At 55.2% G+C, this 70,031-nt stretch overlaps 1 protein-coding gene across 1 annotated transcript; it reads left to right on the top strand.

Moving 5' to 3' along the window:
- Positions 1 to 6,817: 6,817 nt before the first annotated feature.
- On the top strand, positions 6,818 to 49,695 carry DUSP8 (dual specificity phosphatase 8). The gene is given in 8 exon segments (XM_050897639.1): positions 6,818 to 6,864; positions 21,402 to 21,808; positions 28,221 to 28,359; positions 45,265 to 45,431; positions 47,705 to 47,864; positions 48,073 to 48,196; positions 48,568 to 49,213; positions 49,216 to 49,695. Coding segments are annotated over 7 exon segments (1,911 nt in total). The 5' UTR covers positions 6,818 to 6,864; positions 21,402 to 21,577; the 3' UTR covers positions 49,660 to 49,695.
- The last annotated feature ends 20,336 nt before the right edge of the window (positions 49,696 to 70,031 follow it).

Consider the following 70,031-nt stretch of genomic DNA (forward strand, 5'->3'; position numbering starts at 1 on the left):
TTCTCTGCCTTTTCACTTCTGCCACTCACAACGTCGCGCCACACTCTCCAAATCACAGCTTTTTTTGGCTGCGAAGCCACAGCCTCTGTTGCACTCAGCAGTGGGAAGGAAAACTGAGAGGAAGGGGTGGAAGAGAGGAACAGCCAAAGCTGCTTGAGAAGCGTCTTTTGAGATGGGGAAGAACTGACGGTCACATTGCCATATAGAGATTTAATTGTATTCCTTCAGGAAACTGAGCTTGACAGCTTGATGAGGATTTCTTTTTGCTTTTTCTTTAGCTCGAGGGGAGAAATGGGGAAGGGGGGGCGAGTGATTGTTTGACATTTTAGTCGACATTGTGAGATTGTGCCTAAAATACTACTGCTGGTTTTGTGCCCCTGGTACATGAAAGGCGTTTTGGGTGAGCATGGGGAAAGGTCACCGAGGCTGGTGAGGGGCACGCTTCCCCAGGGAAGAGGTGCTGCGGGAACAGGGCTCGTTCAGCCCGGCGATGAAATGGCTTCGGGGGGACCCTCACGGCAGCCCCAGCACCTAGGAGGAGGTCACGGAGGGAGGGAGTCGGATGCCCGAGCCGAGCTGGAGCTGCCCTGGGAGGAGCCGTGCTGCGGGAGGCAGCAGAGGGCCCCCTTACACCGTTCCACCGCAGCCGGCAGCTAGCCGCCGCGCCGCCCATCTCCGCGGCCTCTGGGCAGGCCAGGAGGCTTCGGGCCCCTTGCCCGTTGCAGGGAGCAGGGGTCCATCCCCGCTCATCCCGAGCCCGAGCAGCTCGGGACTCCCCCCTGCTCAAGCCCCACCGCCGGGGAGATGCGAGCCCCCGCGCAGGGCAAGCGCTAGCTTGTGCAAGAAGCAGATGTGGGGTAAGGGTGGCTCCTGCACCCCAAAACCAGCCAGGAGTGGGTGGGGGCAAGGCAACAGCCCCAGTCCCCCACAGGGACGTGCCCCTTCCTGCCAGCCAGGACACGTGTGTCACGCGAAAGCCTGGGCGCCGTTACACATTTACCCTCCACGCTGGCAGGGAGAGGTGGCTGGGGGCCAAGCAGCGCCAGGGGCGGGTGTCGGGCCGGCATGTGAGCAAACCCTGCCGCGCTTACGCAAGCCTCAGCACTCACCCGTGGCTCTGCCCCGGCTGCCACGCAAGGCTCGGTGATGCCACCTCTGCGCAAATGCCGCCAAGCCAGTTTGCAGACAGCAGCGCATCAAATCCCAGCTGGGGTGAACTGGTTTGGGTTTGGTCGGTAAACGCGACCCCACAGCTCTCCTACGTCTAGGGGCTGGTGGTAATAAACATGGCAAGCTGGAGCTAATTCAGGTAACAACCTTCCAGCGCAGCGCCAGCATCCCACGCCAGGGGTGAGCTACCAGGCATGCAGGCAAAGCACAGTGAGTCAGGGCTGGAGCAGCCCTCAGCCTGAATACCCAAATTAACAGTCAGAGAGAGATGCAAATGGCAACCTCTGTTCTTCTGTGGGGTGTGTAAGCCACCAGCAAAAGCCGACACCAAGCTGTAGCATCATGACCCTGCTTCCCAGGCGCTCCATGGGCCAGGAGGCAGTCACGCTGCCAGCAAGTAGCAGCTCTGGCCTCTCTTACCAGTCACGTGCTGATGTCCTCAGTGACCTTACCGAAGTCCCTTCACCTCTATGTTTTCCCCTCCAACACTGTCTCATTGGTTGCTGACTTCTCAGAGGAGGAACTGCAGCCTTGCTTAGTGCCACCAGGTCCTGGGCTTGCGTGGGACCTTGGTACCGCAGGCATCCTGCAACCAGTGCAATTGCAGCAGTGCCCAGATACGGTCAGTGGATACAGGGGAAGAGCAGGGCTCTGATGGAGCTGCCTCTTCCCTCCTCTCCATCCGTGGATGCTGGCAGGCCTGTGCAGGATACGTGCGGCAGGTTGGACAGTGAAGAGTGCCCGGCTCTGCAGGCAGATCGCAGTGGTGCGCAGCCTTGCCGGGCGGAGGAGGGGGAGGCACAGATGGCAGCAGATGCTCTCATCAGTGAAAATGATTGAAGCAAAACACAAAACAAAAAAACCTAGCAACTGGCGAGCAGCCTAACAAAAACCAGCATAGGGGTAGAGAAAAAGGGTCTAGAGCTGATGGACCCTTGCATGGAGCCTAACTCCATGCTGCCTTCTGGCCCAGGGTAATGTTTTTCCCATCCCCAGCTCACATATGGAGAAGAAAGACCATGCCTCGTCCCGGAGCACTGGGCAGTGATTATTTTTTAAGGCTTGGATGTACTGAAACGAAATTGTTCAGTGTCTCTCCCCTTTCCCTGTCCCTGTCACTGTCCTCTCTCTCATCCCTCTCCCACTGCCTTCAGAGGAGTGAATATGACCCCGGACGGCTTCTAGGCACACCAAAGCCACTCGCCTACCCTCCGCTGCCCAGGGCAAACACGGCACACTGTTTCAGCACTGGCGGCGAAGGAGCAGGCACGCTTCCTGCACCCGAGGAGTGTTACTGCAAAGGCTCTGCGCAGCTCAGCTGCTGCCACCAGCCTTGGCTCCTCCAGAGTGATCGCTTCATGCCAGTGCAAAGGTCCTGCTCCTCTGCCCCTCCCATCCCCTGACTTTGAACCATCATGCCAGTACTCAGCAACCGTGCCCGCATTTGGCACATCTCCACGCTCCTGCCCAACTTTTCTCAGACAGGTCCAGGGCGGAGGGAATCAGAGGGAACTTATTCAATGTATGATGGTTTTTTTTTTCCTTTTTCCCTTTGGCAGGAGCGCTTCGTGGCACAGTCAGAGCCGCAGAATGAATGCTTCTGCAGCATGCACTGAGCTGAATGGCACAGCACGCAGCCCTCCAGCCTGCTACTTCTGCAATTAATTGTGCGGTAGCTGCTTTTGCGATGTGCACGTGCAGCTCTGTGCCCTGCAAGTGCTGAGCCACACTGCGCACGGGCAGATATTTCTATTGGGAAAATGGAGACAGATCCGGGGCAGCCCCCTGTGTGAGAAACACAGCTGCCTGGTGATGCTGCAAGTGCCTTTTGCCTGCTCAAGCATGTCAGCTCTCTTCACTAATGGAGTGACACCATTTTGGGCTTTGCAGGAGGAAGGTGGCATGCTGGGATTCACTGGGAATGTGCTGGGCTCCATCCCAGCCATGGAGTGGGAGAGCTGGAGACCTGGCTCCCGGGAAGCACATGGGCAGGAGCCAAAGAGGGGAGCAATGTCCTTCCCACGGTGGGATGCACAGTTCACTGCAGTCAGTATATTTCTTTACAAAATGAGGTGATACGGAGCCTGGCAAACCCCTTCCTCCAGCACCTTGCAGTGCCCCACTCTGGGACACCACGGCGAAGGTGACAGGCACGTGTGTGGTGGAAACAACCATGCTCAGTAGAAGTGGAGCCATGTCAGCCCAAGGGTCACCTCTGGCTTCAGTCATCAGTACAGTTTCAAGGTGCCAGTACCCCCTGCAGTGGGAATACAGCGCCCTATGCCGCAGCCAGCGCTGCCGGCTCGAGGGCGACAGGAGGCTGGCTTGGCCGGTGGCACAAGGAGCAGCATCTGAACACCAGGCAAGGTTAAAAAAAATTATTTGGCCATTTAAAGTAATTGCAGGTTGGCAAAAAGTCTCTCCTTTTTGATGGATAAGAAAGTTGGGTTTGCAGCAATTTCTTTTTCCTAGTTTTAGTTTCCTCCATGAACAGGTTCCAATTTTAATCCCTGTAGGATGCAGGAGGTTCCGCTGCACTCTTCTGCCTTTGGCCTACCATGGCAATTAGGGGGCCTGGAAAACATTTTAGCAAGAACTATTACGTGTACAAGCGTAATTCACATTTGAAACACATAGCTGGGATGCAATCCATCTTCGGATGCGCCTGAAATCTGGGAAAGAGGAAAAAACAGAGTGGGGCAAATTATTTTTTAAGTGTTTTACCTGAGATAAAGCACTTTCCTTTAGCAATAAGCAACTTGCTGCATAATTTTTGCTTGGCTCATGATGGTTGTGATGGGGAGGGGGGGGATGCTGGCCCTGGGGCTGAGACAATAGATTCACATCTGGTAGATGGGAGCTTAGAGCATGAGGCTGCTTTGTTCTGCCTGCCTGACCATAACAGCATTGCCCCAGCTCTTCCCGCTTAATTTCCCCTGGGGAAAATAGGGATGCTGCTTGCCCGGTCAGCGCACCCGAGCCACCCAGAGCCGACTGGGTGTGTTTGCAGCACTGCCCTTGCTCAGGCTGGCTGCCCTCTTCCATGTAGCCATGGGTCCGCACCCGAATGCCAGAATTTCAGGTTGAACAGGATTGGGATCTAAGCAGGGTTAGCTCCTGGCTTTGGGAGGCAGGTGAGGTTTTGCAAGCCTCCGTCGCCGCCTGCTCCTGGCCCCTGCGATCCCGGGAGCAGTTTAAAAGCAGTGAATCATTTGTTTTGGTTTCTCCCCACCAGGCGCTTGGCTGCAGCACCTCACACAGAAGCAGTAGGCGTGGGAGAGATGCATGGCTCGTGGGCTGGAGCCTCTCGCGCCGGCCGTGAGAACCAGCATCCCACTGGTCCCCGGCCCCACTGGAGCATCTCCTCCTGTTTGCTGCCATTAGGGATTTTGTATGGGTCAAATCTCCCGTGTCCCCATCACCCAGGGATGCACCAGGGGATCCGTGGGGTGGCTGAGGAGAGGTTGCTGGAGATGAAGGCTCAAGAGGGAGCTCAGCTCAGCCTCTTGCTGGAATGAACAGTCCAAGGCAGGTGTCCGGCAGTCCCTCAGGACACTCCATCCTCTGCCTCTTCCTCACCACCTCCCCATCCTTTGCCCACCGCCAGCCCATCATCCTTCTCCCATCTCCTTCCTTGTACTCCTCCCTTGCACTGTGCCACCAGCCGGCCAGGGAGCGATCTTCCCGACAGCTGATCTGGGATGCTCATCTGGCAGCAGCGTGCCAGGCCCAGGGTTGGAAACATTGATTTTAACTGGGATTTGGAAAGAAACTGTTGAAATCCTCTTCCTTCAGCAGGCTTTGCGAGCTCATGGCTCTCTGCCTAGATAATAGCTTTTATGAGGAAGCTTTGGGATTTTCAAACTCATTCCTTTCTCCTTCTTTTTTTCTATTTTACCCCTGAAAAGGGATGTTGGGCAGGGGAGGAAGCAGCCCTAAGCTGAAGCAAGAGAAGTCTTTTTCAGTTTTTCCCTGGCCGGGGCACTCCTCACAGCTGTGAGGAGGGAGCTGGGTAGGAAAACCAACAGGAAAGGCAGAATGGAAGAAAGACCCCCACTTCGTTCCAGCCATGCCAGGCACACTCCTGCTCCTGCTCCCACCAGGACCAAATGCTCCAGAGCTGCTAAAGAAGCGAGTGCCTGTGCTACCTCAGCATCTTGCCACCAATTATGGTACCTGGGCCAAAATCCATGCTGTTTAGGTAGACTAGCCCTGGTTTTGCGGAAGTTTCCCTGCTGACAGCTTTGGGTGAGCTGATTTTCTGCGGTAGGAGAAGGGTATGAACTCAGCACTGCTTATGCAACGGGGAGAGTGAGATTTTTTTAGCACCCCAGGGTTTTATACCTCTGGTGCTCTACAAGAAATGACTTTTCTGGGAAAGATTTTGCCACCAGTAACTGTGGGAGCTCGACATCCTTCTTGAGCAAGCTGCTGGCTGTGTGTCTGGAGAGATGAGAGTTAATTTTAAAACATCCGGCATCCGTATCAGCAGGGAGGAAGGTTCCCTTGATTTCCTAAGCGCCAGCAAAACCTAAGCTTCTAAACCCTAATCCGTCTCTAAGCTGGAGCTGCCAGGCCAGGGCCAAGGACAGAGAAAAAACCCTGCTGCGTTAGCCAAACCAGCCATGCGGCTCTTTGGTGCCACCGCAGCAGCATGGAGGTGAGCCCACCCTGCCCAGCCAGGAGCCAACCCGTGGGCCAGGCTCCCCCTGAACCCCCCAACTTTTGGGCCACTCTTTGCCATGCTGTCCTCCAAGACCACGCTGCGTTTACATCTGTCCTTCCCCAGCTTGGGCACTTCAGAGCAAGCAAGTCCTGCAGGGCCGTCCCAGCAGCCACCCTGCTGCTGCAAGTTCAGGTGTTTGAGGTGGGCAGACCCGCCTCATGAACTGCAGGCAGGGTGCAGTGACAGGCAGGAGGGGTGGCCCTACCTGCGGGAGAGCTCCAGGCTCAGCGTTGCCTGCATCAGGCCAGAAGGGCAGCCCGGGAACCATGTATGAACCAAAAATACACGAAAGCGCATTTTTTGCCAGGAGCAGCGCAGCACTGGAGGTGTCCCCCGGGAACCTCAGCGGCCAGGAGGGTCACCCCCAAAAAAGCCCTCTGCTGTTCAGGCCACTGTCTCTGCGGCGTAACCCATCTCCCTGAGAGAGGGCATCACCCAAAACCACCAGGCGTGGGAGCCCCCCACGCAGCCCAGCAGCCGGGCAGGGCCGGGGCTGCCCGGGATGCGCGCAGGCAGCGCGGGCCCCGAGGGGACAGGGGAGCGGCGCTGCGCGGGGCAGCGCCGGGGTCGCGCAAGTCCCGCGGAGCTCCGCACGGCCGGGCCGGGAGGGGAGGGGAGGGGGACCAGCACCCACTCCCTCCGCGCCGCTCCGCGCCCGCGGGGCTGACGTCACCCTGCCCCTGCGCCGCCCGCGCTGATTGGCTGCGGGTGACGTCAACGCTGGCTTCCCCCCCCCCTTCTTCCCCCCCCTAATCCCCCCCCCGTTCCCGAGGCATGACCTCATCGCCGGCGCATTCCCGGCGGCGCGCGGAGCGGCGCGGAGCGGCGCGGTGCAGCGCGGAGCGGCGCGGAGCGGAGCGGGCCCCCCCCCCCCGCCCGCCGCGGCATGCGGGCCCTGCGGCGCCGGCAGCGGCCGCGCCAGCGGACAGCCCGCGGAGCGGCGCGGCCGTCCGCGCCCGCCGCGCCGGGTCAGTGCATCCCCCTATAGATGTCTATACTCGCCGGGTCTGTGCGCCCCGCGGGGGGGGACGGGCGGGAGGGGGGGCGGCGCGGTGCAGCGCGCCCGCGTGTGCGGAGCGGGGCCGGCATCGCGCCTAGCGCCGGTGGACAGCGCGAAAACATATACCTGTAATGTACGTGTATATATCTATATGTGGATATAGGGCTTTGGGTTTTTAAGGGGGGGTTGGAATTATTCTGGTGCAAGGAAAAAAATTAGGGGGGTGCTGGAGCTGGGGAGGGAGCAGCCCTGCAGCGGGCTGCGGCGCGGGGATGGGGAGGGGGGGCTAGCGGTCCGCGGCCGCGCATGTCGGGGGCGCTGCGCTTGTTTTCGGAGCGGGGGGGGGGGTGTGGAGGGGATGTGAAACTCCCACCCTGCCTTCGCGGTGTGCGTATGCCGGGCCGTGGTGGTGCAGGTGAGGAGGGGGTTTGGGAAGCTCTGGGGAATACCCGCAGTCCTGCTGGGCCGGGGGTCGCGTATGGAGGGGTTTTCTCTTGGGGGCTGAGGGCTGGTGTTTGAGGAACCAGTGTTAACAGCGCTGTGGTTTTTCTGATGATGAAAGAGGTTGGAGTGTCGCCCTGTGTCCTTGGCGTTTAAACGAAGCCGGCATGTGTTTAGCAGTGGGGTTTTCATGCAACACTTCACTGCTGCGGCTCCAAAGGCGCTGCTAGCAATTAATGAATTAAGCTGCCCGTTTAAAATAATCCCCTCCACCTCCCTAATGTGCATGGACCGATTGATCACCCCCCCCCCATTATTATGTATTGATAAATGTTGCTCTCTGTGCTGAGCATTGGTTGTTTTTAAAGATTCCTAGTTATTTCCCTTATTGATAAATAAGTTCCTTCTCCTTCCTGCTCCCCCCTCCCTTTTCTCCTCCCCCAGAATTAAATTCCTGAGCAACAGCAAAAGCTGATGTCAGTGCTTCAGCTTGCATTGGGGGAGCTCTGTGCACAGGTCAGTAATTTGCGGTTTTGTTAGAAGGAAGGACGCGGTGCAGTGCTGTTCTATTAAGGATATTTTGATTTTTCTAGGCACAGATGCGTTTATCCTTCGTATTGCGGTAGTTATCAACTGCTCCCTGGTGGGAGCTGGGCACTGCACAAGCATGTGTGGAAGAGACCGTCCCTGTCCCAAGCAGCTAGCAATGACAAATGCATTGGGAATAGTTGCCAGAGGTTTCGATCTCCCTCTAATTTGAGGTATAAAGGCAGACCCTCCCCAGGAGACGGTCGAGATATCCAAGAAGCCCTGAACAGGTAGCACCGAGGGTTGTGCCTGGCAGACCAGGGGCCATGTTAACCTTGAAAGCAGCTTGCCCGTGGAGCGGTGTTCAACATTTGCTTGCATTGTCTCATCCTCCTGCACTAAGGCAAAAGGCTCAGGGTACTGCTGCCTATGCACCCAAACGCGGCTGTGGAGAGCTTTGTTTTCGGAAGGACTCGATGCATGGGAATTGGCGCTTAGGGGTTTGGCCTTGCCTCTGTCAGGCAGGGTTTGCTTGTGCTGTCGGAGGGCATCCATGCCGGGAGGACTCTCTCTGCAGAAGAGGTTTGTTGGGGTTTGGGGTCTGGCTGGGGGTTCCTGCGCTTGGTTTGGTTTTGCTTATAACGGTTCCCCAAACAAAATAAGCTGCAGCACCGAGAAAACCCTCCTGGCCATAGCTGGAGGTATTTGGGATTTTAAAATGCTTGCAAGGGATTTGCAGGTGTCTTGTCCCCAATTTTGCCTGGCACAGCCTTGCTGGCAGAGCCTGGATGTGTAGGACTGTCCAAATGGCTGGGACCAGAGAGGACAGTTGCGTGCGTGAGCAGCAGATGGATGCCCAAACGCCTCTTTGCAATGGCAGTAGGCAGAAATTCCTGCCCTCAGCCTATCGGCAGCATGCTTGAGCAGCACAAACCTGGGGCTGGAGGGTCTCCGAGCTGAGATGGCAGCATCTCACACCAAAAGGCTTTTAACCCAACAGATGTGCCCCCCATGGCTTTCAGTTGTCCCTGCCTTGACGCAAAGTAGGAGTAGGGAAGGAAAAACTGGATCTAGCACTGCTGTTTAAAATCTAGCCTCAGCTACACTTGGGAGAGCTCAGCAAAGTGGCCAGAGTCCTTAGGAGCGTTCACTGGAGGCTCTGCATGAAGATTATTCTTGCAAATACCGCACCGTGTTTGTCTGCAGAGCGTGCTTTTGCTGGGTGCCAGGCACCTTGCTGAGAAAGCCACTGAGGTGCCTGCCTTTGGAGAGCTTAAATTCACCTAAAATTAAATGCAACGCCACTATTACTACCAAAACACCCCCGAGGGCTGGGTAGGACTTCACAGTAGTGTCTGTCCCATACTGCCAAACTGGATCTTGGGAGGTGGGAGAAAACTAGCTTCTCCCCCTGCAGCCACATCCCCCCAAAAAGACCTCCCCAAAGGCTGGAAACCTGTTGTGGCTCTGGATTTCTGAAATGACTTCCCTTGGCAGGAGTATGAGCGAGTCCGCCTTCCATCCCTACCCCTTACCTCTGCACCAGCTGCTTTAATCTACGTAAGAGGTAGGGAGTGTGTTATAGGTGCTTTTCCTCTTTGGATTTGCTTCGTTGCCTTTAAGCGAGGCTGTTCTTAGGGGTCAGAGGTTAGTTTCGCTGGTGTGCAGCTGAGCTCCCAAAGCCCTGGGCACAGGCAGGTGCAGAGCATGTTAACACTATCAGGGATGGAAGGAGGAAAAGGAGGTGCTCCAGCGCTTGGCAGCCTTGATTTATGGTGCTGGCTCGTAGGACACTGCCATCATACTGAAACAGTTCCGGCAAACTGAGTCTTGTAGATGCTGACTCCTCTTTGTCTGGTAGGACAGCTGGAATGTTGCACTAGGAGAGTTTGCAGAACTTTTTGCCCTCCACCATGGGTTTAATGGCAGTGTTAAGGGGGAGATGGCTTCAGAAACACCCTGGTGCTCCTGGTCCTCCAACTGCAGCCGTTGGGTCTCACCCCGCTCTTTTCCTTGCTGCTATGCAGAGAAACTCCTGCAGCCAGAGCGGCAATGCCGTCATCCTGTGGGGAAAGCTTAAACGCGCTCCTCTGCATCCCCATGCCCTCTGGGTTTTAAAACCTGTTTTTCAAGCTTTACATTTCTTCTCTGAAGATACACCTGTCCTGCCTGATGCCGAGTGGGAAGGAGGCACCTGACGTAATTACGGGCAGGCTTGGGGAAGGGAGGTGAGTGGCCTGGCAGCATTCATCAGATAAGAAGCTAAATGAGCTCTCTGCTCAAGATTTTCTCAAGCTTGCTCAGGAGACCTGGGCGTACCTCGCGTGCAGGATTATAACACAGCCAGGGGAACATGAGGGGGGTAAAAACTGACCATGCCAAGTATCAGGGGCTGCCCTCAAAGCCAGGCAGAGCTTGTGGCGTGATTAGTGGCAGTGCAGGTTCCCACGGGGATGGTGGGTGGTGTATTGCACCCCAGTGATGGCCTGATGGCTTTGCCTGCTCCTCTGATGGAGAAGGAGACCATGGCATGTGTCACATCCCCATGGGAGAGATGCTCTGCCAGAAGCGGGCCAGCAGCTGAGACCATGGTGAAACATACCAAGCTCTGGCCACAGCGGGTGCCTTGGTCGCCCTGTCTCCTCTTTAGCATGAGGTCATGGAAAGGAAAACAGGGTCTTATCTTCCTCTTCCAAGAGATGTTTGTAGACTTTCTACCCTAAGCCTTTGGGTCAATGCTGTCCAAAAGGCTCCTTTGGCTCTCAACCATCTCCACTTCGAACAAGGAGAGTAAGGGAGGGCCATGTTGGGGGGCCATGCCCGGCACAGAGCCCTGCCCAGCCTATGCTGCAGACTGCCATGGCTCCTGTAGGATGGGCCGCTCCATCCATCTGCTATTTGGCTCTTCCTCTGAGGTTTTCTAGACCCAGCTGGACAAGGTAATCTAGGTTGGTGTGCAGGGGGCTTCTTCCTTTGCTTTGCCCAGAGCTTCTGTGGGGTTTTTGCTGCTCTGGACCTCCAGTTTCCAAAAGTGACAGGTAGTGCTTGTTTGCATGGTGCCTTGGAAGGATCAGTATTTCAGAAGATCGGTGCGGTGGTAGCCCAGGCTGGGATCAGAGGAGAACCTGGAGCTGCTCACTGGAAACTAGTCCAGTACATGAAGAGTCTCCTAGCGCAAACAGGGAGCAATAACAGCACAGAAATGCAGGGACTGTGTTGCATGAAGGTGAAATAAGTGATGCATTTTGCACTGACTTAAATTGAGAGCATCCCAGCAACCTATCTGGGGCTGGAAATCCTTCCTTGATTCCCTCTTTTCTTCCCACTCCTCTTATGCCTTTTTCCATGTTGTTTGCTGTGCGGGGAAAGCCCTCACAATTCCTGTTTGCCCACCCTGATGTGTGCGTGCATGACTTGTCTGCCTTCATTGCACTTTTTTGAAACCAAGCCTTCAGATCTCTTGGGGCAGAGACCTTGTGTTCTTCAGGAATTTCTCCAGAGCCCTTCAGGGTGCTCTAGCAATTTGCAAAAGAGGCTCTCTGTGTAGCATTTCTGCATGCTGAGTTATGGGGAGCATAATTTCTGAGCCTGCTGATGACATTTGGTGACCAGAAGGACAAGACAACCTGTTCTGGTGTTGACATTAGCTCTCCTTTACAGGAGAGAGGGGTTGGACCAGATGAGCTCCTGAGGTCTCTTTCAACCTAAATTATTCCATGACTACTCCATAAATAGCCACCATCCTGCTTCTCCCAGGCTTTTGTAAAATAGCTGTTATTAGGCCGTGGTGGTGAGGGGACGTGAAACAAGGTGGACCACTGCTTTGATCCTGTATGGAAATTTCAATGACAGCATGACCCTGGTATCCTTCCCTCCACAGCACGCGTCCTCCAGCCCTGCTAATGATGCAGTGTGTCTTTCCGGTTCATCTCTGCCGACCCACGTTACTCATCTGGCATGTAGGTGTGCGGTGTGCCCGATCCATGGCTTTTCATCTCTCCTTTTTTCTTCTTTTTAATAGGGGATTTAGTTCTTTGAGGAGTGCTGCTGTGTAAAGCTAGCACATGGTAATTCAGCTGATGCAGCAGAAGCTCTGGTAGAAATTTCAGTTTGTTTATTAGGTGATTGCAGGGTTTTTTTCATCAGGCAAGTCAAGCCCTTCCCACACATTAAACCTGCGTCTGCTTAAATCACACATCTCACACTGAAATCCAGCCCCTCCTGGGTAACGCCAGGCAATGTGCTCCAAACAAAGAGGGTCCATCAGTCTCTGGGGCGTGCTGTTGTAAAGAAGCAACCAAGAAATATCTACAGCATCTGATTGTTTTTGCGTTGCCTCTAACAACCCTCATTTCCAAGCTTGCAATGGCAGCCTGGTCCTCCTTGAGCCGTAGCTTGAGTGGAGTTATTCATGCCATCTTCATCTGCCTTGGCCGGCAGCCCTGTGTGGGGAGCGGACGGGCGCAGCCTGAGCCTCGCTTGGCACTTGAGGCTGTTGAGTAGAGGGCTGGTGCGGAGAGGGTGCCAGCACTGCTGACTTGTGAGCTAGCCTGTGAAAAACCACGTTAACTGCTTTGCTGCTGTCAGTGGACCTTGCAGAGATGTCCCCGGCAGCTTTGCTAGCTTGGCAGGGCTGAGACCCAGAAGCTAAGCAAGCCTGGAGCTCTCCTTTACACCTTACCTCCTGCTCACCTCAGGTTCAGCTCTGCTGGTGGAAAGTCAGAAGGATGTGGCAGGGCAGGAAGGTGACACAGAAGGATGAGCCCCCATCCGAAACTGAGCTGGGGCTCTCTGAATTATTCTGTGGGGCGGTGAAGGGACAAAATGCCTCCTGCACACCAAGGGAAGTTGACTGCTGCAAAAAACCCGAATGCAAACCTCTGACAGGGCAGAATCTCCCCAGACACATCCTTTTGTAAAGCACTTGCATTGTACCATTAAAAATAGATCAGCGCGTTCTCCGTTTGCTTGCCGAATGCTGATGCCTGTAATTCTGTGTCATCCTTGCAATCCCTTCTGCTTTGAGCTTGGCTGCCTCTTTGTCTGGCACCTGAGCAAGGTTCATTCAGCAGTAACTGATACAAAGGTAAGTGTGAGCTCTGTTGGAGTCTAGCAGGAGGGGCAGGAAGGTGAGGAGGACTGAACTGATCTTAGCTGGGAGTCAACCAGCAACCCTAAAGGGGCAAGGCTTGGTGTGATCACCCATGCTTTCTGTTGCGTGGTCAGAAGCAGGGATCAGTGAGACCTGCTGGCGTGGAAGTGAGTTGGAAGATGTTGAAGCTGTGGGTGGATGTCATGATATATCTCTGGGGTTTTTTTTGCAACTGGGATTAAAAAAAATATATGTATCGTGCTTCAATGTCTGCCTGGAGTTGGTAAGGGGAATATTGCTGCTGATTTCCCCCAGTGAATGAGTTCATCTAGTTTACCACCCACAATAGCAATAATGGTACGGATTAAGAGAGAAGGCCCATGTTACAAAATGCTGCAATACCCAGCCCTCAGTAAAGAGGCTAGGCTGTAGGATTTCGCACACGAAGAGCTATGGTATCTGACCAGCAAGCTGTGGCTCGGTGTGGTCAGTGGGCACGTGCTTGTCCAGGGTGGTGAGGGTGGAGGAAGACCTGCAAAACACTTTGTTTAACCCACGTGTCACCTCAGATTAACAGAACAAAACCAGCTGGTAATGAGTCACAGCCCCCAAGGGAAAAGGAGAGAGTGAGGCAGGAACGTCAGCTTGGGCTTTGCCTGTCTTGTGTGGTTTTTTGAGATAAAAGTAATCCTCCGAAACCTGGAGTTGGTGCCTCCTCATTGGGGCTGTGGTAAGACATAGAGCCTGAGCTGACAAGTGCTAATTCATCCCAAACCTGTGAGCAATTTGGCTATTGTGTGCATATAGGAAATTCAGCAAGCCTTCAACCAGGTCAGAAAAGTCTTGCAAAATGTATTTACTGCCCTGGGGAGTGTCTCATCCCATGGAAAACCAGCATAGCCCCTTGCATTTGAGTTGAATTCTGGGTCTCCTAAGGAGGGCCAGAGTTTCAGCAGGCGTAGGGTGGCTTAACTGTGGACATTGGCCTCTGCTGGATGGAAACCTGTACTGGGATCTGCACCTGCACCTCAGTTTGCACCGGTTATCGTCAGAAACTGCGTAAAACCTGCCAGGAGGCAGCAACATCATTGTTCTTCAGTGAGGCCAGGGGTCCTATTTGTCATTTAAATATGGGGGACTAATGACACTGCACTGGGCAGGTGCCCGCGGACTGCCCCTGTGTTTGCTAGGTGCTTGCTTCACCAGCCTTGGCCTCAGCCGTGACTGTCCCTGGCACTCTGCTGAGATGGACAAACTCGTGTCGCTTGGGATTGTCCTTAAGAAGTGAAATGCTGGTGTATTTATCTGTGGCCTTGAAGAACTGCAGCTTAATCCTGTACTTTCTTTCACTTAGCGTGTAAGTGTTGTGGGAAAATAGCATGCAGGTCCTGGAGACCCTTTCTCCAGGAGACTGCAAATGCACCCAGCAGGTATTTATTGTTTCTGGTGTCCTAGGACGAGAGAGCCGGACCAGCCCTGCAGAAGTATCTAGCTGCATACCTTTCTGGGCTCCCTCTGTCTGCTCTTGTTGCAAAAAGGCAAACAAGCTACTGGAGATCCCCAAGATAAGCCTGCTGGGCTCGTGGGGTCATGCAGCAAACGATGGAGATATCAGGCAGTGGGCAGCAAGGGCCCTTGAAGCATCAGTAGGACTAGATTTCCCTTCTCCAGTGTGACATGTCCTCTGTGATGTGTGCCAAGCTGCTCAAAGAGAAGGTGCTTTCAGCTCTGAGATGAGAGCCTGGCCAGCTCTCGGCTTGGCAGGGTGAAGATGGAAATGGGATAGCTTTGGTATTAGAAAGCAGTGTGCTTGGGAGCTCCATCCTCAGCATGGGCAAAGGCAGTGATTAAATGGCTGGCTGGTCATGGATAACCTTTGGTCTTGGCTTTTGTAGGCTTTAAAGTGAAAGCTTGTGTTTATACTAAAGGGGAAAACCATATAAATCATGTTAAAAGCACAAGTCTAAGAGGAGGAGATACTGGCCTTGTCATCTAGACTCCAGCTAAATTCCCTTCCCTGCTGTCGCTGTTGGCTTTTCCTGACCGGATCTCCAGACTGACCACCATGGCTGCAGTCAGAAATTTTTCTGGGAATGGCCAGTCTGCAAATCCTTAAATGCACCTGGGTCACTTTGGTGGAAGCAGGCTAGGAGGCGATTGCATTTGCAGTCATAGCCCATCCAAAGCTGCTGACACAACATCAGGTGGTGGGAGGGGGTGAGGGACTCCTTCACTTGCCTCAACTGCAACCAGGAGAGCCGGTCTGCCTTGCGGGGTGAGGGGTGCATGGGAAAGACTCCCTTGCAGCTGGGTACGACTTGTCACCTTTCCTTTCATTCATGTGTTCCTGTCGGTGGCTCGAGCGTGAGCAGCCCCTCAACTGCCCCATGCCACCAGCCACGTACTTGAGGCTGACTACCACCATGCCAGCGCTGCCATGTGCCTCTATGCCGTGTCCCTCGTCCGGTGTGAATGCACCATCTGGCTCTTTGCTGAAGGACATCCTGGTCCTTCAGCCATGTCCTCCGGTGGAAAACACCTTCTGGACCGAGGGCTGCAGGCGCAGAGGGGAAATGGGAGGTGCAGGGAGGCGAGTGGGTGCTGCTTGGGTGCGTGCAGCACCTTGCAGTGCTCCCTACCATGCTGCTTCCAGCCTACGGGAATTGAAAGGAGACTGTGGCACAGAAAGGAGGAGGGGAAAAAAAAAAATTAAAAAAAATCATTAGATCAGGAAGCAGCTGGGCCTGAAAGCCTGGCAAAGGTGCAGTGGCTGCCTCCTGGTGATGTCCTGTGGCTGCCCCTTTCCCCCTTCCCAAAGCCCTCCCTGCATGGAGGGTGTCCGCAGGGGCTTGTTCCGAGGGGAGGATGCCTGCAGTGCGTAGGGAGCCGAGATGCGGATGTGAGATCAGAATGGATGAGGCTGGGAGGGAGTCCTCTGTCTGCCCTGGGAAAACCCCCTGTGGGTCTATGCAGGGCAGCGAACCGTATTGTCATCTCTGCTACATCTTCATACTGCTAGGGCTCGAGAGGTGTCGTTCCTCCCCATCCTTGAGATTCACCAGGAAAGGTGGACAAGTAGGCTGCATCTGGGTTAGTGGATGTGGTTAGTGGCATTTCGCAGCGTTGTTTTAAGGAGCAAAAGAAAAAAAACCACTCCATTTTTCCATCATCAAGCAGAGAAATCTTTTGTGCTGCCTTTCAAAGGGACCTTGAGTAGCTGCTAAGAAATCATCAGCAGTTACATCACCTCCAAAGCGGCTACTGCAGGCACCTGACAGCTTTGTCCCACTGCCACCCTGGGGGATCATTAGCGCTCCAAATTCCTCACCCTTGGAGAAAGCCTGCATCTCCCGCTGGGAAGGAGAAGCCGCTATGCAGTTTACAATGCTGTGAGTGGCAGAAGGGGATCAGTAGATGGGCTGAGGTTCACAGCAGATGGGGTAGAGCAGGGGGACACATCCTGGAGTTTCCTAACCCCATCCTGTTTGCTAAGCTGAGTTCATCAGCCTGTGCAGGACCTGAGCATCTTTTAGTGAGCCGAAGGTGCTGCAGTAGCATCGCCTCGGGCCGGAGATACAGCCGTTGCCTGGCAGCTGCGGGTTTCCAGGGAAACCAGAGGTGCTAACTTGTTAATGAGCCCCGCGTCCCTGATTGCTGCTACAAAATAATAATAATTAGTAATAGGCCCATGATTTAGGAATCCCTCAAACGGCATGAGCCTGCCGAGGGGAGTTCGCTAAGTGCCGAAGCACTTGAAAGAAATGAGGGGATGGGGAGGAAAAAAGGGTGGAGACCTTGGAAAAAGTGCTGCGTTTTACATCTTAATAAGTGTCTGGAGAGCTGGGGGCTGGTGGGGTCCTGCCAGCGTCCCAACGGTAAGCCTGGGGCTGGTGGCAAAGCTGACCTGGATGGATGGAGGAGCCCTGGCCAGGCAGCATCTCGCTGCAGGGCTCAGAGGACATGGATATTGTCCACATGCAGGTGAGCTGCAGGGGAAAAAGCCAGATCACTTAGCTCAGTGCTGCTGGGTCCCCAGTGGAGATGGCAGTTCTTTGGGAACGGCTGCTTTCGTGGGTTACTGGGAACAAATGAGCAGGCATTTCTCTGTGGTGCTCTTATCCCTTGGTAAACTCAAGGTAGAGATGCCACCAGAAGAGCATGCTCCTGGGATGAGCATCACAGGGAGTGTGCTATAGATCCAGTCTCACTTAGGTGATGGAAATGTGTTCATGGGGTCAGAGCTGCTTCCCACAGCAAAGCTGGCCTGCCTGAGGCAGCGAGGGGAGCATCTCCTCAACTGGACTGCGTGTGGAGATTAGAGCTCGCAAGGACACAACTACTAGCTTGCTGCAAAGAGTGGACATGCCGGTTAGTGAGGTTTATGGTTGCTACAGAGACATGCTGGCCTTCCAGTTGATGTCTCCAGTACAAGAGAAACCAGATCTGCACCCTTCCCATACCACATCTCTCAGCTGGGGGCCTTGTGCAAGGCGAGAAATTGAGGGAAGTGGCCTCTACCTCGGTGACCTGTGTTGGGCCAGCACAGGGATGAGTTCCCATGGTCTGTCGTGCCACACAGATGATAGACTCAGGCTGGGGTGTGTTCCGGGTTTTCTTGCTCTCTTGCCTGGCCTGGCCAGAAGAGGGTCACAGCCAGGTTGAAGACTTGCCCTTAGCCTGGCTTGCTATGCGCACCTCTGTCACGGTCATGAGTTGTTTGGCCATCACGCCTCACCTGACACACATGTTTGTGGAGGTGACACTGGGGACAGAGTCCCGATGAGCGGGCAGTTGGCCCAGACTGTGTGCTAAGCTCTGCTTGTCTTTCTGACCCTCGGCTGCAGTGTGGCCTCTCCTGCTTGGCTGTCCCCATTCAGCTAAGCCATGTGCCCATCTCCTCATTACAGGCACTCCAGGGAGAGGTGGGATTAAAGGATTATGGTAATGTTCTTCAGGAACACTCAAGAAGATTAAGAAGGATTTAAGAAACTGATAAGAGAGGGACACAGCTATGTTTCTGAAACCATAATTTAGGTTCCAGGTTAACCTTTTCCCCTGGTCTGTCACCGTGGTGAGAAGATCTCTTACTTCAGCAGTGCTCTATAGCTATGCCTGTTCCTTCAATTTTCCTTTTGACCCATCTGAGCAGAAGCAGAAAGATATCTTCCTTCCTTCTCTGGTAGCCTTCTCAGGTATGGAGGCATTAGAGCTCGTTCTTCTCAGACCATCTCACACACAGCCTGCGAGGTACTGTGAAGGTCTCGTAGCCCCTCTGCTGGTACCTGGGGTACCTGTTAGCTGGGGATGAACCCACCGCCCCTCAGTCTGGCTTCAAAATGTCCTGTGGTTGCTGGCAGAGAAGTGGCTAGTCTGCCTTTGACCTGGCTGGACATACTTTTAGAGAAGTCCCTGTGTCTTGGGTCAAATGCCAAGGTTACAGCTCCCTATGACCATACTCAGTCGGTCATCTCCATCCCCTGTAAAGGCTCCCAGAAAGAGGGGCAGAATGGACCAACCTTGCCCTGCCTTCCCCCGCATCTTTCGAGTGGAGCTGGGAGTGGGACCTGGCTGATATGTCACACGCGTCTGCCACCAGGTCCACCTGGGCGTGCTGGAGCAGATGTTTATCCGGTTGTTCTGCAGGAGGGTGGCTATTAGCTGAACTGAGAAACCTCCTCATCTGTCTTCTCCAATCTTTTCCACCCAAGATCCCGGTCATCTGCCAGAACTTCAGGCATGGAAGGCCTCTTCTGAACGGGTTTCTCTCAGAGCGGTTAGGCGATCAAGGATCTATTATCTTTCCCAGACCCCTCTGTTTGTGTCTGAGACCCTCAAAGTTTACCCCTTGCTCGTTATCTGGAGAGCAGATACCATGTTATCTCCAGAGATGCTGTGCAATGTGTCACCCCATGTTGGATCACTCCTTCCTCCCACTTCAGTCTTTCACACTCATCCCTCTGCTGTGGTATTATCCCCATCTTTTTTGTCTGTCGACTCTCTCTGTTCCTTTTTTATTTCTTGGATGTAATTGGTAAAGCCAAGAAGAATTCGCAGCCTGGTGTCCTGATGGGGAGGGGAGGCAGAAAGTGATTTGGGGAGTGGGGTGTGAAAGGAAGACGAAGGGGAAAAGCTGGCTAATTTGCATCCTTTCTGAGTGCCCTGGCTCTATAGCCAAGGTACAGCAGGGGGTCCTCTGGCAAGGCGGTAGCAACGTAATGAGGTATGTCATATCCCAGCAGGAGCCAGCCTCGGTTCCCCCTCAGACCCCCTAATTAGAACTGTTTCAATTTTTAAGCCCCTCTGGAGGAGTGCTGGGGGGAGGTGGGGGAGTGGGGTTCCTGCGGCGGGGGGACTGCCAGCCGCCCGCCGAGGGGGCAGCTCTAATTGGAGTCGCCACGAGGAGCCACAGAGCGGTACAAACTCACCATGGGGCCGGGGACAGTGATGCCGTAGTGCTGCGGGGCTGCCAAAATGCTTTGTGCCAGGAGGGGCCATCACTATTGCAGCTTTTAGGGGATTTCCCCCCCCCCCCCCCCCCCCCCCCCCCCCCCCCAATTTGAATTACCGTGTTGGCAGAGGCAGCAGGGGTGTGATACAGGGGCAGGGGAGGATTGCACATCCTATTGTGGCCTCGTATTGGGAGCTTGGATCCTGAGGCTGAAGCCTGGGACATCTACGCCCTGCTTTGAGAGGCAGGTCTGGTAGCCCAGGGAAGCTGGGGCCATTAATGCTGGAGTCATGAGCCAGAGCAAATGCTGGAACCCCCATCCTCATATTCTGTGGCTTTCCATCCTTTTCTTGTGACCTGGCTGTGTCCTCCAGGTTTGGTGACTGGTAACTGAGGTCCCTGTCATTGCACCCAGTAGTGTGTCCTACTCAAGCATCTCTTTTGTGTCTTGAGCTACCATTGCAGTAGGTGCCTGCACCGCAGGGGCTTCGGGTGTAGTAGCTTCTAAGAACTGCTGGCTTACTCAGATCAGGATGACTCGTAAGCCTCTTCTAGTCCACAGACCAAATCCTGGCCCTGCAGAAGTCAATGAAAAACTTTACACTGGCCTTTTCAGGCATGGTCATATTCAGATCTATTAAAGCTTCCATGGAACAGCTTGTGGGTTCTAAAACACCGTCTGGCAGGAACAAGAGGAGCCTGGTAGTAGCCCAGGCTTATTTTCTGAATGACTGCAGCCGCATTAAAACCTAATGCCATTAAAACATGCCTGCAATGACGTGTGCCATTAAAACCTAAGAAGACACCCTGAGCTGAATGACCCCCCAGCCTGCCTATTGCTTTTGCAGACCCCATGGGGTGGGTGTGGAGGAAGCTTGTTCTTCTGGTAGCACTTCAGAGAGCACCAGGCTCGACCCTCCTTAGCTCCTAAGATGGAGCCCAGATATGTACCCCTGTATACAAACCCCCTTTCAAAGTCTGTGCAAGTTAGATGCTGGAAAGCAGTAGCTGCTTCTGGGCCATCTCGGTCCAACTACAGCTTCCCAGGGCTTCTGCCCTAATGCCTGGCCTGTTTCTTGAAGGCAGGGGCGAAGGTCAGCTTGACTTCTTGGCTTCCAAGAGAGGTCATCTTCTCTTGACTTGCCAGGAGGCAAGCTGACAAGATACCCATGAGCAGGTTCTGATAAAAAGGCAGGTGAAATCTAGTGTGAAGTGACGGACGTGAGTGAGCAAACCTGATTTGGTGGTGTGTCTGATGGGCCCCGAACTAGATAGTACCATGCGGCAGCAAAACCTTAGAGCTGAGCTAAGCTGATTCTGTGAAACCATTAGCTTGGCAGAGGTCAGAAAAGGCAAATTGAGCATGAGAATCTGCTGGGCTGGGAACAGGGAAAGGAGGAGACATCTTGCCCCGTGCAGGTCCCCAGTGTGCCTGCCTCTCAAACATGGTGTGTTGGGGCTGGCTAGGGTGGCAAAAGGTGTCTGTGCAACAGGCGGCTCTGTAGATGCTCTGACCTGAAAGGCTCCTAAACAAGGTCTAAATGTGGTGAGAACCGTGGGAAAGGTGATTAGGGAACAGGCATGCATGGCCTCTTCCAGTGCAAGTAGTAAGGGTCACCCAGAGGAGCCATCAGTTAGCAGATTTGGAGCAAACCAGGAGAAGGACTTCTTCATCGTAGCTGGCAAACTGTTCCACTGCCTGCCACTGGCCACTGTGCCTGTTAAAAGCTGACATGGCTTCAAAAAGCCATTAGACAAATTCATGGAAGAAAGCTCCACTGAGGGCTATTAAATACAAAGAGAAAACCTCTGGCTTGGGCAGCTCTGGAGCCAGAGGTACCCGCGGGCTGGGAGAACATACCTAGAAAGTGTGACTTGTTGCACTCTCACGCTCTTCTGAAGGCATCTTCTGAAGGCCAAGCCCTTGGGGACTTGGCCCAAGGTGAATGTCGCGTCCTGCACAGCTGACCGGTCGTCTTCTTTCCTCTCTTTCCAGGTTCAGCACAATGAGTTGGCATCCTGGGTGTTAGCAGTGTGAGGAGTCCAGGACGGGTGCTGGCCTGCTCACCCCTTACCCCCTCGCTCGTTCCCCTCGGGGAGACTAGTGCTGGTGTCCCTGCCCTGCCCTTCCACCCCTTGCCCCCCACTTGCCATAGAGGGGACGGGCCCGTTATGGCTGGGGACAGGCTCCCACGCAAGGTGATGGACCCGAAGAAGCTGGCCAGCCTCCTGAGGAATGGAGCGGAGGGCACCCTGGTCATTGACAGCCGCTCCTTTGTGGAGTACAACTCCTGGCATGTTCTCAGCTCTGTCAACATCTGTTGCTCCAAGCTCGTCAAGAGGAGGCTCCAGCAGGACAAGGTCTCCATCACAGAGCTCATCCAGCCTGCCTCCAAGATGAAGGTAGGGGATCTGGCCCTCACCTTTCCTGGTGGATGCTCGCACCCTCTTCCCCAGTAGAAAGGGGCAGGTTGGGAATGGGATACAGACTGGCCTAAGGGCCGGTCTGTGCCTGGTATGTGCAGCATCCTCCTCCATCCCTTGACCCCAGTATCTGCCAGCATCTCTCTGGCACTCTTTGGAGAGCTGGAGCGTGAGCTCATGCAGCCACAGGGCTGTCCTTGGGGACCTGTTCGTTGTGCCCACCCCGGTGACATGGCTCCCTGCTCCAGGAGCTCTCCCCAGGCAGGTCTAACAGGTATATCAGCCTTAGAACTTGTCCTATGCCAGCAAACAACCCCCCAAAGACTTCCTGGAGCTGTAAGCTTAATCCCCTGCTAAAAACTCTTCCCCTCCCCTCTGTCATCTCTAACTCCATTCAGGGACATGTAATCCTCCTCCCCTGTGACGCCAGAAGCTCTTATCCGGTGTCATGGCATATTATCTCTCCCAGGCTCCTCTCTCTATCACTTCTGGTTAAATAATAGAGGTGGCTCTGAGCCACGGAGCTGGGCTGGAGCCCCAGCCAGAACAGCGCCGGGTGCCCCTGCGGTGCCATAGGCCAGGTCCTGCCCTCCGCTGAGATGCTGCTGGAGGGCTGCGCCGGTGGGTGCTGGGCTGCGGGACGAGCCAGAGGGTGGTTTGCCGTCGCAGCCTGCCCTCCCGCCGGCTCGCTTTTACCGTTCCCCCCCTTCCGCCTTGTAATTTTATGGCAAAGCGAGGGTAATTCGGGCGATTAATCAAATGCTGGGCCCAGCTGGAGCCATCTGCGGCGTGTCCCCCCCGCCGCCCTGCGAAGCCACTGCTGTCCGCATTGGCTGCTGGTGACATCACCCTGCCGGGATCAAGGGGACTCGCAGCACGGGGGGCCGGCCTCGCGCCAGTCTGCTGCGGTGATGCTCCGGGCTGGGCGATTTGGAGGGGATTGCAGAGACTGATTCCTGAACAGCTTTAGCTGCTCTTAAATCCCCGGGAGAATAAAGCAGAATAATCAGTTTTTCTCAAGCTAGGAGAAGAGCGGTGCAGCCGCCCTCTTCCCGGCGAGGGTCACCTCTGCAGTGGCCACCGTCACGTGGAGCGGCAGCAGCAGCAGCAGCAAAAGCGATGCGCAAGGGGGAGGAAGAAGAGGAGGAGGATGGGGAAGGGGGAAGCATGGAAGAGTTAACGTCAGCTGATGCTGTCTGCCTGTAAAGCTGCAAAGGAGCAGTGGCTCCCAAAGGGGTCAGCTGGTCCATCCTGGTGGTCCCTGCTCTGTCCCCATAGAAGGAACAATCGCCTCCTCCCTGCTCCTGGATCATTGTGTAATGGTCCAGGTATCGGCTGGGGATGTGATTATAACCAGGGATGCTAGGGGGGCAGAGGAGAGGCATTGCCACCGTCTTTAATTCATGGCTTTTTCCTTCTTTTCTATTTTTTTTGGTACGGCTGAAATCTCTCCTGGCACATCCACGGGCAGGAGGCAGCGTGCCCCTGCTGCCACTCTGCACAGCCCCTGCCGCGCTTGCTGCTTGTGCGCTGGCTTTCCCAGTGCATGCAGCCCGGGAATTAAGTAAGCTTGAGGGCACCCTTGTGAGGTTAAGCCACTTGCCCTGGGAAACTGGAGAGGGAGACCGGGGGGGTTCATAGCCATATCCTCATCTGGCATAAAGCAGGGTGGTGGCCGTGGCTTGGAGTGTCCAAGCCTTTTCATGCACACACCTGCAAGTTTGCATTTTGGAGTGATGAACTCTCCTCTCCCCCTTTCTCCTTCTCCCACGCCTCTGATTTCAGCCATTTGGGTCACGGATGTATTTTGGGACCCCCAGAAATCAATATGGTCTGCTGCCTCAAGGTGCACAGACCCTCAGAGGGGGATGCTGAAAGCCAGTTTAGACCTCTGTTACCCCCGTGTCGTTTCCCTGCCTCCACCTGCCTGGCCAACCTCCCCCCCTCCTGGCCCTGCTCTGCCCCTGGCTCCCCGCACCGGGGCTGGGGGAGGCGGTGGGGCGAAGCGGGAGGGGACAGGGGGCACGGCTGGTGTTGGGAGCAGATGGCAGGAAGGGTGACATCAGTGGCGCGATTGTCCGGCCCTATTATTCCTCCTGACGGGCCTCCCGCCCTCCTCCTGTTTCCTGCTCCCGGCTGGCTGGGGCTGCCGAGACAAAGGCAGCCGTCAGCGACGCGGGGCTGCCCAGGCAGGGAAAGGGCACCCCTGAGCCCCGACCTTGTCCTGCTCCTCCTCGCCTGCCCAGTGCAAAGAGAGCTCAACCTGCGCATCCCGGCTCAGCGATGCCCCGGGTGGCGATCACCTTTTAGGGAAGGAGGCAGGAGCAGATATAGAGCAAAGCTTTTAGGTAACCCTACCTGGTTTTCCCCTTTGCTCCTCCCGCCTGCGTGCAGGCAGGGGGGATGAGAGCATTTGTCTAATTTGCTTTTCCGAGTGCTCGCAGCCCTCTTTTCCATACCGCTGTTAAGGAAGGATGCCATTAACGGTGCTTCTGGATGTGCGGTTTGGAGCAGTGCTGTGGGATAACAGCAGCTCCTGGCTTTTTTGGTGCAAGGAAAGGAAAGGACCATTTGGTACGAAAGAAGAAAAGGGGAAAATAAAAATCCCTTTCTTTTCTCAATGAAATATGCCTACTATCGTGGGTATAGCTAAGCCACCGCTCCCCAAGCCCCATTGTGTGCCATCTTCCCGTGGTGCCCGAGCTAGGAAAAACTGCAGCAGCAATTCATTTCCCAATTAGCAATAGTCTCCCTCCACACAAAAATGGTACCAATATACTGCTCTGGTTTTGTTATTGAACCCTTCTCCCAATACCAACAATAATAAATTCTCTCAATAATTAATTCCAATAACAACTGGAATAATTCAGCTCCTCAGTGCAGTTTCAGGGGCAGAGGTTATGGGAAATTCCTGCTTGGGGTTTTCACTAGCATTTCTTGAGGGAAATGTTGAAAATTTCACTTCTTCAAGATCCCCCTGGAAAGTCTTTCCACCTCTCAACCTCTTCTCGCTTCCTGAAATGTAGCTATCTCCAGAGCAGCTATAGCCACAGTTTGAGGCATGACAGGGGTCTCTTTGGGTGATGGGAATATTTATTTATTTGCATTAGGAGCATGGCTCTGCAAGCAGCTGTTTTTCTTGAGGGAAAGCCGGGGCTTATTTTTGAGCCATGTGCCTGGCTGCTCTTTATGTTGATGGAAGCCCTGTTATTTCAGTGGGGTGATTCACTGTATTTTGAAACAATATGTGACTGAGATGTCGGTAGTAATTGGGATAATAAGAATAGCTCGCTCTTGTCTTAGCCCGGATCACCTGTAGAGCATCATCATCCCTGCTTGGCAGCCGGAGAGAGGCGGAACAGGGACCCGGACTGCATTGAACCATCCAGTGCCTAGGACCAAACGTCCATAAGGGAGTTACCTCCAGCCAGAGCTGGGGAGGGTGATGGGGAGCACTGGGCTTGGCATGAAGGCAATGGATGGTCTCAGCTGGGGTTTGGTTGGAGCTGTTGGCCGGGTGGTCCCTGCTCCGGGCTGGCCATCCCCCCCCTGCTGAGATGCTGGCAGGGAGGAGGTTTGTCCCTGAGGAGGTGCCCTGGGGCACCTCCAGTGCTGGGGTGGGCCAGCAGCTTTTCAAAGGCATGCATGGGTTTGGAAGCCCCACCTAACGTCCGCTTGGGGCCAAAAGACTTGGTGTGCCTTGGCCCCGCTGTCCCTTGCTGGCTGGATTTGGGGACCCTTTCTGGAGGGTGATGCCTCGGGGTTTGGTTACTTCAGCAGTCTTGGGGTGATGGCAACCCCCATGGGAGAGCTCCCACCAGGGAGATGCTGCTCCTCGGAGGGACTCCTCTGTTATCAGCCGTGCTCCTGCCCTATGCCAGCACCTGGCAGAGGCAGGAATCTGGCCCTGAGCGTCTCTTCAGCATTATCCTCCTCCTCTGCCCCGGTTAGCTTTTAACCTCTGTACATTTAAGGCCACAGATGGGGCTGTGCCTTCCCCTGCATATCAGGAGTGCGTGAGGTTAATGGGAGACCCATGGACCTGATTAAACATCTCCCTCTCATTTCCCTTTGTGGCAAGGAGCCAGGATGCTGGTGCGGGCTGCTCGTGTGCTCCATGAGGGCACCTCAGGACCATCCTGCAGGCATCCTCGCCCCAGCAAGCCGAGCGTTTATTTTCTGCAGCCAGGCCATGCGAGGCCAGCGCTTGTTTGGCATTTACATTGAGTGAAACCTTATAACTTTAATAAGATGTAAACCGTGTCGCACATCTCTGCCGTCGCTCAGCAACCCTGCAGTAATGGCCCAAACAAAGCCTCCCCGTGCGGAGGGAACACTAAATCCTATTGTGGGATAATTCTGCTCTGCCAGAGCTGGTATCTTCCCTGCAGCTGCCCCGGCCTGGACCACGCAGCTGGGACAAGCCCCTGCCCCGCCGCAACTCGGTCCCCACCTCACCGTGCTTTTGGGGAGATGCTTTCGCTGGCATGAGGCTTCATGCTGGGGACTGGGTTTTTGGGATGTGCTAACAGCATGCTAGGAGGGGCCTGAAGGGATGGTGGACCTACTAAGGACTGGTGGGCTCCTGGCTCCGACCTGGCTCAGCAGCCACCATGTTTCCCTCCAGCTGTGCTTGGGATGGCCTTCTGCAAAAGTCCTGCTTCAGGGATGGCCAAAGAAGAGATGCTGGAGTAGATCCTCAGCTGGCTTACCCCCAGGTGGCTTCGGTCATTTTTCGGTGTCTTATTTTAAAATTCCCACGTCCTTTTCTCTTCCCTCTCATCCTGCCACTGCCTTTTCTTCCCTCCCGTCATGTCACTGACCTGTGGGGCCAGTTTTGCTCTCCACTGCCTCGTGCCGAGCTGGGGACAGGCGGCTCCTTTGAGTGCCCCCCTTCCTAGTGCAGAGCTGCGCGTGGTGCCCCAGCGGGGATTTCTGTCAGTGTGGGGCCATCCTTCTGCTGCAGTGAGGAGACATGATGAGCTCAGCTAAATCAGTGCGCCCTACAGTTTTATTTGGATGGCGCTCATGTTACCAAGCAGGGAAGCACCTGCAGCAGGGTGTGAAAGCAGCATTAATATCAACAGCAACCCCGAGCGAATCTGCTCTGTTGGTAAGATAGGGCATGGCAGTGAGAGAGCAAAAGGAGGCATGTGTCCATGAGTCGTTCCTAGTTCAAGTGGTCTCCTAAAGAGGTTTCAGAGAGGACTGGGCAGGGGGTGGGCAATGGGCAGCTCCAACACAAGCTGGAGGAGAGAGCGGCTCGGGGGCGCAGACCCTCCTTCCCTGCTGCTGCTGCCTCCTCCTCCTCCCACAACGTGATGGATGTGCCTTACCCTGCCGGCTGGGAGGGCAGGCGCTCACAAGGCAGGTGTATGCCATCCACCCGGCTATTCAGCAGATGCGCTGAGCCGTGCCTCTGCAAGGATTTTTATCTTCTTTTAATGCATGGACCTTCAGGTAGGTGTAGGAACAGCCAGCTGTGCCTTGAGTGCTCTCGCTGCAATCCAGCCATCACCAGGCATGGGGGGACTCGTGCCTGCAGACAGCTGGCTGCCTGCGGGGTACCCCACCATCTCACCCGCTCCGGAGACCCTGCAGGGGGGGCAGCAGGGCTGGGTGCTGTTTGTGGCACATAAAGTCACATGAGAGCAGCCTGGGAGCTCCTTTCCCTCTTCCCAGCACATATCTGCAGTGTGCAAGAGCCACCATGCATTACAAAAGGAAGAAAGAGCATCCCCCTGAACATCCACCGAGCTAAAGAAGAGATTTTCCCTCTTCTTCAGCCCTCAGGGGTGATCTGCAGGTTTGGGTTGAGCTTCCAGAGGGATAGTGCCTACAGAGGTGTTACTGTGCTGGGCACCATGTCGCCAGGCTGAGCCCTGAAGAGCTGTTGCTCCAGCCCTGCTCACTCCAGCCACAGCACAAGGGCTGTTCTGGGAACACCCCTGCCTGCAGAACCACCCCCAAATCCCTGTGACACCAGCCAGGCTGCAGAGGAGTATCAGGAGGCAAAGGTTGGGTGGGGAGGAGGTGGTGGAAGAAGTCACAGCGACTTCTGGGATGCGGTTAAGTAATGGCAAGCTGAGGGTGAGCGATGGGGAGGACTGACCCTGTTTTGGGTAGGATGCTCAAAAGCGCTCACAGTTGATGGGGCTGCTCCAACAGGCATCTGTACTGACACACTCGCTTGTAGCCATGGAGCAGAGTCCCAGCCTGGCTGGACCTTTCATTTGGTGAGCAAAGCCAGCTCGTGGGGATGGCATGGAGCTGGGGTCTCCTGCTGGTGTGACTGCTAAATTCAGCTTTGCTTCCCATGGTGGTGTGGGCAGCAGCATCCTCAGTGCTCAGCCTATTTCTCTGACACCTGGTTTTCGCCATTCCCCTGCAGGTGGAGGCGGAGGAGCACCAGGACGTGGTGGTCTATGACCAGAGCACGAGGGACGTGACCGGCTTGGCTGCCGACAGCTTCCTCTCCATCCTCCTGGGCAAGCTGGACAGCTGTTTCCACAGCGTCTCCATCCTCACAGGTAGGACCCCTGGGTTACCACTTTACCTGGCACTTGTGCCCTTCGTCTGGAGTTATGGAGCTGTGGCCATGCGTGTCTGTCTGCACCCACTTTCCTGGCCACTGGTGGCTGTGGTGGCAGAGGGCAGCCCCGCACATGGACTGAGAAGGCTCGACCCATGCTGGCATCGCTAGGTCCTCCCCGTGCATTCATTCCTTCCACCGTCCAGCTCCCCACGACTGCGCCCACCAGCCAGGGTGAATGAGAGGAGGGTATGGAGGGATTGCAGTGGCATGGATCCAGCCACCCAAAAGCTGCCGTTCGTTCCCCCATCCCTGTGCTGCTTCATCCCTGGTGAACGTGCCAAGGGCTGGACCCGGTTCAGGCGCTCTGCTCCCTCTCGCTGCTGTTAAAGAGAGGGCAGGAGAGGAAATCCATGGATGTGCTGGGAAGGGGAAGGAGAAGGAGGGCAGGGGCAGAGGGTCATCACTGCGTGAGTCAGGGTCTGCTGGAGATGATGCTCGCTGGGCGCGAGCGTGCAGGCAGGAGGAGGTACGCGCTGCCATAATTACAGCCCTTCTGCAGAGCAAAATGGGAGGCAGGCAACCAATGAATGAAATGCTCCAACCCAGTAGAGAGGAGGAGAAAGAGGCAGTGAGCTGCTGAACAGAGAGTTAAAGCTTGCTTTAATTCCCCATGGCTAGGATGGCTAGGCGTCTGCCTGGCTGGCTGCCCACCTCTGAGCTTTCTGCCCACGGAGGTGTGGGCAGGCACTGCCCCATGCAGCCCCTCAGTCCCACTGAGCTGAGCCAGGCTCCTAGATAGTGCTGAAAGCACAGAGATGGGGATCCTCTCTGTTCCCCAAGCCCGTCCTCATCCTGTGGTGATTGGGTACTGCTTTGGGGCTGAGGTGGAGGGTACCGACCTCTATGTCCCCGGGGCATCGCAGGGATGGAGGGAGCAGCTGTCCCCACAAATCCAGCAGCATGACAGACCCTGGGAAGGGGTAGTTGTGGTGGGGAAGGTGGCACAAGGAAGTGGCATTCAGGGAGCGTTGCCCATGCAAGGCATAGGTAACTGCTGTTGAATTAGAGCAGCTGCATTGTGATGGGGAGAACAGAGCAGAGAAATAATAGGAATAAACCCCGAAGTTCGAGGATTTCAAAAGCAAGCAGGGACTACACGAAATCACATTAAAGCTAATTAACGTGGCCCAGGTTGCAGAGCTCTGCTGAGGCTAGTGCTGGAGGATGCTGCCATGAGCTTGCTACGGCAGCCTCCGGTCCGCCCCAGCAGCCATGCCTGCGGCTCCAAGGTCGTCACAGCATAAACAAGGGCACGGCTTGGCGCACAGTGCAGGAGAAGGAGAAGGTGGATTCGGTCGCATCTGGGAAGGAACCTGCTTAGTCACCAGAACGGGTCAGGAAACAGCCTTCACAGCGTGACCCCAGCACCTCCCAAACCACTGCTGCTTTCCCAGGGCTGGGCGAGGGGCAGCGCTGCGCGCTGGCTGCAAACCCCCACCCGCTGAGTCCTCCTGGAGCGGGGACAGGGCTGGGTGAAGTGGCCCTGAAAGCCCTGGAGCCTTCTCCTCCCTGGGAAAATGAGGGGAGGCTTGGGGGACCCCTGTAGTACCGCTGCACCGCAGCCACATGCACGGCATGCCCCATGCTGGGTGAGCGCCGGTGGCATGCCACCCGCCCCGGCCATCAGCATCGCCACTACCAAGCCCCCTACGAGCAAACCTGCACCCCGCTTGGGCACACGCATCCTCCATCTTCAGGGCGGCCATTTCCGTCCCCCTGGGATGCAAGAGCCCAGACCCCCAAGCAGGAGCACAGCTCTGCAAGGCGCCAAGCAAAGCTTAAACCTCTCTAATTAAAAGTGCCGCAGGGCTGCAGCCTGATGTGGAACACGGGCTACCAGCGGGTGGAAAAAACGGGAACCGAAATGTAGAACACTGGGTCATGGCGGCAGCATTTTACATGGAAATCGTGACTGGAAGTGGCTGCGGAGAGCATCTAGGGGAGGCTGGGCACGATTGCCGACAGGCGCAGCTTCCTCCTGCCTGTGGTGTGGGCAGCAGCCAGGTTGTTTTAGAGGCAGCTCTACAGCGCTTGGGAGGTCTGGGGTGGGATGTGCAGGCTGGGCCTGATTCTGACCCCTCGCCCTGGTGGGGTTTAACCCCCTTGGTCTGTCTGCTCCGGGCTCAGGCACCTTGTCCTGCCCCAACCCATCCCGTGTCCCAGAAGAGGTGCCTGGGTCCTCCCTGGAGGTGGCTTGTGACCCCGGTGGGGAGTCAGGCTGGCAAGGGCTGCTGAAATCTCAGGGTCTTGTCCTGAAATCTCAGCCTGTCCCTAAATGGATGCCAGCACCCCAGGGAACCCTGTCCTGAGGGTCCCCAATCCGGTGTGGCGGCCCTACGCAGCCCCTCCATGCTCCCCAGCTCTCCTCAGCCCCAGCAGGTGTGACACGCGTCCATGCCTCGATGTCCCTATCTCGTGCAAATGCCGTGCTTGGCCATTCTGGCTCGCCTCCAGCCCATCATCCTTCAGATCCTTGAAGTAGCTGATGGGCAAGGACAGTGGAGCTGGGGGTGGCAAGAGTGGCAGCAGGGACCCCTCAAGGGTTAACAGCCCAGAAGCAGCGATTCCAGTGGGCTGGGAAGGAGGAATCTGAGTCAATTATTCCCAGTCTTGGAAATCATCGGCTTCTCTGCTTTTTTCCCTTTTTTTTTTTTTTTTTAATTGTGTAAGTATAAATAGTGCTGCTTGCTGCCCTCCATCCGTGGGAGCAGAAAGCCTGTTGATTTATATGGTTTTCCTGACATCACATGAAGTGGTGGAAAACTGAATGGAGCCAACATTTTTCCTGCATTACGTAATGCCCCCTCCCTCCCTCCCGGCCCAGCTCTGCTATTCCTGCAGGAGCCTGACTGTTCTTTAACCTTTGTTTACTTCAGCACAAACCCTTGCTTTTTTGCTCTTTTTTTGCTATTTTTTGCCTTTTTTTTTGCTTTTTGTTTTTTTTCACTTTGCTTTTTTCCCCCCCTTCTTCTTCCTCTTTGCAAGCTCCCACTTGGTTTTTATTAACAGCCATTATCTGTTTATGAAGCAGCAGCAGTGGTCTGGCTCCATTGCTCCCTGATGGCTCCCGCATGCCAGCTCTTGTATTGGAGCCCGGCCAGAACCGTAGCGTGGTGCTGAGCTGCTGGGTGCTGAGCTTCAGCAGCTCCTCTCCGTTTGTCCAGCTGGAGCGGAGAGTGGAGAGATCTTCTTTTGCTCCCATTCAGCGGCTAAAAGCAACAGCCAAAGGCTTGGGACGCTCATCCAGATGATGCTCAGGCACCCATCCTGTCCCTACTCCTGATCCTTGGGCTGAAGGCCAGGCTCCTCTCTCCTGCGCCCAAAGCCGTATGCCAGCCAGAGATGAAACCGGGGTGGCAGTTTGGCCAGCAGCGGTGGTCCCCACAGCCTGGACTGCTGGGGTTGGGACCACCCTTGCATGGCAGAGGCTCTTTTCATTGCAGTTTCGTGCACCAGGGGAGCTTTATCATTGCAATATCACGCTCCGACCTGAAACAGGCCCCTCGCTTGCTTTCTGAGCTCGAGTCATGAGCGTTTCATCTGGCTCAGGAGCACGTGTGAGATCATCTTCAGCCCCCCCCCCTCCCCCCCCCCAGCCTTTTGTACCAATTCTTCAAGGAACGTTTAAATTTTCCAGTCCTGTTCTTTCTAAATTTGGAGCGTCTGTTTACTCCCAGGATTCGGAAAGAATGTAACAATATCATCAGCGAGAAATCCCTCCCAGCCCTCCACTCGCCATCCTCCTCCTCAGTGAGCGGGCTGGCCTCGGCAGCGCTGGCCGTGACCCAGGTCCTCTCCAGCCTGGCAGTGCTGCGGCCAGCCGGCGCAGCCAGGAAGAGTTGTAATTGCGCAGCAGTGGTGATCCGGAGGGGGCTGAGATTTGGGGGATTTCAGGGGAATCTACCAAAGGCAGGTGACTTCAGAGCGGACAAAAAGAACTAGTGAAAAAGGAAAGGGGATTTCCACTGCAGGAGCTGACTTGGGCTGCCCAGGCATGAGTGGGTTCAGCACTGGCTGGAATTATTTTAGAAACAAGGACTCAGGGACAGATGATTTTAATAAAAAAAAAAGAAAAAGCACTTTTTTTTTTTGCTGCATAGGGACAGTCCTAAAAGGAGGTTAAACATCAGGGCAGCTGAATGTGACTTTGTTCATCCTTGGCTGAAAATACTGTGATGCTTTTGCGTGTCATGTTGGTAAGAAGCCACATGCCAGCGTCACATCTCCCTTGCTGCCTGCTGCTCTTGAAACACATCGGGCTGGGGCTGTTTTGGAGGAAAAGAGAAGATGAATGAAAAAAGCTGAGCTGGGCAGGTGCAAAAGCTGTGCATAGGCAGAGCAGAGCAGAGGGGGCTTGCTTTTAGTCAGAATCCCAGGGGCTGGAGATGGCATGTGCATCCAAAAGGCAGCAAAAATACAAATGAATCTGCAAAGCTTGTCATGGCTGATGCTGAAGCTAAAAGCTTAGCAGGATCCAGAACCAGGATCGAGGCATCTTTATAAACCCAATGTGAGAAAAAAATAATCTAAAACTTAAGAAAGAAAATACCCCGAACACCCACATTTTGGTCGTCAGTCAGAAGCTGTCTGATGGGAGTAGGGAAGCAGGACCCTACTGCAGCTGGTTATTTGATGGTCACCTTCCTCATCACCCATGCTGGGCAGCATCATGATTTCATCTGACAACTTCGGTATGTGAGTGTGTCTCCTGGGGACATAGCACGTGCAGGATGCACTAGCTGGTGGACTTTGTCCTCTGACTCCAGCAGAGCCTCTGCTTGGTACACGGGCCTGAAGGTGCATGCGTAGGTCAAGCGTTAGGGCTATTTCAGGTATCCTCAGACTGCAAGGTCTAAGAGTGCTTGTGGACTTATTGGCGTGAATCCATCAGGTGTACCCACAAGTTTTTCTTCTAAAGTCTATTTACTGCCTCTGAACCTCCCACAAGCACCTCTGCCCACCCGTGGATGTCTCCATCCCATAGCGTACTGTGATGAACCAAAAGAAGCAGATCCTCAGCTGGCAGGAGTGTGGGTATGAATAAGAGGGGCACAGGAGTGGGATGAGATGGGAAAGAGAGCTCACATGGGACTCTCAATTTCTTGCTTCTCCCAGATTTGGGAGTTTTGAAAAAACAGCTTTGCAAATAATGTGAATGGGGATCCTGGTTGTTCTTCATTTACAAACTGCCCATGTGATGCTCGGGAAGGGAAGAAGGGTAGGAAGTGCTGTGGAGGGGGTTACACCCAGCTTTTCTCAAGCCATAGGTGGTGGGGTGCAGGGGGATTACCTGCAGTGATGCTTTTCTTTTAACTGTCCAGAGGTAGGGTGCTATTGCCAGCCTAGTGGGAGAGGCACTTTTTTAAAAATCAAATGGTAACACCAAGGTTTGTGATTTTTACAGTCCTGGAGGTTTAGATAACTCTCCGAACCTCCCTCCCTCTCTCACAAAACATCCCTGGGTCCATGGCACTGGAGGAGTTGCTCTCTTTCCTGCAGCAAAGCCATCTGGGACCACTTTGGCCAGGGCAGGACCATGTTTCTTGCCCTCCAGCTCCCATCCAGTGGGTGCTGGCATCCAACCCTGGCCACCCAGCCTGGCAGTGGCCCTAGGGAGTGCTACCAGTCTCCGCAGCCCGAGGCATGGCGTCGGGGTAAGGTGCTCCCTTCCCACCCTCCACCATGACCGGGAGATGCCTGGGAGGGTTTTGGCCCCGGCGGGACCGGTGGCTGGATCCCTGGGAGGGGTTAAGCCAGGTCACGTATGTGCGAGCTGATTGTATTCCAGACCTATGCTCTAAACCTCCCTGTTTAGCAACACTGTCGTCAGACAACTTGTTTTCCCGATTCTATAATTACCCTGAGGAGCTTCCCCTCCCCCTCCAGCCACGTTTTTAACCATTGGACCCAGAAAAGGCGAGCGAAAGGGCCGAAGGCGGAGAGGGACGGAGGAGAAGGGGCTTAGGGAAGAGCAGCCCTCTGGTTGCCAAGACTTACAAAACCGCCATGTAATTTCATTTCTCATTTCTGGAAAGCTGACGGGAGGAAGGCAACTTCCCCAGTAAGAGATCCCGATGGGCAGGAGCCGCTGCCCAGTTATGGTTTCCTTCCTTTTGAGAAACCTGCCTCCCCTCATCCTCCTCCCCCTTTCCCTGGGCCCACGCCGCACGCTTGTGAAAGGTCAGTGCTGGCAATTATTATAAGGTCCCAGCACTGGGTGGAGAGAGGAACCGCTGGCTGCTGCCCAGCTGGTCTCATGCCAGGCTATAGGTACCGTCGCGATGGGTATGTAGGTGCTGAACAGGGGCTCGTTCTGCTCCCAGCTCTTGCAGGTGGGTTGCATGAGTCTCTCTGACCCGTTGCAGCAGATGTTTTTCTGGTGAGTGCTGTGGCAATGAGAGCGAAGCGGGGCTGGTGAGGCTGGGTGTCTCTCTCCGAGTGGTGCACCTCTGTCTCCTAAATAGGGGCTGGAGGCACAATGGGCGACAGCCTGGCCAGGAGGAGCACCTGGGGAAAGGGGCCGAGGGGCAGCAGCTGATACGTGGGATGTATTTCTGCACTATGGACATTGCCTTTCATCTCTCTACTTGCCACCTCTCCCCTCCCCCAGCACCAGCTCCCAACCCCTACCCTGGTCCTGGCAAAGGAGTGAAGAAGATGGGGAGGGAGCAGGGAGGAGGATGCTGCCTGGGGAATGGTGGCTGCAAGTGGCATCTCCATGTGCCTGGGCCTCACACTGGTGGAGGAAGGGGGTTGCTGACTACCTGTGCTTGCTTGTCTTTTGCGGAGGGTCAGAGGGCCGTGGGACACCGGTGAGCCTCCTGCATTGAGGGCTGCTTGGTGGTGGTGTGCCCAGCTCCCTAGCTGGGGCTCCCAGCAGCCCTGAACTGAAAACTCGGTCCAAACACATCCTGAAGGAACCTGCCAGTACCAAAATAACTTGTGCTGAGGGCTCTTGCAAGCCTGAGGGAGTCAGGCAACCGGAGGGCAGTGAGGGAAGGCAAATGCATGCTTGTGCACTGCTGGGTCAGGGGCAGGTTGATGACTGCACCCCCTAATTCACCACATGCTTCCTACAGCGTCCCCCTCGGCTGGCTCGTGGCGGCCAGCCAGCCACTACCCCTGCATGACCCAGCAATGGCTTCCACCCCAGCGGAGCCCCAACCACAGCTGACAGAGCAGGTCGCAGCCAAATCGCCTGCCAGTGTGGGTAGAGCACCGCTGGCACAGCGGCGGTGGGAGATGGAGGCATCTCCGTTGCTGAGAGCTGTTGGCGCTGGCCACCAGCATCATGCGCCCTCCCTTGTAGGGACGGAGGTGGCAAATGTGAGGGACCACGGACCCCCTGGGGAGCTGCTGTGGGAGCCACTTCCTGAGCATGGCTCTTGGGGGAAGACTGCTCCTCTCTCTTCCAGCCTAGTTGGAGCACGCTTTGAATTTTATCCAACCTCTGACCCACATCTGATAATAATCAAACCATATTTGTTACAACAACAAGGCTCATTAGGAGGCTGGCTCCACTCGGGATGGGGGGGGAGGGGAGAGCACTTAGTTAATGCCAATGACCTCATCTCATGTGATGTCATTCAAAGGAAAAACACTGGAGTCACTCACATATGGCTCAGCCTGGGGTTTTTCAGCCCGTAAAGCTTCAGATTTTCAAAGGCACAATACATGCCCCCCCCCCCCCCTCTGCTTACTATAATCCTGAATGATTTTCTGGAGGCCTGGGCTCAGACCAATAAACTCGTAAGGAGCTGTGTGGAGACGTATTAAGGAGTCCCGTGGGTGGGAAGGGGGCGACAAGTAATTCTCTCCCCCAGGACAAATGCAAAGAAGAAAACACATCAGCCCCCACCTGCTTCAGAAGCCACCGCTGATGGATAGACGCCAGTGGGACTGGGAAAGCCCATTCCTACATGTCCCCTCTTGCTGGACTGTTGCACATGAGAAGGCTTTGGCGGAGGGTGTATCTCCTCCAGACCACAGTCCTGCTCCGCGGGGACCGGGAAGATAACTCCATCTGACACAGCCACGCGCAGGTGTGAGCAGTTCAGCGCCAGCCCCTTTCCCTGCCAGCTGTTGGGGCCCATTCGCCTCCAGCTGTTTGAAACCACTCCAGGATGAGCATCCCTCCTGGGTGATGCTCTCGGTGGAGACATCAGGAGGAAATATGAGCTGGTGGTTAGGGACCTGCCGTCTGGTCCCCAGCTCTGCCCTGCAGCAGAGAACCCCAGAGAAGTTATTTAATCTTTTGTGCCTCAGTTTCCCAAGGGGCAACTTGGGAGATCGTGGCATTGCCCTTCCTGGTGCTGGGGTTCAGAGTTAAACATCCCCCAGGGGATGCACCTTGGTCCTGCCAGGAGCAGCTGTGGGGAGGGGGCAGGACGTGGCGCAGCCTTGGGATGCCCGTCACCGGACGGGTGGCAGCAGGGAGCAGGGATGGAGAGCGGTGCCGCATCCTCTTCGGCGCGGGGGTTTGATCACACACTGCCCTGGCTGGTGCTAAAATGAGGTGTGGGCATTAGCTTCCTCCGTCCGAGTCCCTGTCCCCAAATTAACTCCGCGGAGCCAAATCCGGCGTGGTGCAGCGATCCATCTCCCGCCGCGGCTGCTCGCTGCAGGGGGCTTTAGGCGGGCGAGAAAATCGCGGTTGCGCCTTTAAGCAAGGAGCGAAGCATATGTCAGGCCCGGCGTTCTCCTGCGTGTCTGTGTGCTGAGTAAGGAATGCGGTCGCATGCCTGACCCGTTAGCTATGAGCGCGCTATGAGCGCGCTATGAGCGCGGCGGTGGATGGATCAGCAGGGCTGTTGCTCATGGGCTGAGCTCATTCAGGCTGGAGCGGGAGCCGCACACGCAGAGAGCGAGAGGCGAGGAGCAGGGTGGCCGGGGAAAGGGGGCCACGCCGGGCCCCCCTACCCTGCTCTATTTTTTTTATGCTTTTTATTTTTTCAGCCTGAAGGCTGGAGCCGGGGGGAGGCTGGCGGTGCTCTGCCGCAGGGGGGCTTTTTTGGTTTTTTTAGTATTTTGTTTGCCCGCCAGCTGTTGTTTTGCTAAGGCAAGAGGTGCCCCCGCGAGCCGCAGCCCAGCTGCCTGGATGCCCGTGGATGTAATGATTGCTCCCTCCGAGGACCAGTTCTGGACAGACATGCGCGAGGGGCAGATGAAGCTGAAAATAAGGGTGCGGAGGATGAAGGAGAGCAGGGACATGAGAGGTTTGTCAGCCAGCCGGCTCCTTTCCTTCCGATGGGGACGGAGGGGGAAGAGGGGGCTGCTCCGCCTGAGCCCTGCTTTGCCCGGGGGATGGAGATCGCCTTTGCCGAGCGGCCGACGGGGAGCGGAGCGCGATGGCTGGCGATACAAAGAGCGCAGGCAGCTGGCGAGCGGGGAGATGGAGGCGAGCGGAGAGCGTGTGGAGGGGGAGCGATCGCCAGTTCCCAGCCACGGGCAATGTGCGGAAGCGCTTGCGGAGGCAGCTAGCCTGGTCCTGCAGGCAGCAGCAGGAAAGGAGCTGCACGGAGGGGGCAGCTCCTTCAGGCAGGTGAGAGGCTGCCTGCAGCGGGCAGAGGCATCTGCAGCGGTCCCGGCGCTAGGCAGCTTTCCCACCTGGTGCGGGGTCCGGTGAGGCTGCCTGGCCGGCGGGGACCGCTCCGGGGTCTCCTGAGCCCTTCTCCATCCAGGCAAGCTTGGCGAGGGCGCGGATGGAGCGGAGGAGGAGGAGGGAAGGAGGAAGGAAGGCTGCGGGAGCCAGGGCAGGCTCTGCCGCCAGCATCTCGGCTCCCTCGGGCGCCGGTTCGGAGGAGTCACCGTGTCCGCGCCCCGGGCAAAGGGGAGCGCGCGGGGGAAAGGACGAACGAGGGCGGCGAGGTGTGCAAGCAGCAATCGGCTGAAAGAGCGCTGAGCTGCTGCTGCCCGCACCCAGGCAGCTACCCGACAGAGCCATTTCACTTCACTAGCGCGGTTGCTGCCTGCCCATCTTCGGGGGATTTCTTTCAGAAAGGGGGTTTGCTGGGTTTCCACCCCCCAGTGCCAGGGTGAAGGGTAAGCGGAGGAAGGGGATATTAACTGGAGCAGCTTAAAAATATGCCGAGCCTGGAATGACCTAGATTACCGAAGGGTTGAATCAAGAAACTTCCCCTCCATCACCACTTAAAATGGGAGCCTGCTAAAAGTGCTTGACAGGTTTTTGTGGCATGAAGCACATAACCCAGTGATGGTGTCATTAGTAATAAGTCACTCCTGGAAATGACACATTTTTCTTTACTTAGAACGAGTAAGGCTGGTCCAAAGCAGGCACAGTCACCAGAGGAAAATCAAGCCCAGCGGCTCGGGGAGTGTGTCCATGGTTGTGTGGGTGGAGGGCTTCCTTTCTGCCGTTTTTCTTTTTTTTTAAGGATGTTTTCTGCTCATTTCGGAGAACGGGAGGGGGTCTGGGACCAGCCTGTAAGGCCGAGGGGGCTGGCCTGGGTTGGGAGGCAGCAGGAGAATGTAGTAGCAGATGGGCAGAGGATGTTCGGGGTGACCGTTGGGGAAATGGGGAATTCACATGAATCCATAATAGGGCTGATTCATCGGCTTTCTCATCCCCACTGCTTGGAAAAGAAAAAGGAGCCAGCAGTGGGGTGATGAAATTTGGTGCTGAGTGAAGGGAGGGTGAAACCCAGGCTGGGGGAGAGCACAGAGGCTGGGCAGCGGAGTGCGGGGGGACAGGGGACTAGGCGAGCACCAGACATCTCTCTCCAATGCACTGAGACGGGTGGAAGTAAAAGAGCATCAGCCAGGAGAGGGCGAGTTGGCCGAGCTGTGGAGCACCGGGATTTCACCCAGGTGGGTGGGAAGGGTCCAAGCCGGCTGCCTGCACCGGGCATCGCTGGCAGGGCTGGGAAAAAGCAAAGGGGGCTACAGCGCCGAGAGGGGAACAGTGAGGATGGAGGCAGGGGAAAAATTCAGAAACGTCCCAGGCAGCGGGAAGTGCTGACAAAGCCCCGGAGCTTCCCGGAGCACAGTGAGTAAGGGTGGCAGTAAGCAGTGTTTCATCACACCGCCCGGCTTAGCTGCCGGCACCAACAGGCTCCCACCCAGCACAAGAGCCAGGGAGACGGCTTTTTGCAAAGAGGGATTTTCCCAGCAGCTCTGGGGGTTGACATGCAGCGTGCCTGGCCCCTCCGCTTTCCTTCCTTCAATTCAACCTGCCACAGAGATGCTCGGCCGAACACTCGGTCTCACTGCCCTGCCAAGGCTGAGCATGATGCAGGCGAAGACTGGGGTTTTGCAGGTCCCCCCAGCTCTCATCATCTGCCATGCCTCAATTCAGCAAAGTGGTTTAACCCTTGGGGACGGATGTGTCAAGGCACTGGGAGCAGCATGTTCCCAAGGGGCTGGGGTGATGGGAAGGGGGCATTCAGGCACCATTCTGGCTACCAAGCCAGCACAGCAGTCGTGCTGGCGTGGTGGCTGCTCCAGCAGCAGCCGAGGCGTGTGCTCACTTGCATGCCCCGCTGCCCCTCGCCACGTGCCGCCCTGGCAGTGGCTCTCAGCCACCACAGGCATTTTAATGAGAGCTGGGCAGAGCCTGGCCTCTCTCAGCCCCCTTGGCCACCAGGAGCTTTAGGGGGGCAGAGGGTCTCCAGCACAAGCACAGGAGTGAAACCCATTGGTGCGACCGCGGGCTGCTGCAAAAGCTCCAGCACCTGCACAGGGAACCGGTCTCTGAGCAGTTCCAGCTGCTGCTCTTTAACACTCATTATGGGAGCAATGAGGGTGGGCTACAAACCACCTCTTTAATACCTCTCATAGGCCTCCTGCCAGCTCCTGGTGCGAGAGGAGGTGGGGTGCAGCAGCTGCTGGCCCAGGGAGGGTTTGCAGCTCTGGCTGTACCTGTTCCCTCCCCCTTGCTACCACAGACTGATGGCACAGTGGGGTGACATGTCACCTCTTCTTCCCTGTTTCCTGCTGGAGGGCTTTGGGTTGGATGTGCTCCACCATGCACATGGGAGGCTGGCAAACAGGACATGTCCCTGCTGCTCGGTGTGTCTCTGAGGGGGCATTTAGGAGACTCATGGGGCTGGGGGTATTCAAGAGGCACAGAGCTCTCCCGAAGTGTGGTTTTGGGGTGAGGCAGGTGCCCTGGGCAGCCCTTTTGCAGCCTCTTGCAGTTGGCGGGGTGCAGCATTGAGGCCAGAGCTGTTGGGTTGTTTCAAGGGACTCTGAAGGAGGTGAGTCCATGGGGCCAGAGATGAATGGGCAGTCTGCAGCCATCAGAGCGAGACATGAGAGGGTTTTCAAGCCCCGTCGTTTCCCTGTGTCAACTTTATGCCTCCAGCCTAGGAAGACGGCCTCAGTGCAGGGAGGGACGCAGGGAGCAGCAGGGAGCTGGGATAGCCCTGCTTAATGTGCCCCACACCTCGCTTTTATCCCCAGCAGCATCTACCCTAACGTCCTGTGCAGCTCAATGGATTGTAAATCCCCAAAGCTGGGGCTTACCACCGGGAGGAAAATGATGCCACACCATGTCCCTGTCCCTAGCCAGGACTTTGTCACATTCTGTGTCACCCTCCCTGCACCACCACTGCTGCCCTGCCTTGACAGAGAGGGGAACAGGGCAAGTTGCAGGTGATGGGTGATGCCTGAGATGTTGTCAGTATCCCAACCATGAGCTGGATGTCCCCAGAGACCACCTGAAGGTGACAGCCAAGGCAGCAGAAGGGTCCCCAGGTGCAATAGGGTCCCAGCTCAGCAGTCCAACACCTCTCTCCTTCCACCTTCTGATCTCCTTCCATGCCCATCAGCCCAGTGCCAGCACTGGGACTTTTTGTTCATTTTGGTTATAGCCATCTCAGGGTCTTATGCAGCCGCTGGTGCAAAGAGAGACTGGCAAAGGGGCTCCTCACTGTGCAGTTTGCTGCTCAAGGGGAGAAGTCGCAGGGCTCCCCAACAGTTGCAGTAGTGCTGGTACCACAGGGGCTTATTCAAAAATGCAACTGGCATCTCCCCCCAGGCTGACGGATGGGCTCGGGAAGGATTCCCGGGATGGCCACCTTCTCTCTGTGGCGTCTGTTCTCCCAACAAATCCAGTTTCACCGGGAGGTTGTCATAGATGTTCAGCTGGAAAACGTGCAGAGGGAAGGGCCTGGCAAAGGTGGGGTGGGGGAGAAGTTGTGGGGTTTTTCCCCCTCCTCTGTTTGCTGCCAGGGCCATGCAGAGCAGGGTTGGGGGCTGGCCTTGAGGGGTCTCTGCAGGGCACAGCAGGAGTTGGAAAGGTGGTCAGCACCCTGTGAGCGAAGCCCGGGATGGGGGAAGAAATGAGGTTTCAGTTGTTGCACTCTTCTGGCACTAAGTTGCTGCAACACCCCGTGCCTCGGTTTCCCTCTTTCCTCTGGGAGGGGGTGTGACAGCACTCCCCTCCCTCCCAAAAGCTGCGTTTCTCTTCAGCCCCACCCTGAGCTGAACACCGCTAAGGGTTTTTATGTCTCTGGGGGCATTGCTGAATGAACCCCCCAAAGCTGCCCTCCCAGCGACCTGCCTGATGTTGGTTCTTGGCTCCTCCTTCCTCCATCTTCAGCAGGAGCAGTGAAGGCATCCCCGCTTCTGGCCTGATTCCCTGTGCCCAAACATCCCCCCTCTCCTCCTGTGCCCCACCTCTGCCTCAGGTAATTGCAGGAGGCAGGAAGACACTGGCTTTTCCAGGAAATGGTTTTGGGAGCCCTCAGGAGTGCTGGAGCCATGAGCAGCGCATGGGGGCCATGCCATGCGGGGACCAGCTCCTGCCCAGCAAGCCCTCACCAGGCTTGAGGGGAGCATCAAGAAGAAACCAGAGATCCCCAAGCACCCGCTCCACATCAGATAGAAATCCTTCCTGAGCTTAATTCCCCACGTGCCAAGGGCGCTCCCAGCACCAGCACTGTGAATAAGAGAGGAAAGACTAGAAAGACCCTGGCTCGTCACCCTGTGGGGCTCTGCCACTCTCTCCCAGCAAAAGCTGGGATCCATGGCCCAGGGTATAGAGGGGGGGAAAGCCCAGGTATCAGCTGGAGCCCAGCCAGGGACATTCACTGCCTTTGGGATTGTTTTGAAGAGCTGCTTCACTTTCTAAAAATGAAAGGCATGCTAGAGCAGCCGGCATGGGGTGGGGTGAGCATCGCTTCGAGGTTGGGATGGCATTGGGTACCCGGCCCCATCTCTAGGGTTTCCCCCAAGCCTGGGCTGCCCTCAGCAGCTGCAAGCATGGGGGAAATGAGGACAGGCAGGATGCGAGCATGCCTGGGCTCCCAGAAACAGGGTTGGGGCTTTGCTTGGGACAAGCAGGGTGAGCTATGGACATCATTTCAGGTGCTGGCATCCTCCGGTTGCTGGCAGCATGCCGGGGTAGGCACCACAGCCGAGGGAGCTGCTGCCACTCTGCAAACATCCCCGCCTGCTTCGCAGCCCCCTCTGCCCCTGCCTGGACTTCCCCGGGCAGGGCTGGCAGAGGATCTGCTGCTGGGCGAGTGCTGGCGGAGGCGGGCAAGGGGGGAGAGCGGCGTGCCCTGACCTGCTTTAGCTATGAGATCACCCCATGCTCCTGACTTTTAAAGAGCGATATGAAGCCATACACAGCCCTGGGTGGCTCTTCACAGGTATGAGTGAGCATGAGAGGCTGGGGACATGGGGACCGGAGCAGGCACCGATCCCCGGGGCTGCACTTGCATGCACCCAGCTCCCCAAAAATGTGCGGGGTTCCTTTGGAAAAATTCCCATGTTGTTTTGCAGGAGTCCAGGGGTCAAATCTGCCCCCCACTCAACCCCGTGTGCTGCAGGCTTCCCTGGGGGCAGCTGAAGGAAACCCTTCCCGCAGGGTTTCTGCTCGAGCATCCCCCAGGCATCAGCAGCGTGTGCTAAAGCACGAGGCGAAGTAGAGAGGTCGCACGTGTCCACGCAGGGCTCTGGCCGGTGATTTACGCTCTTTGGCAATGGGGATGCAGCACGGGGATGAGCAGTAACCAGAGCTGCGCTGCACCTGCACTGGGCCTCCTGCTTTCGCTCTGATTTAATGTCCCATTTGAGAGGTGATGTAATTTCAGAGGGAGCCAGAGAAAAGGAAGTGCTGGAGAAGATAAGGTGCTTTAACTCTACCCCTCCCAGCTTGGCCAGGTTTTCAAGCTGAGAGCTGTGTTAGCTGCCAGCCAGGAAATGTAAGAGAGGGGAGGAAAGAGGTTGGTTGGAGGACACCTTCCTCTTGGGACAGTGGGAGCTGACACCAGGAGCTGCTGAGATGGAGGGTGATGGAGGACCTTGGATGTTCCCAGGTGATGTTAGCATGATTTTGTGCGCTGCTCTGGCTTCTCCATCACCTTCACCTCCCAAACATGTGGGGTGGGTTGTCTGCAGCACCAGTCATACCCCACCGGAGCCTGGGTGCCACACCAGCAGCCAGGAGGGTGCTCCAGGAGGATCAGCAGAAATGCTGGCAAGGTGCTGGAGAACGTAAATTGAGAATGGGCCAAGGCTGCCCTGCTTCCGAAGGGGAGAGAGACTGAATGGAAGGGTCGTTACCAAAGGCTCATTAAAAGGTCTTGTTTAGCTGTGGAGATGGGCCAGGGATTCCCATGATGCTGAGTCCAGAGACTTGGACTTTCAGAAGGATCTCGTGGGGGCATCCTGGTCCCTCTAACAGTCAAAGGCCGTCAAGCCCCAAAGTCTTCTCTGCCCTTTGGGTGATGTCAAGCTGCATCTGCTCATTCGCATGACTGGGAAGACCTCAAGGGAGACTGGTTGGGCTGATACGACCCAAGATCCTCTCCATTGCACCAAGCTGTCACCCAGATGTCCTCAGCTGGAGGGGAGTGAGGTTGGGCCACCACTAGCCAGACCCAGCTCTACCCCGGAGGACAGGATCGGTGAGCAAGAGCAAATCAGGATCACCAGTGGCCTTACGCAACCGCGCAGGATGTGCGACAGCACCGGGGGTTTTCCAGCTCCCCGAGCTGCCCACCATGCAGGCAGGGCAACGCTTGCTGCCCTTCTTAAGTCAGTGCTCTTGCCGCTTGAGCTGGGTACTGGCTTTCAGGCAGACTCATTCACATTTAGGCTGTGCTTTTGACCATGCCAGACACCGTGGCGATAGCTCTGGCTGTTAGATGCCACCTACCACAGCCCCAGCTGGGGGTTTTCTCTCAATATTGGGCTTCGAGATGCTCAAGCTGGGTATGACTGCCCAGCAACTTGGTGCGGTAAATTGGGCACTGCTTGCTGTCACATACAGTGAGGTCAGAGCTTGAAAAACGGCAATGGCCTCCAGGTACTGATGTGCCGGTCCAGTCCGATGTGTTGGAAATCGTGGGCTCAGCGGGGCTGGGCAGAAGTGGCATCTCTCAGAAACTACTATGTGTAAGTGTAGCCGTTGCGGCAACGTTTGGGCTGACCTCCCCAACCTGGGGAGCTTTGCGCCTCGGTGGGCTTGCTTGTCGTCATCCTGCCCTGGTGGGTTTTGCTATCAAAAAGTGACCCTGGTTGTCCTCAGAGTAGTAGGCAGCCAAGAAAAGGACTTTCTCTTCCTGTCATTTGTCTGAATCAAGTTGCAAAGAGCAGGAGGGGGTGTGGGATGCCTCACGTGTGTATTAATATCCAGCTATGGCAGGAAAAATCAGAGCTGGGTCTCCATTCATTTCTCTGTGTGTGTGGCACAGTCATCACAATGTGTCTGCAGTGGTTAGCGATGGCTGGTGGCTTTTTGCTCCTCAAGGCTCTGTTCTCAGTGTTGCAGGGTTATCACCGCTTTGTCCACAGCCCAGGCCTCGGGGTGCCAGGTACTGATGGTCTCAGCCTCACTGCTACAAGCTCAATGTCCCCAATTTCTCCGCAGGAGGCTTTGCCACCTTCTCATCCTGCTTCCCGGGCCTCTGTGAGGGGAAGCCAGCTGCCATCCTGCCGATGAGCATCTCCCAGCCATGCTTGCCCGTGGCCAACGTCGGCCCCACGCGCATCCTGCCACATCTCTACCTGGGCTCCCAGAAAGACGTCCTGAACAAGGTATGGCCCTGTCAAGGGGACACGTCTGCCCTGTCCCATCTGGGACCCCAGCCATGCAGAGGAGTGAGGGCATTAAGGACTCTTTTCCTGCCCGGTGGGAGGACCACGCATGGTCAGTCTGACCCTACCAGGAGGCTGAAGGCAGGGAGTGCATAGGCAGAGCCCGGCAGAACTGGGGAGGGGGGTTGCAGGATGAGTCATCTTACATTGATGAGCTTTGGGGTGGTCAAACTTCCCAAGTGCCCGTAGCAAACTCAGGGGCAGGAGGAGCACGGCCAGGAAAACACTTGGGCTTGGAGGGGGAGTTACCACAGCTGGAGGGAGATGTGGGACAGGAGCCAGCTTTGCACCCACCCACCTCGCCAGCGAGGCTGCCAGATAACACCAATTTCAGCAACCTTGTGATCCTCTTGGGAGCCAGAGAGAGTGGGAGCAAGCTGGGGTATTCAGCCACGGCAGCGCAGGGACAGGCAGCTCTGGCCAGGGGCAGGGGCTTGTTCAGGAGGCCCAAAAATGAGCAAAGTTTTTTGCTGTGGGGAGAGAAGAGAAAAGAAGAACAGTGCCCTTTTAAAGATGCTGGAAGGGCTGTGCTGTGATGTCACGCCAGGGAAGGAATTTTGTTTAAAGGAAAAATAACGGCGAGAAGAAAGAGAGAGGAATTGCAGTTAAAATGCTGCCGGGTGTCTGCCTACCATGGGCAGGACGGAGCCAGCCGGGCGTCCTCGCCTGGGGCAGGCGGGGGGAGAGGGACCACAATGCCAGAGAGGGGTTAGAGACAGAAGGGAGGGAGAGAGAAATTATATACAGGGAGTATAAGGAAATGAAAGAGAAAAATGCCAAGAATGTGAGCCCAGGAGCTGGGCTGGCTCCGCCGAGCTAAGGCCGGGTTCTGCAGAGCCTGCTGGGGCGGGCAGGAACCAGCCGCTGGAGAGCCAGGGCCGAAATCCTGGTGTGGTCTCCTGAGGAGCCAATGTCAGGCAGGGAAATTGATGTTTTCCTTCCCTCCCCGCCTCCTCAGAGGGCTTTGTTCATCTTTTGGAGCTGTGTTTTCTGCCATCCCCATGATGTGGCCAGAAGATGCTCTATTCACAGGCAGCAGAGCAGGGTCAAGTGTGGAGGTCCGTGCATGGGTGATGCTTCTCTTCTCCAGCACGTTGCAAAGGAGAGATCCCACATGGCAGCTCCACGCACTCTGACATGTGGAAGGACTCTTTTATCTCCATGTTTTCTCCTCCTGTTTAATTCTGGGTCTTCCCTGGAATAGTGGAGACCGGGAACTGAGACCCAGCAGCTGGCACAGATGTTCCCCCATTTTTTATAAGCAACCTGCCCCCAGTTGTACAGGTGATACCTGATCTGATGGGACAGGGAAAGAGACAGGGGTCAGATGAGCCATAAATTTGGTGTCAGCACCGCATATAGGTGAAGCTGGCCATAGCCCTGGGAGGGAAGGAATGGAGGTTGGTGTGGATGCAGCAGTACACACCCAGCAAGCCAGTTCCCTGATGGATGGCCCGTGGGTCGAACCTCATCCCCTCTTTGCAGTTTTTCATCTGACCCTATTTGCGTAAGGTCTCCCTTGTGCCGTTGCATTTTATTGAGTCAGAAATATGGGCAGTGATGGTAGCCATTGAGTGGCCAAAGCAGAAAAGTCACAGAAAACAAGTCCAGATTCACTCCAGTGTCAGAAAGAGGGAAGAGATGGTTCCCCTTGCCACCTGCCTATGTCCCAACACAAAAGTGTATGTTCACAGTGAAGAACTGTGAACAACTAACAAATCTGCGAGAACTCCCGATGCGTTTCTGAGAGGTGTGGGAGCAAAGACATGGGTTGACATTGGTTAACATAGGGTGCTACCAGTGACTCCCCCCACTCTGTTGGTGAGATGCCTCCTCTCTCCCTCAGCTGATACTTTCAAAGCTTTCAGCCAGAGTTTTCACTGATTTTCTTTCCTGTATTTTCCTATTCCTTTCATACTGGAGTTCTTGGATTTTCCCCTCTGGGACCCCCTTCCAGGTGTCTTTGGTCTTGCTTACTTTTACTTGGACCAAAGTAAAGATCTGCTGAGGTTCAAACTTGTGTCATCTAAATTGACATAACTTTCTCAGCTGGTCTCTGCTGTACTACCATCAACTAGGCCAAGGCAGCAGTGGGAGACCCACAGGAGAAAATATTGGGATGGGAAAAGGCAGGGAGTGCATGGCAAGGCAGATCTTCAGCACTCAGTGCTGGCTGAACTCAGCCGATCATTCGATTGCTTCTTTCCCACCAGGACTTGATGACACAGAATGGGATAAGCTATGTCCTCAACGCCAGCAACTCCTGTCCCAAGCCAGACTTCATCTGTGATAGTCACTTCATGCGCATTCCTGTCAATGACAACTACTGTGAGAAGCTGCTTCCCTGGCTGGACAAGTCCATTGAATTCATTGGTGAGCTTTTGTTACAATGGTTGCAGACCCTCCAGTTCTCAGCCTTCAAAACCTGAACTCTTTTTCTGTCCTCCATGGTCTTACTCCCAGCAACCCTTGTCCTTTCACACAAAGGGGTTGAGGGTTGGGGAGGGAGGCTAGAATCATTTTGCTCACCATGTCTGACCTCATCGATGCTTTTCTCTCTGTTTCCTCTACCGTGCTCCAGACAAGGCCAAGGTGTCCAGCTGCCAGGTGATTGTGCACTGCTTGGCCGGGATCTCCCGGTCGGCCACCATCGCCATTGCCTACATCATGAAGACCATGGGTATGTCATCAGATGATGCTTACAGGTGAGTTTTCCCCAGAGGGCAGGGAGGGGTTACGCTGGTATGCTTCACTCCAGGGAAGGAAAGCAGACTGTGCCCAGAAGGAGAGGGTGGGAGCTCCTTGAAGCTCTGTGCCTTGGCTGAGTCCCAGTGAAACCAAACCAAACCTCCCTTCATAAAGTGCATGCAATGAAGAATGTTTGGTAGCAGTAAAATGGCGGGGGGAGGCAGTCCCAGCTCTACCCCGGGGCATCTCGAGGTCCCATGGTTCCCCAAGACCCCTTTCTTCAGAAGGGGTCCTGGATGATGCCTCTTCTTCCCAAAGAGGCTGAGAGAGCAGGGGTGACCTGCTGAAGGACCAAGCACCAACTGGGGCTGTCTGTGCCTCTTGGCAGGTTCGTTAAGGACCGTCGCCCATCCATCTCACCCAACTTCAACTTCCTGGGCCAGCTCCTGGAGTACGAGAGGAGCCTGAAGCTCCTCAAGGCCCTGAAGTCAAAGGGCGACCGGGGCGAGGGGGACGCCCAGCAGGACCCAGCAGAGGTGGCTGAGGGCGGCCGGCATCCCCCACCACCTACCTCAGAGAAGGCCGAGGAGGTGCCGAGAGGCGCCGGCTCGGCGTCCCCCCACAGCGACCCCGAGCGTCAAGGCGGGACCCCAAAGGTCCTGTCGCCCACTGCCCTGCAGCAGGGGCTCAACGGCTTGCACCTCTCCTCTGAGCGCATCCAGGACACCAACCGCCTGAAACGCTCCTTCTCCCTGGACATCAAGTCCGCCTACTCCCCCAGCCTGCGGCAGGACCCCCCCGGACTCCCTGGCCCTGGGGACACCCCCAAACTCTGCAAGCTGGACAGCCCCACGGGCCCTGGCGGCCTCGGCCCCTTCTCCCCGGGGGCAGACAGCCCCGACCGGCCGAGTGGGCCCGACCTCCTGCTGGAGGCCAAGGTGAGGCAGCGGCGGAAGCACCGGCACCCGGCGGGCTCGCCGGCCCACGGGCTCAGCCTCAACGTTAGCGGGGCCTGCGCTGCACGCAAGAGCCCTGGCGCCGAGGATGGGCTGCCGCCGCGGCTTGGCCAGCCGGCCGCCACTCCGGTGCCACCACCACTGCTGCGTGGAGTGGGGTCCACCTGGAGTCCCCCAGCACTGCCTCCGGTGAGGCTGGCTGGTACTTTGGCATGGACTCCGGCAGCGCCAGTGGTAGTGGCGGGAGCCTGTTTGCCGGCACTGGCCCATATCCACCGCCGTTCAGCTGCAGCGGGGTGGCGGGTGGCTGTGAGATCAGACTGAGGGACAAGGCACGGGCTGAGCCGCGGGACGGGCGGCACAGCTGGCATGAGGAGGCCGGCGCTGAGAAGCAGTTCAAGCGGAGGAGCTGCCAGATGGAGTTCGAGGAGACCATGTCTGAGGGCAGGGCCCGGGAAGAGCTGGGCAAAATCAGCAAACAGTCCAGCTTTTCGGGCAGCATGGAGATCATCGAGGTGTCCTGACACCCACCCGAGGCGCCTGGAGAGCGGGGACGGGGACAGGGTGGGGGAATATTTAAGCTGGGGGGAGGGGGGTGGCGGGGTTGGGTGGGGAGTATTTATACCCGCACGTGCATTTTGGGAGCGCACGCGCTGAAACCGAAGCAAAGGCAGATAAGTCTTTCCAGAGTCGGGAAACATGACGGTGGATGCTTAGTGTCCCTCCTGCACCCACCCGGTCCTTTCCCCCCCATCCCCAGGGAGTCCCAGCCCTCGGAGACCTGCGTTCGAAATTTGGCCATAAAATTCGAGCGGGAAGGGGCAGGGGTCACAATTTTGGCTGCGGGGATGGGGCACAGCACCTGTGGGGGGACCACGGCTACCCCTTCGCTGCACCCTGGTGCACTAAGCATGCTCCCCTGTGTTTCTCTGGCTAAGTATCCTAAAAATGCTGCACTGGAGCAGCCCTATACATATATAAATATATATTATATATAATATAAAGAAAAAAAACGGAAAACACACACACAAAGGAAAAGGTAAATGGTTTTACTGCGATTTTTATTGAGACGTAATTAATATTTCAATTTTTTTGTTTTGTTTTTAATTTATTGAAGCTGTTCATTCTGGCAATGATTTGCAGACAACGTGGGGCGGTACTTTCAGCTCTATTTTTACTGTGTATGGTATTTAAATCTGAAATACGAGTTTCTAAGCAATATCTGAGGCCTGTGGCTCCTTCTATAGCTCATGTTGACAACAAAGATTTCCCCCCCTTCCCTCCGGGCACAGCGACAAGGGGACAGGAGACTCTTCTGGGCACTTTTTCTAGAAACAAACAAGTGAACAAGCAAACCATAAAACCTTCTTACAACACAAACTGAGCCAGAAAACTCTCTTCTGGAAGCTGCTGCCACATCGTCACCACTTGGTCTCTGTTTGCTTCTCCTCATCCCCCTCCCGGCCATCACCCCCATCCCGGCCATCATCCCATCCCAGTCATTGTCCCCATCCCGGCCATCATCCCATCCCAGTCATTGTCCCCGTCCTGGCCATCACCCCATCCCAGCCGTGCCCCCTCCCCTCCTCTGGGCTGCCCATCCTCGCTGGAGAGAGCGAGGAGGGAGTCACCTGAAGCAGAGGGAAGGATGCTGGGTGTCACCTCCAGCTGCGTGGGGAAGGGGAAGGCATCGGAGGCTGCTGCAGCGGAGGCAGGGAGGGGAGGCTGGTGGTAGTTGGAATTTCTTGTTGGAGGGTGTCTTGCCTGCCTGCCCCAGCCCCTTGGCTCCCCCTCACCTCAGCCACCTTGCTTGGGAGGTATGGGCACCATTTTCCCTTTGGGGCAGTGGTTTTTCAGGCTTCCCCCATCCTTCGCTTCACATCTGAGAAACTCCTGGGGAGTGTGTTTGCAGGTGCTGGGACTCCCCCAGCCCTGTTCCCCTCCGGGCTGGCTCTCCTCCTTCCAGTGGGTGGTAAGGTGGCCAGACATGAAACTCTGCAAGCACATGGGGGGCACAACCAACTTATTTTCAGAGGCATTTGGCTGCTTCCCCTTGACCCCGTGGGGAGCCAAACTCTTGCCCCCAAACCCCAATGTCAGGCTTGCTGAGAAGCTGCTTTCTGGAGCTGTAGGCACTGAACTGCCTCTGCTGCAAAGCACATCTCTCCCTGTGGCCGTCTTTGCTTTCTCCCTCGTCTCGCACTAGTTTGCAAAGCTAATACCTCAGGGGTCTCCGTTCGTGCATGTCTGTGTCCCGTGTCATCCTTGGATTGTTGTTTTTTTCTTTTCTGGGTCCACATGGTTTCTCTCCCTTTCCCTTGTTCCTCCTCTTGTCGTTTGTTTCTATCTTTAAATCAAACTACATGTGACAAAACCAAATGATCTCAGGTTTAAAACTGAACAGAAAGCAGAGGCGTGAGGAGCTGCAATCGTGTGAGGAGGGACTGCTTGCTTCAGCTGGTTGCTTCCCCAACCACCTCTGTGTCCACAGTTGAGGCGAGTCTCCCTGGAGGCTCCTCGCTCTCTTCAGGCTGGCTTTAGTTTTTCTGGTTTTCCAGGGGGCCATTTGGTGAGATGCTGGGGACCCCCACATGCTCCTGCCTGATTCCCCAAGGTGTGGTGGGGAGGGATGAGAGTGGCTGGAGAGCCAGGGACCACCTGCCTCTCTCCCCACATCGCTTTTGATGAAGGCGAGAGATCTCGTAGTCATCCCTCAAAAGCCCCCCCCCCCCATCATTGCCTCTAGCAACCACCTCAAACCAGCTCAGTGTTGCCAACCTGAACATTTCTCCCTTCTGGCCCTGAAAGAACAATGACACTATTTTCTAAGCTCCCTTTTTAGATTCCAGTAAGCATTTGGGTCCATCCCATGAGCTGGGCAGCTATTCAGAAGCAGCATTCGCAGCAGGGTCTCCTAAGTGGGCATCAATGTCAAGTCCAAGGAGGGAGGGAAAAAGGCTTCGTCCTCCCTCTGGTAAGCCGCCTGAGCCCAGAGTTAGTGTCGCCTGCCTCCTGCCCAAGCAGCGCTGCTGGTCCCCCTTCCTCTCCTGCTGCCTTGGCGGTGGCATCTTTTCCCAAGCACGCCAGGGGTCATTGCCTGCTGATCTCTGCTCTGAATCGCTCAGTTCCTGCCCCTCCTGCCCATCCTGCCCCTCCAGGGTTGGTGCCAGCATGGATCAACTGAGCTCAGGTCAGGCAAGTTGCTGGCAGGAGCTGGTTACGTGTAGCTTTGGGCAACGGAGAGGGGGCTAGATGACTTCCCAAGGGATTTAATAAAAAGAGGACAACAGGTTGGTGCAGCCTGGTGGGGAGATGAGGCGCTAGCGAGCTCTCACGTAACTCATTCCGTTAGCTGACACGGTGCATTACAACTGCAAAAAATCAGTTGGAGTAAGTCAGGAAGAAGAAGGCGCGTGTTGTAAATGAGACTCTGAATGTGTGCAAAGAGGCAGATATGTGGTTTACTTTTTGTCATCTCCACTCTGCCATCCCCTTGGATGGTTCTCAGCCATGTTTGAGGCTTTAGGCACTATGGACTCCTCTCTCCTCTGAAACCAGAGCAAAGAGAAGCAGATTTTAAGATTAGTAGATCATAACTGCCAAGAGACACTCATGACCCACCTCTGCAGCCTTATTTTGATGTACTTTGCATTCATCCTTCCCCTTTACATTGGGCGTGTGCACTAGAAGCCCTCTCATGTGCAATATTTTAGGGCTACATCCAGAAAATATGCCTTGAGGGAGCAGCCCTGCCTGAGTGTCTCCTGCCAGTGCTTACCCAAAGCCATCAGGGTCACCAAGTGGCTTCCAATTAACTTAAATGATTGTTTTAAATCAGACTCTGTCTAATAGACCACTTTGTCCATGAATCAGAGAGCTTTGAGTTATCACGAGGATGGATGTGCTGGCTGGTAGCCCCCCCCATCATCTGTCAGCCAAGTCTTTTTATGGGCTCTCACAGCCAGATGACCCAACCCAAAGCCTCACTGGAACCAAAAATCATCTTTCCATGCCGATCTGATGAGGGTGCATTTATTCAGAGACCCACAGTGGCAGAAGTGTGAGCAGAGGAGAGGAAAGGTCTCTCCTTTCAAGGAAGGAACCAACAAAGCTGTTGAGTGCCTGACGGTCGTGGCAGCAGCAATGGCTGAGCTTTCCACCACACGAAGGACGCAGCAAACCACAGCTTTCCTTCAGGCTAGAAGGGACGTTGCGCCCTTGCCTCCAGCCCCCGCCTGTCCCTGGGGCTGAGCCCCCCAGCCACCTCCTTCCTGGCCACCTTTTGGGGGGCTGAGCGAAGCTGGCAGGAGGGCAGTGATCAGGTTGGCAACACTGAGCCAGAGGCTTGGGTTGGAGCAGGCTCATCCCCGGCCTCGGCAGCAGCGTCCCCAGCCCCTGCTGCCTTCCTGGCCCTTCTCTTTGTCTGCTTGTTTCTTTGGATGTCCATCCCCGTTACATCTGCCCCTTAGGAGACGATGCCCCCCAGAACCCCCTCCTGCTGTCCCCTTCCCCCTCCCATCCTTAATACTAATGATAATAAGCTATCAGTGTTGTCATTGCAATCTATGAATGATAGATTTGAGTATTTATGATTATTATTACGATTATTATGGTTATGATTCTGTACTTTTTTGCTTCTTACTCTTTGTATGTTGCTCTTTGTTTCTCTGTTGTGAATAAACGCAAGGCCCCATCACACCTTCTCTCTGCTCCTCGCAGCCCGGCTGGGGCTGCCCTCTGCACAGCTCCCGGCTGTCCCAAGCCTCAGGAGGCAAACCCTTGTCAGAGGAGCTGGAGGGTGGTGCTTCCTGAGGGTATAAAGACACCCAAACCCGGGGCAGACCCATTCTCTTAACTCTTTCCTTCCCTTCCTGCGGCTCCGCTCCCCATACAGGCTCCTGCTCATGTTTGCAAGAGGCAGGAACCCACTGGCATCAAGAATGGAGGATTAAATGGCAAAACCTTAAAGCTTTTGTAACAGCTTTAAGGAGCATTGGACAGGCATCCAGCTCATGGAGTCAGCTCCCTCCAGGTTGTGGTCCTCTCACCTTCTTCTGCTGGCTGTGCCTACAGGCTGCATCTTCACCTGCAGGGGCTTCTTGCTCTGCCATCGCAGCTGGTTTGCAAAGCTCCCCCCGCTCAGCTGAGCCCATGCACTGGCACCCCGTTTTAGCCAGGTGCCCTGGGCTTTCTTGGCTTGAGTGTCCTCCTCGTGTCAGTGAGCTCCCCCTGCCCAGGGACAGCACAGCCTGGGGAGGACACGTCGCCAGTGTTAGAGCAAGCTCAGTGGCAGAGCAGCAAGGAGAGATGTGAGTGCCTCCAGTACCTGGAGGGATTCAGAAAGGGGCTAGGAATGGCTCCCGACATGGGACTGGATACAGCCTTTATCCAACACTGATAAATCAGGGTGTCGTAAGTGGACAGAGTCCAGTGCTGCTTTTTTGCACCCGTCGCCTGGGCTCCTTGTACAACCTGGAGGTTGCCAGATGACTGTAAGGTGAAGGAGGAGACGTTAGGGGAAGGGAAGAGGAACCTCGTCTGCACCGCGGTACAAAACACTCTCCGTACTGCGCCAGCCCCATGAAGAGTCATTTTATTTTGCGGGGTTTAACACCGCTGTTCTCCAAGTGGCCTGGGCATGGTCTCTTGTCTCTGTCATGACTTTGCTTCGCAGTGGGTTGGGGTCCTCATCATGCTGTGCTGAACTCATTTCCAAGGTTGCTCTGAGACCGCACCAGAGAGCAGAGAGCTCAGGTCTCACCCTCTCTCGGGGGACCCTGGCAGACCCCCGTTGGGGTCCCGGTCCAGCGTCACCCTTCCTACCTCACCTGCCTTTGGGGCAGCTGTGGACGGGGAGGGAGCAGGCAGGTCCCGACCACGCCGGAGCTGAGCCTCCTCAGCTCCTGCCCCTGTCCCTGCAGGATCAGGCCCTTCCCCAGCAAGCACAACACGGGGAGGGGGTCTGCACCCACCCTGGCATACCTGGGGACTCCTCAGCAGGGAAGAGAGTCTCTGGCCACCAGCCCCACCACGCTCCCTTCCTCGCTGCCCATTTGGCCAGCACCGGCGTCGGACCCGGGGAGACACCCTGCCCCTGCCTCGTCTTTATTTATTTATTACCGGAGGCTGTAAACAGCAGTGCTTTTCTACCCTCTACTTTCTTTTCCTTTCTTTTGTATTTTGGAACGTGTTGTAATAAATACCCAAATAGGTGTTTTAACAGCTGGTGTCAGCCTTGGTTTTTGAGGGTCAGACCTTCTCAGGGTGGGGCTGGAGGGTCCTCTTTGGGGGTTTGGGGAGGGTGATGGATCTTCAGCTGCATCGGTGGGGGCCAGAGCCGGTGGAGAGCTGGACACACAGCCAGACCTGGACACACAGCCAGACCTGCACACACAGTCAGACCTGGTCGCACAGCCAGACCCATGCCTATGTATAGGGCCCAGCAGCTGGAAGCTGCAGCTGGACTAATTCAAAGCAGAAATAAGACTCATTGCTGAAGGAGTAGGGGGATAAAAATGAATTGGGGCATTCATGGGTCCACAGACTGCAAACAGCCGCTCTAGGGGTTTCTGATGGTCTGGTCTGTGATTCGTGGCTCTGAAGCTGTAGGCAGGCACCTGAGCAGCCCCTTTCTAGTGGAAAGGACTGGCCAGGTCCTGCCCCAGATGGGTACATAAAAGTGTAGGGGATGGTACAGATTGCCGAGCTAAAGTGCACAAAGGCATAGAGTGTTTGCATTGAAATACATTCTGTTATTAATTATTATTATTACTAAATTTTTTTTGCCTCCCAGTAATGCTCTGCTCCCACCTTCCTCCTGGCATGGTGGCAGTGTGTAGCTGCATGCTTGCTGCGCACTATGGCTAAACCCTATAAACATCCCCTGGTCCCCCCATGGCCAACTGCGCCGTCGCCTCTTCCCCATGGCGGCAGCAGCTGTGCTGTGCTCAAGGGGCAGCCAAAATGAGGCGCCGACCAGCAGCCCCATTTCAGCTGGGCTGTGCTCAAGCGAAGGCTGGTGGAAGTGTTTCCCCACTCCCCCCTGCAAGCAGGTTTGCTTTGGAGGGAGGACAAGGCGTGAGCAGGCTCTCTGCAGTTGTGGCTCCAGAAAGCCGCAGCACTTACTGACTTAAACACAGAAGGGACATCCATTCCCATGGCTGTTTTCCACAGGCTGGGCTAAATCCCCTGGTCTTTATAAATCCACTCCCCTCATCCAGCTGCAATTGCTGAGTCTTTTGTAAAGCCTCTCAAAACTACTGCCTTGTCTGCTGCTGGGGTAGAAATTACACTGCCCAGTGTGAAGCTTCAGCCTCCTGTGCAGCTGACCCCACTAGCGGCTTCAGAGGGGCTGTTTGCATGCCCTCCTCTCTCAACCACTCGTTGCTGTGCATGACATGGAAAGGGAAAATTACTTAATACAGAAATGTGAGGATTGCTCCCATCTCCCTCCCCATTTACCTGCTCCTGGCTTCGTTTTTGCAAACCCGCTGCCCTGGGGAAGATGCTGCAGTGAAGTCCCCAGGGCTGACGTCTCGTGTCGCTGCTTCTGCAGGCACAGCTAAATCCCCTCATGTTTTAGAGAGAAATTCCGTCTGGGCCAGGGGACCGCTAGGCCATCGGGTTACCAGCAGCAGCGCCCATGCAGGAGGAGACCCAGGTGATGCTGCAGGGTGTCTGCTCTTAGCTAGGGCTACAAGTATGCAGAGGCTCTGTCCCCTGGCAGAGGCACCCATGGGTGTGCACCCGGCACAGCTTCCTCCCCCTGCACCGGTGCCGAGGCTGCCTCTCCTCTCACTCCTCGTGGTTTGCACAGCAGAAACTATTACTGCAATGAGAAACCCAGGAACGTCCTTTTTCCAGCTCTCGGGCTTTTATTGACTCAGAATGGCTGCCAAGCCTATAAATAAATGTTCCTTGAGCTAAATATAGCAGCCACTGAAATAGGCTGCCGGCTATTTATTTAGCTTGTGGCCTCTTTGAAAGCTTGCCAGTCCGTACTGCCTTTACCTTCATGCTGTCCCACCCCAGGCTGCGGCCACCCACCGTGGGGACATGGCTGAGTCAGCGCGGGGAGAAGGGGGTCACAAAAAGTCAGTCCTGTCTCTGCAGGGCTGGAGAGCCAGGGTGGCAGGGTCCGGCAGCCGGAGGAGCTTTGGCCTCCTGCACCCCTGCCCAGAGAGCTGGGGGGTCCCCAGGAGGGACATTTGCTGGAGCAGTCAAGCAGAGGCTGAGCCAGCCACACGCCAGTTTCCTCTCCTGGGAGGACTCGGGACCTTTTTCCAGCACTGCAGCCTGGAAAAGAGAATTTATCATCTCCCACAGGCTTTCCAGCATTAGGTGATGTGCATTGCTTTTCCGCACTTTGCAGGAGTGTAAATACTCCTGGTGCACAGAGATGCTGTGTGTCAGGACGCTGAGGGCACCTGGGGGCATGAATTGACCCCCACCCATGCACCCCTGCTTGAGTCAGGACACTCAAACCTGTACCCCCGAGCCGTGCCGTGGCTGTGACCTGGTCTCTGGCCCCAGCTGCCTAGTGGACCTCAGGCAATGCTGCAGCCGTGTCTCCTGCTGCTCCTGGCAGGATCACCCAGCTCAATCCTGCTTCATTGCGTGTCTGGGAGATGCCATTTGCCACATTGGTGAGATGAGCCCACATTAGGGCACCGCACTCTGAGACCCTTCGTGGGATGTGTGTTCATCCAGAGCCCTGTTGGTTGTGCATCAATGCAAGAAGGGATGGACTTCACCCCTCCAACACTGATGGAAAGTGAGGTGAGGACTGCTCTTGTGCTGCAGACACTGCCCTACACCCTGAGCCTAAAAGAAATAGGGCTTCCCTTGGGCTGTGACAACTTTGCTGCAGCTCCATGCCAGCAAAGGGAAAAACCCCATCACTCCCTGGAAAGCCACATTCACTCCTGGAGCAATCCAAGACATTAATAACGCTTAGCACTTACAGGGAGTTTTGCTAAACATGAGCTAATCATTACAACACCCATGGGAAGGAGAAAAAGTAATTATTGTTATTGCGCTTGATTTTTCCTTTCCCATGTACCCCTGCAGATGGGGATCAGCTCTGCTAAATCCAGAGAGCTCTGGAAGTCAGAGGAGAATCCCACTCACCCCAGCTTGTACAAATAGGAAACCTGGAGCAAAGGCAACAGGTCTTTTGACAAAGGCCACCCAGGAAGGCAGAGTTGGAGCCGAACTAGTGCATGGGGGAAATCCTGGCACCCAATCCTGCTCCTATGCCACCAGGCTATAATTCCCCAATTGATAGGGTAATTCTGGTCCCCTTGCGGGTCCTCACCTGTGGGATGCTAGAGGGATGCAGATGTTTTGTATCGCCGCTTACCTTCCTCTCCACAGTGTCACTTCACAGGGTGGCGAGATACCCTGCTCTCAGTGGCAGTAGATGCAGACAAGGCTCGTGAGCACATTGGTTTGGAGTACTACTGCGGTGAGTCCCAAAACTCCCATCTGTGACCCCCCTTCTGGAATCACAGCCCCAGACCTGCTGCCATGTGTGGTTGATGCCACCAGCACCCAGCCACTGGGCAAGCAGCTCCCGTCGCTGTGGCCAGCGCAGCACTGGCAGCACAGGGGGAAAGGAGCCAATGGGCCAGTCCCTGGGCTTATCTCAGTCGCACAGCATTGGAGCAAGGCTGGCTTAGAGAGCTGAGATGCTGCTGGGGTCCCTCCTGCGGCACGGGGTCCCTCTTGGGGCACAGAGGGACTGGGCTGGGATGCCCTGGGTGAGAGCAGAGACCAAAATGAGGGTCAACTGCCTGCCTGGGTCCTTTGCAGGGAGAAAGGGCAGTTTTAGGGGGTTCCCTAAAACCAGCAGTGCTCCCCGGCCATACTCTTCTCTTCAGCTGAAACCCATGCACTCAGTGTCTGCGTGGAAATACCGTCTGTCGGCAGTACCCAGATGATGTCATTTAGTTTTCCAGGCTTCTGGGCTGAGCCAGCAGTTCAAGCCAGTATGACTGGAGATGCTTTATTTAGAAGGAGCCCAAGCGCAACCAAGCCCAGGCCTTTGCAGCACCCCTCTGCCACCTCCCTTCCCTGATGATGCAAGCCCAGCTGCAGCAGGGACGTCAGGCTGCCTCTGGGGAGGTCGCTCTTGGGAAGCTCAAAGTGGGACCCTGAGAGGCGGGTGGGAAGGGGGGATGCTTCAGGGGGCAGGTGAGGGCGATGCTCGGTCTGTGCTGCCCTGCTGCTGCCGGGACCGGGGAATCTCCATGTCCCTCTGGGCAATGCACATGGCCAAGGAGCACCCATCTCCCCAGGTGCCTTTTCCCTCCCTCCAGCTCCCTGAGAAACTCGGCCCGAGCTCCCTGTCATGGCAGCAGCCACCCTCCTCATCCTCAAACTTGCCATCTCCAGTCTGGGTTACTGCAACCAAGCCTCAGGCTGGCTCTGGGGGCTTTTTAGTTGGAAAGCAAATGTTTTCCCCCACTGACACCCCTTAACCTGCCTCCTCTCCCTTGGCAGCATCTCCTGACGGGCAAGCGGCTAAGAATAGCCCTGCTGCCAGCTCCAGGCTGGTGCTGTTTGCTCAGTGACTCAGAGCTGGCTGGGCAGGCACTTACTCAAAGGGCCCCATTACTCATCTGTCTGCATTGCCCCAAGGATGGGGTTTGTGTCTCTTGCTCACCTCTCCTTTAAAGATGCTTTATTTATTTCTTTTTAATAAAGCTGCCATCCACAAAGAGAGGTAATTATTCTGCTGTGGATTTACCACTAAATATGTGTGCCCCGACCCAAAATGCTGCAACCCCCATCGATCACGCTGGCAGCCCCTCCGTATTGCTCCTGCTCACTGCACTCCTAGGAGGGAGCTGTGTGGGCAGGAGCAGGGCAAGAGAAAATGTCTCCCAAGATCGCATTTCATGGCACCAGGGTAAGCATGCAAACAAAAATTGTCTCCTCCAGAAACCATCCATGTTGAATGCCACTGTGGATCTGGCTGTGCCTATATCCAACTGGCCCCTCAGATGCTCACGGCATGACCCAGCTGCTCCCATCTTGCCCACAGCCCACACTAATTGCAACCCTCCTCCTCTCTGCAGAGTGTCTCATTGCCCAGTGGGTGCTGCAGTGTCTGCAAAACACCTTCCTGAATTAAAACAGGCCTCCATGTTAAAAAGTGGCTCCATTTCCAAACAACAAAAAGGCAGCATCTTCCCCATCTGGTTTACTCCCCTGAGGCACTCTGAGTCACAGCCAGTCGTGTTGGGAACAGAGCTGCATCCTGACTGGTGCACATCTGTGTCTGCAAGGCGCTGCTGTGCCAGCGCTGCCACTGCCAGAGGAGGACACAGCTCCTCCGCCTGCCCCACCGCCGTGGGGACGGTTGCTCGGGATGCGGCAATCACGGCACTGGCAGCAGAGTTGAAGGAGGTGCATTGGGATGGCATTTTATTCTCCTGCTGCTGCTTCAGCCCTAGTCTCCCTCTTTTGCTGTTCTTCAGGCTCTTCTTCCAGCTCTTCCAACCCTGCTGCTTCACAGCATCACTTTTCAACCCTCTCATCATCAGGGGGCCTGTTACTCCAACCCAAGATGCTTCAAGAAGCCTCAGCAGCACCAAGAGGACTTCCTGAGAGCAGAAACAGCCCCTGTGCCAGGGCAGGCCTGGGGTACCCCAAGCCAGATCTGGTTTGTGTCTTGCAGAGATGCACGTTGGGTGCAAACAGATCCACCCTGCATGGAAGCGGGCAGCTGGTCTGGATTTGGGCTGTGGCTGGGGCTCTTCTCCTCACCACCCTGCCCTGGGTCTCTGTGTAACAGATGCTAAGGGCCTGATCCTGCACCGCTAACATGAGGGCAGCCTTTCTATCCATCTGCGATGAGCGGGCCCCCAGTGCCTCTCTGCAAAGCCCTGCACAGGAGAGCCAGGGGCTCATGCCTCGGAGATGGTGTCCCCAGCTCCGCAGCACTGAGCTCAGCCAAGTCCGACAGCAGCCAGGGATGCAGGACAGAGGGAGGTGGGAGCCTGAATATCCGCCTGCGGGCTAGAAATGAAGCCCTTGCATCCCCTGGAAAACACATATTTGTGTGCTCCATCCATCCCAGTGACCTCCCCTCAGTGTCAACCCATGGGGCCATTTGGCTGGGCATGATGTCATAGGAGAGCAGGACCAACCTGCCAGGCTTGCTCCTGTCTTGCAGACCCCACTGCCACCCCACGGCATCCATCACATCGCCAAGAGCTGCCAAGCAGCTGGTGGCAACCCCAGGAACCAAGGGCACAGCAAAGCCAGGCCATGCCAGAGGAGGCAACAGGGCATCGGTGGCCCAAAACAGAGCTTTGTGGGACACCTTTCCCTGGCACTTGCCCCAAAGCCGGGCTCTGAGCAGGGCTGGAGGGAAGTCCTTGAGCTATGTCTTAAGCAAAAGCCGTGCCGTGGGCCTGCAGAGCCCCGCAGCCCTGGCAGCACCCAGCCTGCAGCGAGGCATGCGAGCATCCTCTAGTGGCGGCTCCCGACGGCTCGGGAGCTTTTTAAACCACCAAAATTTTGTCTGTGCAACACCAGGCGATGGGAAAGGAAGCTCATCTTCATTTCACATCCTTCGGGAGTGCTCGGGGCGATACTTGGTGCTGGACAATATCTCATTTTGCAAGCGTGCTGAAGCACCACTGCAGGTGTTTGGTACGAGGAGGAGGAGAAGGAGGAGGAGGAGGGAGGGAAGAAGGCGAACGGCTGCTCACACACTTTGTTGGACAGATGCAGGACAGAAGTCCGGGCGGAGAAGCTGCCTGCAAAGCAATAGCTTTGGCCCCACCAGGCTGCGTGACATGAGGAAGGGCAGATGCCCACCTCTGTGCTTCAGCTTTGAAATCTTTTGCACCCTACAGGTGCAAATTACTGCATAAGAGCAAGGCCATGCTGGTTTAGTGTCTCTGCAAGCAACCTGCCCTCCTGCAGCCTGGCTGGGAGGGACACGTCAGGTCTGGTGTCCACAGTGTCCAGCTCCCATCTCATCTCCAGCACACTGGCCACGCATGGTACCAGGGAAGGGAAGGGCTCCATGTGCTCCTAAGAGCCACATCTGTCCTGCTTCATTCACCTGAACCATGTGGTTCAAGTCTTTCACATCTCTAAAGCCACTGAGGACTGGCTTTGGGTTCGGGCACTGGCAAACTCAAGGCACCAAGTGCTGGGCTGCTGACAGGTGGCTGTACAAGATGCTACAGTCCTCTCCACTTCTAGGAGACCCTGCTTTGCACCCCAAAACTCCCTTACTGACATCCCAGCCTGTCCTCTTCATCAGCAAGAGAGGTCAGTGACAGGTTGCCACTGCCTTCCAGACTGTGTCCCATCTGTGACCCACATGTGCGGTCGTCAACACCGGGAGCTGAGAGAAGCTCAGCAGCAATCCTCTCTGGCTCAGCCCGTCATTTTAGGGTGTGCAGGAATGCTGCTTCCTTCAGCCTGGCTTCAAGGCTTGGCTTCAGCTTTGCCCCGGCATCCCCTGGGCACCATGCAGTGATGAAGCATCTGCATTCGGGCCGTGGGAGCCTCTGCACAGCTGCTGCTCAGCAGACTTGGTGGTGCCCCGAGCAAGGGCCAGACTGCCTCGTCTCCAGCCAGGGAGCATTAACCTTCCCCCGCCCCGAGACATTCTTCAGACCTTGCTGATGCCAAGCAAAAGTACATCATAAAGTCGAAGCGCTGCTGGGTCTGCCTCTCCCTGCCCTGCTTTCCCTGTTCATTGGTGCACACGCCATCCATTAGGGACAACAGCCAGGACGTGGCTCCCCGCAAGCACCTGGCACACCTGCCTCTCGCTACAAACCTCTGGGACAGACTGTCGCAGATGACCAGGACATTTTGGTCATGCAGCCCCTGAGAAAATGCCCGTGTACCTGGGGCTTTGTGCACCTTACCCCTGCTGCAGGGTGAGCCCAGAGAGCCATGGGTTCAGCCCTGGGTGCCGCACTGAGAGGGGGGCACAGAGGGTACAGACAAGTCAGAGATGAGAGAAGAGCAATTTCCATCAGGGTAAAGGCACTGACTGATTAAGTGGTGCCCATGGGGCCTGTAGCTGAGGCCGTAATGTCACTGGGCCAGCACAGTGGGATGCATTCAGATGACTGTGAAATTTCTGCCCTCCCTTCTCTTCTCTTGGCCCCATAATTAGTCCTCTGGGCCACGCAGGGTTCCTGAAGTGCTTTCAGCTCTGATGAGTTTGCTTAATTGTGGGAACCTGAGGAAAAAAAGGAAAATTCAGTATTCCTCTGCAAATCCTATTTGCCACGCTCCCCCGGTTCCCCATGCTGCAGCACTGGGTACAAGGCTGGCACAGGGCAGGCAAACCCTGCCAGGCAAAGCAGGAGCAGGCAGCGAACAGGAATAGCTGAGGCTTAGGTGCCTCCTGCACCAGGCCCTGGGCATGGACTCCTGATGGTAATTGTTTTCACCCCAGTCCCACAAGCGTGCCCTTTGCACCCCTTCAAAGCCAAGCGATCAGGTGCCCGGCAGAGCAGCAGTGGGAGAACGGAGATCTCTTAGGAAGAGGAATAAGCTCCTTGGGTAGGGGAATCATCCTTCTTTGGGGTATTTTTATATCAGAGTGGATTAAAGGGGATGCAGCCAGCAAGATAACACAGATCACTGCAGGGAGTTATCTAGCTCAGATAACCTCTGCAGTTTCACCAGCTCCACTGCGCATTTGATAGCACCCAGCCAAAGACCAAGCCTTGATACCCCCCCTCACCAAAAAAAATGGTCCTTGCACAGAGAAGGAATGAAAAAGGATCCTCCTGCTGCCTCCTGCACCAGGCAGTGCTGGCAACAGAGCCGCAGAGACAGTATCAAGCCTTTCTCTGACGCGGACAGGCTGCTCTTGGCTCTCACACCCACCAAAGGTATTAGCAATGAGCTCACCCCTCTATTATTGCTGATGGAGGGAGTCTGGAGACTCTTGGAAGCACGGCTATTGATCCACCCCTCTTACACGTCCCCCTCGGGCCTTTGGTTTCAGGAAACCTCTTTGCCTCTCCTCTCCTTGTCTCTTCTCCGCAGCCTCCAGGAATGCTTTTCTGAGAGACCTTGGAGCTGGGAGTTAAGGGAAAAGCAACCAGGGCTGCGGTGAGAAGGACAGGGATTTAGCCTGGCCAGCACTGCCTGTTTGCTTTGGCCGACTGTGTGCTTTATTCATCCTCTCCGTCTTCCTCAGTGGAGGAAGGGGAGGACATTTTCCCCCAGGTTAAGGTTGCAGGTTAAGGGAGGGAAAGCCTGGTGCCTTGCATGGGAACCTGCCTGTGTGGTCTCCGCTCATCCATGGCATGGACTTTCTGAAGGGGCTGTGCCCACGGCAGTGTCCTCTCCTCCCTCTCCCACACTTCCAGAGCTGTCAGCATGACTTGTGCCAACTGGTAAACAGGCGACTGCATCTCTGTGCAAACTCACCCCAGCGGCACAAGCAGATAAGCCTGTTAGTCTGCCGGGGAGCACTCAGTTATGCTAATGATCAACTCAGCAGCATCCTGCTACCCCTGAAGGACAATCCTGCACCCCTTGGGCTGCTTCTCCCATCCGTTCAGGCCCACCTTGCCCAAGCAACCAGGTGGCAGGGTGAGGAACCCCACTGGGCAGTTGGGGCATCAAAAAAGACTGGTGGAGCTACAGCCAGAAACCACGTCATCTGCTCTGGGCTCCTTTCCTAGGTATGAAGCAAACAACTTGCTGCCCGGCCCCTTATAAAATGGGCTCCCTCACTCCCCCCGCGTACCCAGGAAGACTTTCAGGTGCCTGGGTGCACTGCATAAATGACTAATGAGCCATCAACATTAGTGCTAGTGCCGGCTGCCAGAAGCAGAGCGAGATCAAGCCCTCCCTTGCATCTATCAGCTCCACCCAGGAAGCAGACTTGCCTTTGACAACAGTCAGATTAAGAAACAGGCAGACAACCAACCGCCCAGTGCCCTGACCAGGCGAGCTGAGGCTGGCAGCTCACTGGAAGGACGAACCATGGGAAGAGGGAGGAAAACACCTCTTGCTACAGCCGCCTTCACAGAGCTCCTCCAAAGAGGGGGACTTGGTGGTGGCTGTGTTTTTCCCTGGAGACAGGTTAGGGCTAGCAGGGAGAAGTCTCTCATTTTTTGGTGGGTTTGTCGACAACAGAGCCTTGGAGCTTGTGGATGCCCTGAGAAAACCTCCCCACTCAGCCAGAGCCCCTGTGTGACCAGCACAGGGGTTTTCATCTCTTCCTTTAAAAACTGCTCATGCAGCCTCAGTTTGCAGATGGGATGCACACCTTGGAGCAGAGGTCTGATCTCATGAAAGGACCAACGGGTGCACTTCCATACCCCCATGAAGATAAACTCCAAAGAGTTGTTGCAGCCAGTTCCATGTACACGAATGATGGTCCTACAGTAACAAACAGTGGCATTTTTTTTAAGTGATGACTCAGTCATGGCACCATTGGATCCCCACAAATCTGAGGAAGTTGCCCTGGGCAAAGCTTTCTTACCTCTCACCCTCCTGGATTTCACACAGTAGCACGTTACCATGCGCAAGGGCCAGAATTTAGCTGACTCCTTGCACTTACTGCCCTTGCGGTCATCAGAGTCAGAGGAAAAAGAGGACAGGTCGCCTCCCATTGGTAACACTGCAAAGTAGACATGGAATAAACCTGACCGTTTACAGCATTTGCTGGAGAAATCAACACTTCCTATACATAGAAAAATCAATGAAATGCCACTTACCAAACAAATCCCCATTGGTCTGAACCACCTGCATCAATGGAGCCTCAAGTGGCCACCCATGCACCCCAAATCCTCTCCAGCAGCTCCAGCGAGAGCTCCACCTTCCCTTCTCCGGGCTGCTTTGGCAGGGTTTTTTTTGTTTCTACCAGCACACCAATTCTGGCACTGTGCACTCTGCTCTGAGCTGGTTTTGGGGAGCCTTAGCAGCACACTACATTTTTGCTGGTTGTGCCCTGCAAGTTGGCCGTCACCCACCCCCGTTTTCCACGTACCTACTCCAGAGGTGCTGCTGCTTCTCCTGTGTTGGTGCTGGAGGAGCCAAGTGAGGAAGGAGGTAGCGTTCCCACCACGCAGGCCAAATCATCCCACCTCTCAACACTCCTGAATCCCTCCCAAAGCCTTCCTTTCTCTGCAGAAAGACCACTAACCCATCTGCGCCTAGCTAGAAATCGTGTTGCTGGTTGGGAATAGCTTTCACATGAATCTTCCCCCCCAACTCCATCTCCAGGAGCAGCTTTTACTGCTTGCTTTTCTTATAGCCATCAGATGGTGCCATTGAGTCTTCTTGGGATGTGAAGCCCAGAGGACAGCAGGCTGGCACCAGGGACCACACTGGCATCTTGCTCCATCTCACAGGCAGGGAATAGAGCTTTATTGCCCAGTTCCAAATATGGCAAAATAAAGGGATTTTCTTCTAGCATAGATGTTAGCAAAGTAAAGCAAATGTGGGGTTTCTGCTGTTCCCAAATACGTTAACAAGCATCTGTGTCACTGCTTTTTCTGTTTTTTTGCACAAGTCTTGCAAGACTGGCTATCTTCTTGCAGCTGGACTCCAGTGATATCAGTGTAGGAGCAAGTGATAGCAGTATAGGAGCACTTCAGCTTCAATTTCCGCCGAAAAAAAGGTGTGTTCACTGCTGGAAAGATTTAGAGAAGATGAACTGAGTTCACACAGCAGGGCCAGAAATTAAAGAGAGCAGCAGCGTTAGTGAAAGCTCCCTTTCCCTCCACGACAGCGATGTGGGACACAGGATTTGCCCTCCTTGGACAGTCCTAGACAGCAGGCAGCAGGCTGCCCGATGCTTGGGGGTAAGTCTCCCTTCCACCTCTCCCTGCCTCTTCCCCCCCTTTTTTTAGCACAGAGTGCACTGTAAGGAGAAGAGGCTTGTGCATCAAGGCATGCTGCTTGTGATGTGCTCATCACATTTGACATCTCCCCTCCAGATGTGGGGCCAGCACTTCCAGGGCTTTTGTACTAATAATTCTCTTTCTGTTTTTTTGCAATGACCAGAGCCTGGCACAGGCAGCCCTGCTGTCCAGCTGAGGCCTCTACCTGGCATTGCAAATATGCATGAATAATAACTGATCAGTGCTTTTCCTGAGTTGGTTTTCGGTTTTAATTGTGCAAGATGAAAGAGGAGAAAAATGCTAGCAATGTGAGGAAGGAGGGAGAGGAGAAATTAATACAATTGCATTTAGTCAGTGATAAGAATGGCTGCTGAGCTGGGCTGGGTGGTTTCCAAGCACAGTAGGAGCCAGCTTCAATTTCACAGCATAATATTTCCTGTGCCCTTAAAATAACTTCTCCCTGCCCCCAGAGTGTCACAGGAGCTGAAGAGCAATGTATGCCCCTTCCCTGTGCAGCCCCATGCTGCTCGGTGCTCGGTTATCATCTGGGGGCTGTTTTGAGAGTGGTCACGTCACATGTGTCATGCCAAGGCACTGAGTCCCAGCTGAGAGGGCTGCAGCAGAAAGGAGGGGATGCTTTGCAGACCCAGACCTGTGGTCTCCCTGGGAAGGCAGCAGGCAGGGGAGAGCTAGCTGTTTGAGCTCCCTTCGGTGCCCGCTGAAGAGCAGCTTCCCCAAACCGCTTGGCAGAGATGGGACCTCTTTATTGTTGGGGCTAATTGCTCATGTGAGATGTATTTACAGAAGCGACTGTTTGTGCAGAGTGCAGCAGACAAACAGACTCCTGTTCTGCCAGGCACTCTTTGTAATCGGTGGGGGCTGGGAACACATTAATGCAGCCATCAGAGGCCTCATTTGTACCACAGGCACCAACCCTGCGCTGGGCTGGAGGGCGCCTGCGGGATGCTGAGCCCCAGTCCTGCTCCCCAACCTCAGCAGGAGTGGAGGCACAGAGCGGCTGGCGGGATCCAGCCCACTGCTTGCTCTCACCCACGTTGTGTGAGCAGGCTGAGGGCACACAGCTTGCTCTGAGCTGGGCGCGCAGGACCCGCGAAGCAAACCTTTGGGTGTGATCCTGGCACATGAGTCTCGTTGTCATCCCATGGCTTGCAAATCCAGGGCTGTTTCCATTTGGGCATATGGCTGCAGGGGGCAAACTCTGCCCTGCATGAGAAGCACCCAGTGCATGTGCAGATGGGCTGCCCATCTCCTTGCTCTGCAGGAGACGTGACACAGGCTCTGAGGTCACTTCAGAGGTTACGTAGTGAACTGCTTTACGTGTAGTTGTACCAGAGGGAAAGACATGCCAGAAAGTTGTTCTTTGCCTTTGCAAATAATGTCAAGGACTAGTTAAAAGCATCCAGGACTCTGAAAAACAGACTTACAGGCTCTTTGCTGCTTGCTGGTTTTTTTTCAGGTGGAGGCCTAGGGGGAGTTTTGCCATCTGGGAGAGAGATGCAGCATTAGGAAAATAATGCAAACAATTTCCGGCACTGTCTCCATCTTCCTGCAAAACCAGTGGGGATGGGCAAGCCCTGGCTTCCAGTTACATGCAACACCTTTTGCTTGCAGGTAGCCTACAACACAACCACACTGAGTGGACATCCCTCTCCAAACTTAAAAATATATGTCCTGTTTCTCACCCTGTGCCCTTTTCTCCACTCTGACACAGGCAGTAGGTTAAGATATACTTGGGGAAGAGCTTATCAGTAAGGAAAAGCAGCACCAACTACAACAGAGCTGATGTGTGTCTCCTGCTTCCCCTTTCTGAGGGGGCATTCAAACTGGCTAGTGCTGGTCAGGCAAAATGAGAGCATGGGTTTGGTTACAGCCTGTACAACCACGCGGTATCACCAGCACTGGGAGAAAAGGAAACCCACACTCATCTGGCTTACAGACCTCTCCAACACATGCAGGTCAGCCCAGGCATACTGACCCTATGGGTGGCCATCAGCGTTTCCTAAGCTTCCCAGCTGAAACTAAAACTCTCTCGGCTACTATTCAATTCACTAGCATAATTTTTGTATTCCCCACTTGGAATAACAGAGAAATCCACCTGATTTTGAGTATTCCTAAGCAATTAAGGTTTCTGAGCATGTACACATCGTCTCTCACAAGACTTTTGATGCAGAGGGAAGTGTTTCTTTCATTTTCCAGATGTGGAAGCTGAGGTGTGAGGCAGGCATTGCTCAGTAATACCTAATTAGTGGGGGAAAAAATAAAACCCAGTCACCACCAGTCTCGTGCTTTAACATCCACTCATAAGTTGTTGTCTAAAAGAGGAAATGCCTAATACTTCTGTACTTCTGTGACTGGGAGAGAGAGACTGAACTTTGTTCAGCATCCCTGGAAATGCAGACCCTCAAGGCCAGATTTTTCAGCCCTCCTCCCTGAAGCTTCAGCCCTCTCTCAGACATCTGAATACAAGCCATATTTCCCAGGTAGTTCAGGACCCAAAATGTAATTTTTTTTTCCCAATCTGGTCCTCAGCAGGACTGATTGTCTTGTTGCAAGACTATATCTGAAACGCCTTACTATTACTGGCAGCAATCAATATTTATAACCACTCACAGTGTTTATTTATAAAAAAATCAAATGTTCCAACCAAGAAGAGATGCTGTTATTAATATCCAGCATGATTAATAATCACATTCAGAGTTGCAGGCAGGCCCACGCTGTCAGACTCATGCACTTTGCTTTTTCTAATGGCTCTGCAGGAATTTAAACCGTAAGATGTTTCATGCACATGGACAAAGACGTTTTGTCTCAGAGAAGGAGTATGTGGATGTTTTTGACTTAAAGAGCCAGTGCTGCATTCAGAGCTTCAGAAATACACCATTTTGATCCCAAGGCCATCAGTCTGCCATGTCTTCCCAGTGAGGGTGTATCTCCTCCTGTTGCTGAAGACCCAGATCTGAGCAGCAGATTTGCAGCTTGCTGAAAAACGTTACACCTCCTCTGTGTCAGGGCAGCAGCCATCACCT

This window comes from Gymnogyps californianus, chromosome 5 (assembly GCF_018139145.2).
Source record: "Gymnogyps californianus isolate 813 chromosome 5, ASM1813914v2, whole genome shotgun sequence".
NCBI classification, from domain to species: domain Eukaryota; kingdom Metazoa; phylum Chordata; class Aves; order Accipitriformes; family Cathartidae; genus Gymnogyps; species Gymnogyps californianus.